The sequence below is a fragment of the Engystomops pustulosus genome, chromosome 7 (assembly GCF_040894005.1).
Source record: "Engystomops pustulosus chromosome 7, aEngPut4.maternal, whole genome shotgun sequence".
Lineage (NCBI taxonomy): Eukaryota > Metazoa > Chordata > Amphibia > Anura > Leptodactylidae > Engystomops > Engystomops pustulosus.
In genome coordinates, this window is record NC_092417.1 from 6,179,561 (window position 1) to 6,251,649 (window position 72,089).

General features: G+C 45.4%; 1 protein-coding gene and 1 long non-coding RNA gene across 2 annotated transcripts; one reads left to right on the plus strand and one right to left on the minus strand.

Moving 5' to 3' along the window:
- Positions 1–6,079: 6,079 nt before the first annotated feature.
- LOC140069171 (uncharacterized) lies at positions 6,080–24,403 on the plus strand. The gene is made up of 3 exons (XR_011848727.1): positions 6,080–6,150; positions 7,752–7,948; positions 23,398–24,403. It is a non-coding gene; the product is annotated as an uncharacterized lncRNA (long non-coding RNA).
- MEX3A (mex-3 RNA binding family member A) lies at positions 20,754–35,083 on the minus strand. The gene is made up of 2 exons (XM_072114537.1): positions 34,638–35,083; positions 20,754–24,477 (listed from the first exon to the last, which is right to left on the minus strand). Exons 1-2 carry the CDS (start codon positions 34,972–34,974, stop codon positions 23,402–23,404), a joined length of 1,413 nt encoding a protein of 470 aa, XP_071970638.1. The 5' UTR covers positions 34,975–35,083; the 3' UTR covers positions 20,754–23,401.
- Positions 35,084–72,089: the final 37,006 nt, after the last annotated feature.

A 72,089-nucleotide genomic window follows, 5' to 3' on the forward strand; every position in this document is an offset into this window, starting at 1 on the left:
CATCCCTATGGCACCCCCATTTTTGACATCAGCTTTGTTCGACCGGAGGGCCTTGAGCTCTTTTGGTCGAATTATGAGCTTAGGCACAATGAGCCCGGCTGGCGGGATTTCGCTGTACAAGCGGTGTCCCGTCAAAATGAGATCAAGAGGGTGACCGTTTTAACATGTAACGAGTCACTTTCATGTATGGATATTATGACCTGGTTGAACAGGTATGGCGAAGTGGTGGCAGTTCCTAAAAAGAACTTGGATGAGTTTGGCATCTGGTCAGGAGCCTGGACCTTCATGGTTAAGTTGAGGCATTCAGGAGGCATGGACACCCACATTCCCTCCTCAGCTTTCTTGGGGAGGGACAGAATCCTGATCTTTTACCAGGGGCAGCCAAAGGTCTGCCACAGATGCGGTGATCCCACACACTTAAGCGCCAACTGCCATGTGCAGAAGTGCGCATTGTGCGGTGGGGTTGGTCATCTTGCCGCAAACTGTGAGCAGATCAGGTGTCATCTGTGTGGTAAGCTTGGTCACCCATTCAGTCGCCGCCCTCGCTCCTTTGCCAACATAGTTGGAGCCCCAGTGGAAGAGAGCCGAGAGGTTGCTCCTGCTCCTGGAGGGTTCTAATAGGGCGGAAGGGGCAGAGGGGCCGTCGAAGGAGCAGAAAGCTTGGAGTGCCCCAGGCTGCTGGGGTGAGCCATAGCCCTGTTCCTGAGACAAGTGCTGCCGCAGCTGAGGCACTGGGGGAACAGGACTTGGATGAAGAGGTCAGTAGGCTGGAGAGAGAGGAAGAGCCCATCACCACTGGTTCCTCTCTTTATGAGAGTATGGATGAGGACAATAGGAGGTGGCTAAATGAAAAAAGTAAGAAGGGTGCCAAAAAGGAAAAAACGCAAAACTGTAAATGCTTTGATTGTTCTCAAACCGTTTCCAAGCCCTCAAGGATATCTCATCCTCGGAAGAGGAGGCGGGGGGTAAGGATCCAGTGTCAGCGGCGGTAGGTCCTGTGGGGGCGCAGTCTCCTTCCTCGTAGGATGAAAGGTCCTCGAGGGGGGATACTGGTCCGGAGTCTGGTGATGGGGATGAAGAGTCTGACAGTGGGGTGACCAAGGGGGCAATGGATATGTCTGTCTCCCTAAAGCGTAGAGGTTGCTCCTCATCAGACGGTGGTAAGGAGGAGGGTGGGAAAAAGAAAGCCGTCTAACTCAATCACTCATGATGGCGACACCCACTCCGTTGACGCTGGCGTCCATTAATGTCGCCACCATTAAGTCTGATGCGGCTAGATTTGCGGCCTTTCATTTTCTCGGCCGTGTTGAAGTCGACATTTTATTTTTGCAGGAGACCAGGCTGCCAGATTTGGCGGCCGTGTATAAAGCTAAGGAATGGAGACACGGGCCTTCCTATTGGTCTCTTGTGGCCGAGCCGTATAGCGGAGTGGCGGTCCTTTTTACCACACGGATAGAATACAGACGAGTTATTGAGTTAGAAATGGGGAGGTGCCTGACCCTGGATGTCCTCATGGAGGGACAAGAACTTCGCCTAATTAATATCTATGGTCCGCAGTCTTGCTGGAGTAGAAAGTGTCTCTTTATGAGGATCAAGCCCTACCTTTTTACAAGTCGGCAGGTGGTCTTTGGAGGGGGCTTCAATGCTGTCGCAAGGCTCCAAGATAGGGGAGGCTCCATAGACAAGCTGACTTATGATAGCGTAGCACTTAATAGCATAGCTAGTGAGGCTCGCCTGGTGGATGTCCACATCCGGCACACCCCAGGCCACGCAGGGTTCACCTATTATAGGGGTAGCTGCAGGTCTAGAATAGACAGGATTTATTTAAAGGAGGAAGCCATTTTTTCAGCAGTGTCCGTTGTTGAGGTGGAGTTCTCCGACCACTGTCTAATTTTGTTTTCTCTGAATGTTACAGAGACCCCCCGGATGGGAAGAGGCTACTGGAAGCTCAATTCGTCTCTCCTGGAAGAAGCGGAGATCAGACAATCCTTTGAGGACTTTCTTCAGAGCCAGGTACCATTGCTGGGCCTTTGTAGCAGTAAGTCAGAGTGGTGGAAGATGTTCAAGAAAAGGGTGGCGAGATTCTTCCGCCAGCTCTCGAGCCTCAGGAGCCTGGACAGGTACCGCCTGTATCAGGGCCTGAGGAGGAAACTCGAGCATCTCGTCTCGACTGGAGGTAGTCGTGAGGACATCTCCAGAGTGAAATCTTTGTTGAAGAGGTGTCAGTACTGACTGCTAGATGTCAGTGAATGGTAAAGTTGTCACGGGACTGGTTGACAGTACGGAATCCCTGAAAAGGTCCAGATTAGGGATCCTGGAGGTCGTCAGATTCTTCTACTCACACCTCTTGGGCAGGAAGGATCTAGATCGGGATGTGATGTCGGCTTTCCTGGCTGAAACTGTCCCTGAGCCAGGAGTAGACCCCTCTTTTGATGTTTTGACAGAGATGATCAGGGAAGAGGAAGTCAGCCTGGCGATTGAAGGGCTCGCCCTCAAGAAATCGCCAGGTCCGGATGGCTTAACATCTGAGTTTTATAAGACCTTTAAGGATGCCTTGGCTCCCCTCTTGACTGAGTGTCTTTCTTCAGGCGCTCTGCCGAAGTCAATGAGGAGTTTTGCAAGCCCGGAGGCGTATAGCCGTTGGGCTAATGACTGCACAAAGGGTGTCTTAGTTAGCGGGGTTTTTAAGTACAGAAATAGGCCCTCTGACTTTCCCTTTCTGATATCCTGCATATCCCAGGGTGGTGGAGGCTACGTGACTAGGGGCAGGCTTGTGTCGTGGGTGGTACAGGAAGTGAGCATAGCTTAAATAGGAGTTCTCTTTCTGGATCACTTTTCCCACCTGCCCTCCCTTTGTTTAAGGTATTTTCGGCGTTACAATTGTTTACAGCTGGCGGATAGTTGGGTTATTTGGCCTACATGCCCATTGGCTGGCCGGCATACAGGTGGGAGGGTTTTTTTTTGCACTTTATGTTTGTTGTTCTTTAAATTTGTTTATTTGTTCAAACTATGTTTTAAAATAATACAAAAAATATTATAAAAAATAAGAAATGTTTATACAATGGTTTAACCTATATAAAGCTGTGGCCGACCCTCATGTCAACCCACATGTTCAACTTGAATACAAATCTGTGTTTTTTAGCGGCGAATATTGGTTCAGGGTTAAAGGGGCCTGTGCTCCCGGTGGTTTAGGCTTAACTTTATTTGGGCAGTCCTGCCTTGATCATCCTGTCAAAGGGTAAGGGTAATCTCGAAATGAGAAGAAACTGGTCAGTGTTTGGGTTTGGTTCTGGTTGCAGCACAGGTGCTATGTGTGTGTGATCCAGCAGAAGCCATACTAGCCAGGTCCGGTATTTTTTTTCCAAGGAGATTGCTGGACCTTGGCCTTAAGCAGTGGTCACCAATCCAAGGACTTCAGTTTCCGGAGTAGGCCAGCAGCGAGTGAACGGCCAAGCCAGCTCCATGCACCTCACAGCCGGAGATCTGTGGACATCAAAAGGCCCCATGTGGGGGTGAACAGGCAGTGTCCAGCAGCACTCCTTCTGGAGCTGCCTTGCAGCTAACTACTCATAGGGGTACAAGACCAGGAGGCCAATATCACCTGTAGCACCCAGATTGTTGAGAGCCTCTGTGAGTAAAAGGAAGTCAGCAAGTCCTTGTGGCTGCTCCGGGAGGAGCTGTGAGAGACCTGGGCCAAGAATAATACTACATCTAAAGCCAGCAAGGTGGAGCTAGCAGAGGTGGTAGAGCGGCTCAGAATAGAGAGAAACTCTCTGGAGGGAAGGAAGACTGTTATTAGTCAGCACAGCGGCCTCTCAAGAGTGGAGCTCGAGAATGACGACCGCTTGCGAGCCATGGAGGATGGAAAAATCTGAAGGATGATGGGGCTCCAGTCTCAGATAGACGACAAGAAGGTGGAGGAAAAACACTAGATATAGAGATCAGTCATTGCCAACGATGGACACACAAGACTATGGAGCTCATTTTGGAACGGAGCTGTATACACCAATGGAACCTGTGCTTGCTAAAAGACTTCAGTTCATTGACATATGAATCGGTTTAGCTCCATACCGGAGCCTTCGTCAGGTACAATTGCACATACATCACATTCTACATTTTTTATATACACAAACAAATTAAAAAACGCAACATCACATGGAGGAAGTGACATCACAAATAAAATTGACAAAACTTTGTTAAAGGGGGTTTGCCCACAAAACAAAATTCTCAAATTTCAATCCCCTAGGGATGTTTACACAACCAAGATAATTTTTAACCCCTTACTTTAAAATTTTACACAGTTCTATTGCAGTGTTAGCTCCTATTACAAAGTGAAGTCAAGGAGGCGGAGAGTTTAAGACTAAAGTCAAGCTTTTCCTGCCTTAGAATGCCCCCTTTACTATAATTGATGGTCATGTACCCAGGTCTTCATTAATCAGATCGAATTAAGTCAGGTAAATGATGTCATTTACATGGGAAGAGCTGTTCAGAGGCGGGGACTTACATCTAATTACATCTCAATTCAAAGTTGATTTTCTGGATGAAGCCAGCACACTGGGCCATGAAAGAAACATGATCCAGAGCAGGTGTCCTTAACCTTGTTTGAGGTACCGAACCCACCAGTTTCATATGCACATTCACCAAACCCTTCTTTAGTGACAAATCAAATATGTGTGTGTCTTGACCCCCATGGCGGAGTCGCCACCGAACCCCTGAGACAGACTCACTGAGCCCCTGGGGTTTGATAGAACCCGGGTTAACCCCTTGTTTTAACACATGTGAAACACTTAAAGGGTTAATATGCTTAATGGAAGTTGTTTTACATACGTTGAGGGGTGAACTTTTTATGACTATAATTTATGGGGTGTTACTATTATTTAGGCCTTTCAAAGTCACTTGAAAGTTGAGTTGTCCCTCAAAATGTGACTTTTGGCAATTTTCATGAAAATTAGAAAAATCGCACCTAAAGTTCTGCGCCTCATAACATCCTAGAAAAATGAGAGGGCGCATAAAATATCATCTCAACATAAAGCAGACATTCCGTAAATGGTAATTATCAAGCTATTTGGGTAGTTTTACTTCCTGTCTGGAAAGCAGAACATTTCAAACTTGGAAAATAAAGAATTTTTACAAACTTTTGCTAAATTTTCACCTTTTTTCAGAACGAAATGCAAAACTTATCACTTAAATTTTATAACTAACATGAAGTACAATGTGTCATGAGAAAACATTCTCACAATCACCGGGATATGTTAAAGCGTTCCGAAATTATAACCAATTATCGTGACACAGGGCAGATTCTAACAATCGAGTCTGGTCAATGAGCTGAAAACTAGTGTCGGTGTTAAGGGGTTAAGAACCATTGAAGCTGTTCAACTGCTTGACAACATACTGGTATTGGTTTACTAGGTCAATTTCTGATGACAGGTTCCCTTTAAATGTGTACATATCCATATGTGGTTCAAACATTCAGCTGTATAGGTGTATATATTTCTGAATCTTCATATAAATTGATTTAAGTCTAATGCGGCTAGATTTGCAGGCTTTGATTACCTGGGGCCGTATTAAAGCCAACATTTTATTTCTAGAGAAGACTAGGCTGCCAGATACGGCAGGCGGCAGCCATCTTTAACGTTAAGAGGGAATGGAAAGATAGGCCTTCCTATATCTCTCTTGTGGCCAAGCCGTATAGCAGTGTGACGGTCAGCATTGGTAGAGAATGTGTCTTGCTGACATAGAAAATGTTTCTTTATGAGGATCAAGCCCTACTTTTTTACTAGTTGGTAGGTGGTCTTTGGAGGAGACTTCAAAGATTTTTAATGCTGTCACAAGATTCCAGGATAGAGGAGGTTCCATAGACACTTATGATACTGTAGCACTTAAAAGTATAGCTAGTGAGGCTCGCCTGATGGGTGTCCACATCTGGTGCGCCGCAGGTCACAAGGGGTTCACCTAGTATAGAGGCAGATGTAGGTCTAGAAAAGATAGGTTTGATTAAAAGGAGGAAGCCATTTCATGAGGTGGAGTACTCCAACCGCTGTCTAATTTTGTTTTCTCTGAATGACAGAGACAACGCTGATGGGAAGAAACTATTGAAAGCTCAATTTGTCTCTCTAAGAAGCCTCCTTCGAGGATTTTCTTCAGAGCCAGGTACCTTTGCTGGGCCTTTGTAGCAGTAAGTGGTGGGAGATGTTCAAGAAAAGGGTGGCGAGATTCTTCCGCCAGCTCTCAAAACTGGTCAGGTTTCGCCTATATCAGGACCTGAAGAGGAAACTCAAGCATCTAGTCTCCATTGTAGGTAGTCATGAGAACATCTCCAGAATGAAATCTTTGCTTTGATAGACGCACATTTTAATTATTGAGATGGATTATGAGAAATACTGCTCGGATGACCCTTACGGAAACTGCAAGATGTAGTAAAGTTGTCACCAAACTGACAGTACTGGATCCTGAAAAGGTCTAGATTGGGGATCCTGGAGATTGTCGGATCCTTCTACGTTTTGACAGGGAAAGATGTAGTCAGTCTGGCAATTTAAGAGCTTGCCCTTAATACCCAGGTCGGAATGGCTTAATATGTGAGTTTTAAATGATATTTAAGGATGCCTTAGTTTTCCTCTTGACTGAGGTATTCTTTTTTCTGGCACTCTGCAAGGTCAGTGAGAAGGTCTGCCCTGATCTTCCTGTTAAAGGGCCTATTTAGTATTGAAAACTGGAGGCCCATAGCACTTCTCAATTTGGACAGAAGGGTTTTGGCAAATGTGCTGTTTAATTGGCTGGTGAAGTTTGCACCCCGACTCCTCTCAGGGGGCCAGCACTGCTCTGTTCTGGTCTTCAGGGCATTTAGAGCTATGCTCTGTGTCTGGGAAGCAAGTAGAGCAGGGCAAATCACTGGAAGGGGTGCTTGCTGGCCTTGGATCAGGCAAAATCTTTACCATACGTACCTCTGATCAGTTCTTCTGAGATATGACTGGCTAAAGAGGTTTGACAACTGGTTTAAAATCTTGTATGCAGGGGCAGAAAGTTTCCTGCTTGTCAACAGTTGGATTGGCCACTCTTTTCAGGTTGGGCCTGGTGTTCGGCAGGGTTTTCCTCGGCCCACTGCTATATGTGTTCGCGATTGAAACATTCCTTATAAGGGTTGATCGTAGACTGCTAGTGGGAATTAGGATGAACCAGGCTTCACTGAAGCCACTCTTCGGCTGGTAACATATACCAATGATGTCACTATCTTAGTTTTCTTGAGAGGGCAGCCATAGTGGATGGTGTCGGAGGTTGACTGCTACTCTGAGGCTTTTGGGTTCAAGATCAACCAGGATAAGTGTGAGAGTCTCTGGCTGGGAGAGGGAGATCCAGGCTTTAAATCTCCCAGACACTTTTCCAAGGCACCAAGACTATGCCAAAGTTTGGCATGCAAAGTGGGACAACAGGTTTAAGATCGCCGCTCAGATGGTGAACCGGTGGAAGGGTTCATCTTTGACCCTAAGGGAACCCGATCAAAAGTTACTGGCTCCCATTACTGGTATAATGGCCCACAGCCACAGCCTCTCTGGACTTGGGTCTACAGTCTGTTATTCTAGGTATTAAGTAGAAATAGGCTGAACCTAGTTCAGGAGGGAGGTATGTGTATGGTCAACCATGTGGTATTCCTAGCAAATAAGTTTCTTAAGATCAATATTGCAAACCTCTGGAAAAGGAGGGCTCCTTCATGGGTATACTTCCGGTTATACTGATGGTTTCGGCCTTTCTTTCAGGAAAAGGAAGAAGGATCTTTGCACACCACATGGACATCTATTAGCTTACGTTATCCCGGATCTGAAGCGGATTCGACAATGGGGTCTGGTAATGTGGGAGATCAGAACTTTATCAAGGAAACACCATGACGAGGGTTCTGTTAACCCATTTACAGGAATGGGTCTGGCCCTTTCCTGCTGGCCCTCATGGATCTTGGGTAGGTTTAAGACTTCTGAATTCTTTCAGGATCCCCATGAAGTATTGGGATGTGACTTGGCGCTGCTTCCATGAAAAGTTATGTGTGAGGGACACGTATAGGAGCTCTGAGGAAAGGGGTTGTCCCCGGGAGGAGTGCTGTAAAGTGCTGGAGAGCATTGACTACTTCCAGCATCATTGTCCCATTAACACAGAGGTGTACAATAGGATGGCTGTTCCATCAGTTGGCCTAGGTTGGGTGGTCTCTCCTATGTGGAGTGGGCCTGTAGAGCATTCAGATGCCTGGGTGGCAGTAACTGCTGCACATTATTTCTAGTTAGAACAGTGGTCACTAGGAACACACAGAGCCTAGTATCAGCTCAGAATAAAGTCCTCCCGGTGGATGAGGCAATTAGGAACATACCTTAGTAGCCTTTAAATACCCAAGTCCTAAACTGAAGGGCACAGCTACCGGCTAAATCAATGGGATTGAGAAGATCTGGTCAGAGTTACATCAATGCAACCCCTTCTAACTACCCAAGACCTCACTGTATAAAAGTATGGATGAGGTGGCTAGCTTAAAAATGTAAGAAGAGTGCCAAAAATAAAAAATGGAAAGATTTAAAGTCTTCCACAGCTGCCTAAGGCTTCTACAGTACGTTCCTCGGAAGAGGAGTTGGGGTAAGGTTTCAAAGTCAGTGGTGGTGCGTCCTGTAGAGGTCGCCGAGTCTCCCTCCTCAAGGAATGGTGGGGGTTACTGGCCATCTGAGTCTGGTGATGGACATGGCGAGTCTGATGATGGTGTGACTAATGGGGGCATGGATATATCGGTCTCCCTTGAACGGAAAGGTTGCTCCTTGTCAGATGGTGACAAGGAAGAGGGAGGGGAAAAGAAAACCACCTAGCTTAGTGATGGTGGCACCTGCTCTATTGACTCTGCCGTCCATTAATGTCACCAGCAGTAATCTGAATGTCCAGCCGTGCAGGGTTCCCTTCTATAGAGGCAGATGTAGGTCTAGGAAAGTAAGTATATATTTAGAGTAAATATATACCAGTACGAGGGGCTCTACTTCCAAGAATAACTGTTATTTTGTGTGCTTTCACTGGAAAGATGTGATACCCACCATTGGGAATAATAAATATATATGAATGCTAGGAAAGCGGGCACAACCTCAGGAAATGACCAAAACTGAAATTGGTACTTATTATAACATGTGGATTAAATGCTAAAAGCACTAAAGTGGTTTCTGCTAATTCATAAATTCTTCTGCAATACATAAAATCCCAAGTTTGTATATATTACATAGAGATTTATGAAATACTTCTACATTCTTGGTACAAATTAAACCAGGATGGGTGTCCAACTTTATTCCTGCCCGGCCAGTGCAGGTCTCAGAGAAGAAACATACGAGATAAATTATACAAATAATAAAAATCATTTGAGTTATCGGGTCACTGGTAAAATAAAGACTGTGATTCTTGTATTCTTACTGTTCACCATCAGGGGGCCGTCGGTGTTGCCTATTACTATCGGTTAATTTTGGTGCAGTTCACGTGTACAAGATCCCCATAGAACAATATAAAATCAGGCTCGAGAGAAACTCGTGACTAGTAAATAGACTGTTGGTGAATGTCATATAGATCTTTTCTGCCGACAATTGTGTCGTATAAGTCAGCTCTAACTTTTGTCTTTTATGGTGATCGAAGTACTCACAGGTTGTTAGGCCGAGATGTATAGGTTTTATTCTTTTATCACTCTTGATCCCGCTTAACTTGCTCAGCATCCTTGGGTCACTTCTGTTCACATGCAGAACCATTGTCACAAAGAGTGGGTGATGATGTCCTCTGGACCTTCTTCCGCCGGTGCCGTTTTCAGAGTACAAGATAGAATTAGTTCACTAGTTAGCGATTAGAACAATTTGATTCGTTACGATTCTCAAACCAACAGGTTACAAATGGTAAAAGAGATAGATAACTATGCACCAACATAGACCCCAAACGTCTTGTTGAACCTCGCTAAACACATTTTGAAGATCTACTGAAGAACAGGACCTTTGCCCCATTATCTGTTGGGAAATAGTATCAATGTCAATAGCTTAACGTGTACATCACTAATGAATAATAGTTGTCGGCAGTGAGCAAAACTTATATATATATATATTATATAGTTATTAATATTAAAGCTGCACGTTTCCGTATTTCAATAGGATAAGTCACAGAATGGCGAGCGAAGTAGAAGTATTCAGATAATCATGTGTTTGTTGCCAAATTGGTAGCATTTTGAAAAAGGTATATTAAGTGTTACCTGTGTCCATCCTCAAGGCTTGATGGTATCTGCAGTGATAATATACTCACAGTTCTGCAGTCCCTGCTTCTCAGCCCAAGCATTTTCGGGTCCCGAAGTGAGGACTGCGTCTGCGTGTGTAAACAAAAGGTTTCTCCGATCGCTTCTCAGTTGTCAAGGCGACTTAGAGGTGTTTTCGGGGAGACTTTGTGTTACTTCCGATGGAGCTTTATGCTGTTTTTCATAGTTTTACTCTGTTGCTTTTTCAAGGTTTAGATTGAAGATTACCAGATAGCGGTCTTATTCAGAATGAGACCTTAGTGTCCATATAGGCGCCAGCCAAATGCATTTCGGGATTGTCGCCTCATTTATCTGTAGCCGCCTTATATTCCTTGCCTTGTGCTTTTTATACCAAACATCCGGCACAAGGAAAACCTATAGATCTGTAACTCAAACAAAAACCTGTCCCGTAACTTTCCTGAAATCTAACTTCTATCCTGTCCTGCTATATTATTATTCTTATTATTTTGTGCTATATCGCTGCCTTGGACTGGCTGGATCAGTTTTTGGTTTCTTGTTTTTCTATTACATTGTGTATATAAGTAGTGTGTTCGTGTGAGGTATAAGATTGTGTCACAGTAGCCTTGACCAAACCCTTCACTGGCTGCAGTCAGGGGGGAACATTGATGAAGGGTGGTGTAATGTTTCTGTTCAACTACGCTCTCAATTTTAGGAGAGAGTAACAGAAACAAAACTACTTTAATATATACAACATTAACTTCCGTTATGCTTCAGGTGTTATACGGGGAGGGGAGACTAGTAGCCATTCTTACTGCTAATGTTGACGGAAATTGTAACTGAGCCTTCAGAACACAGGTGCGAACTTTGATTTCGTTGGGTGTGTTAAGGGTTGTGGAGTAAGAGTTCTCCAATTAAGGCCACCACGTAGGTGTGTGGAGTCTTATAGCCATGGATGCTCCACTAGGGAAATTCTGGGAAAATATACAAAGTTTTCCAGGATGTGATAAGGAAAATCACGCCTCTTTTAGCTCCCTTCACATCAAGCATGACCTACAAGAGACCTTATAACATGATGTGGGATTAAAACCAAACCAGTATATCTATTCCAGAAGGAACAGACTCCCAACTGTAGACAGCGTTGATTCGACCTGGTTGGGTCTCCTCAGTACAGCGTTTGGCTGGGTGATAGGCTTGTGACTAGGGTCGGGAAGTAAGAGTTCTCCTTACGGAGAGTGACAATTAAGGCCACCGTGTAGGCGTGTGGAGTCTTATAGCCATGGATGCTCAGAGAAAAACCATGCTTCTTTTAGCTACCTTGTTAGGCAACTCCACGCGCCTACATTGGCAGAACTCTTACTTCCCTTCCCTAGTCACAAGCCCCTCACCCAGTCAAACCAGTTCCAAACGTTGCACTGAGGAGACCCAAACCAGGTCGGAACAGAGCCATCTACAATTGGGAGTCTGTACCTTCAGGAATAGATATACTGGTTTGGTTTTAATCCCGCAACATGTCATAAGGCCTCTTGTAGGTCATGCTTGATGTCCAGGGAGCTGCCTTATAAGGAGCTGAAAGAGGCGTGGTTTTCCTAGTCCCATCCTGGAAAACTTTGCATATTTTGGTTGTGTTAAGACTGAGGTTATAAACAGAAGCATTCCTAGTTAGTTGAGGGAGTATGTATAAGTATTCAGATACTGCTTACCACAGGTACCCCATAATACCAGGAACAAGCTCACATATCAGAAGATAAGGTGCAGGACCAGGTAACCAAAAAGCCAGTCACACTGTACCCAGAAGGGTAAAAGCCCCAGCACAGAGGCCAGTAAGGAGCTATAGCAAAGAGACTCTAGTGTAGCCAAATGAGTCTAGGTCCTGCTATTTTTTCTAGACTCTAGAGAAGATAGAGCGAAGGTGAATAGTGCACCAGCCAGGGCCTTGCCTGTATGTGCATTCAGATACTATTTCGTAGTGTGGCAGCTCTGGGCAGGACTGTAGACTACAAGTACACGTATACCCCAGCAGAGGGGTGGCCCGTGCCTCACTCAACACTTAAGGAGCAAGGTGAGCTGGTTTCTCCACTTTTTGTGATTCTCTGGGCATGAGCCTTATAGGTACTGGACTGTATATGGAGTAATAGTATATACTTCTGTTTTAGAGAACATTTCTAACTTTAAAACCTTAAAAAAACAGAGCCGTGACTTGCCCATTGTATCACCTCTCCTGCTCATTCTTATCACAGTGCTAACTCAACTCGACTACTCCTTGACCTGTACACCTTCTTTCGCAACGAGTTTCCCCAAAACCTAAATCTTCCATTTCTCCTATACATTCTCATAAATTCTGTTTTACATAGCCTTACATAACAGGAAGGCCCCGGGTTACGTACAAAATAGGTTCTTTAGGGTTAGTTCTTAAGTTGAATTTGTAGGCAAGTCAGAACTGTATATTTTCTAATTCTGGCTCCAGACAATCATTTTTTTGCCCCAGTGACAATTGGATTTTAACATTTTTTTGCTGTAATGGAACCAAGGGTTATTAATAAAACCTAATTGCAGACACCTTACAGCTGTTCATTGCAGCCTGGGACTACAGAAAAGCATCGGAAAGCTTTACCAGAGGTCACAGTGGGCAGAGAGGTTCGCCTTCATTAGGGGTTATCTACAAGTCTGGTGTCCTTAAGTAGGGGACCGTTTGTATTATTCATAAGTGATGTAAACGTTACGCTTTGAGAGCCATCAATGGAAGTTCTTCTCCGGTTATGGTGGTGATGTTAATCATAAATTGTCTTTGCAAGACCTTATTATGAAGACGACAACTAAAAAAAAAAAAAAAAAGACGACTTTCTGGCCATGCCTGCTGGTTCACTGACAGTCCGCTGCGTGTTGTCCCCCCCCAGCCTCCTGCTGCTGCTGTTGGCTTTGAGAAGATGCTGGAGCTGGACAAGGAAAACACAGCACTGAGCAGAACAATGGCTCCATGGTGGAGCTGAGCATTAGAGATTATGTGGCATCATGAATCACAGGGGCCTGAGAGCTGTGTTATTATTACCACCATCTGCCTGAAATGTGGATGTGCCAAGCACTGATGTCAACCAAGCCACCAACTGCTTGGGGGGGGCAGGACTTGCCAAGTGGGAGCAACTGCTACCAGACGCCTGTATTTGGTAGTATATTCGGCCCCACACTGGCACTGTGTGATACATCATACATTCAGTCTTTACACCAGTCAATAGAAACAATCATGTTTACATCCATTGGAAAGAATCCCAGGACAGGCTACAATCTTAACAACTCCTCAGCGGCCATAAGAAATAGGGCTTTACAGGTTGTTGTCTGCAAGACAATTCTATATGTTTTCAAAGACATTTACTAGATGACAGACTTTGAGGAAGGGTGTATCCTTCGAGAGAAGAAGGAAGGATCATCAGATTGATGAATCTACGATGTTCAAAGTGGTTACGAGTCGTTGGCAGCTGTGGTTACGTTAGGGGATGCACAAACGGTGAACGATTTGGGTTGGCTCAAACAGACCACCTCGACGTTGGATTGTTTGATCATTCGAAAAGCACAAGTAGCTCCTACAGTTACTTGACCACCATTTAGACACAAGTGGTATCCGCATTACAGCTACCCAGACTATCTCTGGACACCATTGTAGTTTTGCGTCACAGCTGGATCTACTGGCACCTCTCAGCTTTGTTAGCAGTGGTGTCTTAAACAAGAAACCTGGATTGCTTCATGCTGGAATTATTTTATTTTCGGCCAATAATGTTTGCTCCGTTTAGGGTCCTACAATTTTCTGGTATGACTATGGAAGTCGTGGTGAGTGCTCCCACCCTGCCTCTTCTGTGAAACGACACCCTGCCCTGGTAAAGTTCGGTCGGACACTCTGCCTTCTGATGGTGAGCCATGGCATTTAACAGTTGGTAACCTCTAGTAATGAAACCAGCAACACACTGGCCCTGATATGATCTTCTGGGTGACATTGGCATCGCACAAGGGGTCCTCCCTTGAAGTGATAGGAAAGACAAACACCCTTGTAGTTATACGAGGGACAAACTAGTCCCTACTGTTGCGATGAAGTGGGGAGCCATTGCATAAGACTGACACCCTTGTAGTTATACAAGGGACAAACTAGTCCAGGGGTAGGGAACCTATGGCTCGGGAGCCAGATATGGCTCTTTTGTTGGCTGCATCAGGCTCTCAGACAGCTGTGGCTACCTATCTACTTGGGGGCAAGTGCTGTAGCTACCTATCTGGTAGCCGCCGGTCTTTATAGGAACCTGGGAAGTGGGCAGCGCCAATCAGGAGGGCACCTTTAAACCTGCAAGTGTCTGCACGTGCGCTTGCCACCCAAGACGGCAGCCGGAAAGTGGTGGGTTGAGTGAGCTCAGAAAGGGGCCCGGCCACTGAGAGGGGCACGGGTGTACCTGCGATCCGAGACCTAGATCGCAGGGATACCCGTGACACTGGGACTACCTATCTACTGGGGGGCATGTGCATATGGTACGGCTCTTATGGAATAACATTTTAAAATATGTGGTGTTCATGGCTTTGTCAGCCAAAAAGGTTCCTGACCCCTGAACTAGTCCCATGTTCATCACCAATCCAGAATATTTGGGACCTTCTGAGACAGCAGCTTCACCAACCTACAACTGTATAGGATGAACAGGCCGAGCTGTAAAATCTTTGATATCCCTAAATATAATTCACCTTACACCAACCAATTAGGAATTTCATTTCCCTTCAATAAAAGTCAAGAGTCGCATATTTATTTAAGTAATAATACTTTAATAAAATTAAGTTCTTAATGTCAATTCAGCACATTTAATACATTAACCCTTCCCTTCTTTGTTTTCTACAACTTGTGCAACATCATGTATGCTTTAACTATCTGCTTTTTAAAAAAAAACAAAAAAAATACAAAATAAAAAGAATATGAAAACATAAAATGAAGACATCCAAAAATCAGGACTATGTCTACGTTCTGCAAACGGCTCATGTGTTTAAGATTGGACATGATGGATGGTCAATAGGCGCGTCCAGCCAAATTCTCATACCTCAATGAACTTATAAGAAATGTTAAGACGTGTCACCGTTATTGAGGTGCTTGTTAATTTGGAATTAAAACCAAACTTTAAAAAGAAGATGAGTGGTTCTCAAGTCATCCCCAGAACTTCATAAAAACAAAAAAAGTAAAGCACACGACTATACATTTACCATGCATTAGTGGTAGAACCAGTTTTGAAATCATTGGGGACCGCCATGGGTACGCAACAGACCCATCGTAAGTTATAAAATTCACACATTTGTTCAGTTGACCATTTCGGTGCCTTTTTTTTGGAAAATTAGTTTTATTCTTTCCGAAAGAAAATGAAAAAAAAACGAGGCGGAAGAACAAGACTATTTCATCTGAAATTTTTTTTTTGTTTCCATAAGATATAAAAACACAGCGCTGTATATATTTTATGCATATACTTTGAACCCTGCCCCCTTTTTCTCTTTCTCCATTCGTAATATCTTTTCATGAAATGTATTTAAGAGGAAAAAAATTAAAAAAAGAATATAAAGTGCATGAAGTGTGATTATATCTCTCAAGACAGAATTTCATTCAGTTTTGTTCAAGTAGAAAAAACAAAACAAAAAAAAAAACACTAACAATTGGGCCGATACACAATGTTGTACCTGCAGACCCAACTGTAAACTGAATAAATGAGGTAAAAAACAAAAAAACAAAAAATGGAGTATGAATATGTTATAAGACACCAGCAAGTCATCTATGTCATAAATCTTCCCATTTCTTATGAGTATTAAATAGCAATCCTGGCTTGTATTATCCTCTATATAATTTTTTGTATCGTTTTAAATTTTTTTTTAAAAATGTATTTGTTTTTCCTATGGTTTAACTTTTTAACGCCTATGCATTTTTGGCTCAGATTGCTTATAGTTTCCTGGGCCCTAAAATGTTAAAGCTATTTGCAAAAAATTAAAAAAAAAAACTATTATGGGACAAGCCTGGACACACACATCTACTAGCTTGGCCTCTCCTTTATTTTCCAATATATTAAGTGCTATAGTAGGAATAGTTTTTTTTTTTTTTAATCTGCTTACAATGTGAAACACAAAAATAATGAGAAAAAAAAAAGCCCACCTTTTTGCAGAGGAATAAAGTTAGTAATCTACAAAAGAAAATTTTTTGGTTTTAAAATTGTAAAATAAAATAATTTTTTTAAAAAAAAACTTGCGAGGGGCGAGGAGGGAAACAATATTTGGACTTTAACCCCTGCACATACAAGTTTAAATATCAACCACACATTAACAAAAAAAAAAAAAATATATAAAGTTCTTCAACAAAATGTAAGAAAAAGTTTAAATTTCTGGAAGGAAATAATTTGGGGGTTTAAAATAACCCCATAATTCGCTTTTGGCTACACGTTTGCTAGCGATTCTCTCCATTAGTGCACAGTTTATTGCTGGGCTGTTGTTTCTGTTTAAGGTTACAAACAGCGTCGCAGAGTAAAAAAAAAAATCAAAAGAAAATAATTTCACTTTTACCTAAAACGTATATACATTTGATTTTTTTTTTTAAATTTATTAAAGAAAATCCTTACATTTTGGTAACCTGGTTATGAAAATACTAAAACAAAATAAAGCAAAAACAAAAAAATTAAAATAAATCCTATGTTACCGCTTCTTTTTCAACCCTCTTTTGTAGAGGGGGGAAGAACCGATTGATCCTCTTCAATGGGTTTAAGCCCGATACCTCGCTATGACCTCTGACCTAGGGACAAGAACTACGGTATGTTTCAATGTGGTCCGGCTTCATGAAGGTTTCAATACCTTTTAGGCCTTAAAAATGCTTAATGCTTAAGAAATTTTAACACAAAAAGTTCACAATTTTTGGAATGGACTGGGAGGGAGTAGTTCGGAAACTAGTGCCAATGTCATTTCAAGCAGTCCAGCCACTTACTACTAAGGAGTGTAGGAGTAATAAAGAGATAACCAGTCACAGGTGACCAAAGAAAACCCTTTAAAACAGAAAAATTGGGGGAAATCGCTACGTAGATTTTTACTTGTCTTAATTTTCAAGTACTTTTAACCATTTTTGAATATTTTTTAATGGCCGGACATCCAACGTGTGTTCAGAACTCCAGGAGTTCTCTTATTTTATTGGCTCTCGTAACATTTATTGAATGTATCAAGTAGATGATATTTGACTTGACAATTACTTTTAAGTCCGGTAGCTTTCGAGATTTCTTCCAAAAAGATTTCCAAAGTACTTTATGGCACAGAGGTAATAACACAACACCAAGATCTACCAGGGTTGATAATTAGAAGATAACTACACAAATATTGTCGTCTCGATACATTTTCCTAACTCCGGTTCTTTACAGTCTGTGGAAGAACTAAATTTTTACTTTTAAACTAAATAAAAAATATCAAAAAGTTTAAAAGAATATGGATTCATGGGTCCAATTCAGATCTGCCATGTCCAGATGTTTTTCCAGGTGGTAATATAGATATATTTTTGAAAATTATTTAGAAAAAATGTCACCAAGTGCAATTTTTTGACCTCCATTATAAACACAAGGCCTTAACTCCCACGTTGGGAGTTCTAGCAATTTGGACCAAACAGAACGTCAAGGTGGGGAGTGTTGTTTCCAGAGGTAATACTGAACCACAGAAAAAAAAAAAATCTCATATTTTGACCATTTAGATATTTTTGATACAACCTGCAGTCTCTTGTCATATTACATCCAGGGAACAGATGAAAATGTCTACGTGAAAACTTTCTAGCGAAACAGATCATATGAAAAGTAGAACGGTCACCCCTCGAAACCACAATGTTAGGATGGGATAGGAACAAAAAAATATAGAAAAAAAATATATCAATATATATATATTTTAAAAACACATGCACATAAAAATCAAATTTTAGGAAAAAAAAAAAAAGCACACAAAAATGTGGACTTTCAGAATTGTTAAAGCAACAAAATTTTTGCTGGTCTACCCCAAAAAATGAAGCGTACGATGAACTACCTAAGTCACTGTATAAGCTTCTAACATCCCCAGCTACAATATATTGCATGTACATCACTAAAACAGCACGCGGTGTATTAAAGCCCCTTTGACGCTGGTGGGTCAAACAAACTTCTCAATGGCTGGATGGGCCTTGGACCTCCTGCTATGCAGGGCTCATCGGCGCCTCCTAGGACAAGAACCAAAACCATTTTTTTGGGAAGTTTTCATTAGGCATGAAGGCATTAATTGTTCAATACTCTCTAAAACACAATGATGTGATAAAAAAATCACAAGACAAGGCATTAATAGCTAAATTCTTCATCGACAGCAAAAATGTTCGGCACACGAAAAATGTTTTTTACTTTTTTTTTTTTAAAAAAAAGAAATACTTAAAGTTTAAAATCTGGCTACAAAAAGTTTTAATTTTTTTTTTTTCTCCTGTCTACATATCTATGTTTTTCGAAAGCTTAAGGATTACTTTATCATAAAATAAAATCCTTTATTTTAATAAATTACCCAATAAAAAGTATTTTTTTTTCTTCTTCAGCGCATGTGTCCTGCTTACATGTATTTAAATGCATTTATTAAAATAGAATATTAAATTATAAAGAAATGATCTAATTTTTTTTTTCTTCTTCAAGCAGTGTCCTTTATTTTTTTGCCTCTCTTTTTATTTATTTTAAATTTTTTTTTTTTAATTTTAACTTTTTGATTAAAAACGAAATAGTTACAGATCTATTAACAGTCATGTCCTCCTCGTGGGCTACCGATAGACGTTTAAATAATTCAGAAAAAAACAAAAAACAAATAAAAATCTTTCCTCCAAACTTTTTTTTTCCTTAAATACCTTTTTCTTTTAAAATCTTGGGGGGGGGGGGGCAAAGTAAAACTATTTTCATACTGCTTCCTTAAATATAAAGAAAATTTGGTCTTTGTGTAGAATAAAACATTTATCTATATAATTTCTGATGAGCGTATCACAGTATATTTTGCGTCATTTTGTATATTGTTTTATATCTCTCTTTCTATAGATGTGTTGTCCTACGTTATTCAATGGAGATGGAGTAAAACTTGGATTCAGAAGGGATTGGTGAACGTTGGGAGGCTTATCAATACACACAACTTCTCGATTACGGGTGAAAAAAAAAAAGGACATTATAGTCATGCCCAAATTTTGCCGAAAACTTTCTATGTAGAAAATATTCGGCTTACGGTACCTCTGGTTCTAGTTGACTTTTCTTCTACCACAATTTTAAAAAAAAGCACACACATAGGACCAGGCTTGTTGTCCAAAGTATGTTATACAAAAATTAATTTAAGAATTCCCATATATATCATATTTGGCCAAAAACATTTTTGAAAACCAAAAACATTAGACCCAAATCATCTACACATCCAAATTTTAACTCAACAAAACCCTGTGATGGGATCAGATCAACTGGGTGCCCAAAAGATGTCATGGCGTCCGGTGCAATGTCTAGAATTGCTTTTAAAAAATTGGAGCAACCCAGGGTGTCAATCTCCATCCAAAAAAAGAGTTGAATCCAATTCAGCGATGTACAGTACCGATATACTACAAATTCTCATATATATTCTGTAAAATGGAAAAAGCCCACCTTAAAACACTAGTAATCATCTATAGGGCACCAGGAAAAAAAGTACAGAGCCCGAATCCAGAGGGGAAAAAAAAAAGTACAGACCCAAATCCAGAGGGACTCGCACATTGAGCAGTTAAGTGCCATACTTGTCAGAATATTCACATGTAAAAAACGGCTTTGAAATGTACAGACACAAGAGGGCAGGTAAAAAAAATAAAATAACTGCTTACAATGTGTGGTAACCCATAGCAACAAGATTCTGGGCGACACTTTCTTAGTGCAGTTTGAAAAATGACCCCAAAATTCTGATTGGCTGCTGTGGATTACTGCCCAAAAACACGCAGAAGAAAGTTTTTAAGGACAAGTTGCGCAACAACGTATAACCTACGCTCGGGTGCGTCAACGCAACGCCCCTTGCATCTTTATTCCTGGCGACTATAGCGCTTTCATTTCAACTTCCCAAAAAGTTGAGGTCACGAAAAAAAAAAAAAAAACATTAAGCAAACCCATTCTCAGAGATTATAATTTGTCCGGCTGGACTACAACCTATTTATAAAGCGAAGAAATCGATGACTTCACCGATTTTGCATGAATGGATTGTTGTTGTTGTTTTTTTATGTAAAAAACAATGGTTTAGTCCACACATCGGCTGCGTCCCCACGTGCTGAGGTTTGTTACATGTGTAAGGTAGTGTTGTCTCGGTGCCTGATAAGCGGCCAACAGACCATAAAAAATTGCCTCCAAAATGACTGGTGAGAGAGCTGTTTTTGGACCCTAACATGAGCCCTATTGAATTAACCTTGGGGTCCTGCAAATAGTTTTATTTTCAGCCTCAGAGACCTGAAAAACGTAGTGCTAGGTTCTCGTTAAAAAAAAAAATATATATATATTACTCCAAAGTCCCATTCCATGCAGGCCATTCCTCAAAGTGCTTTTTGCATGCAACCTCCAAAAGAAGATGAGAGAAATTATGCCAGGATTTTTTTTTTTTTTTTGCTGTTTTTCATGTTTTCAATCCAGGGGGTGCAGGTTATTAGTTATGCAAGCAGAAAAGTTTTTTTTTTTTTTTCTAAAGCTATATAGCAAAAACTATTTTGAATGGTAAGAAAGATTAATATCCTCCAGTGCAGTAAATACATTCTCACTGAAGACTTTCTCTTTTTATAAAGACATTTAGCAAGCGGCATTAAATATCCAACTGCACTAGTGACAGCGTAGACTCCCAAAATTAAAAAAAAAAACTAAAAAAATTGAGTCATCGAGTCTATTATGTCCTTTGTCTGAGAAGTTCCCCTGAAACTGACCTGAAATATTTTTTTTTCTCATTTAAGTCCCTTTTTTTCAACAAAAATTGCTACATTTAAAAAAAAACAAACAAAATACTGCTAATCTGTAACAAGGTATTACGACTGCTACATAAATTCCAAAACTTTTTGAAAAATCTAAAATAAGAAAAAAAATAATAATAATAATAGGAGTATGAAGTGTCAGTTTTTTATAACAAAATAAAACTTAGAAACAAATTTTTCAATATCTCTCCCAACCCCCATCAATATGTAAAAATTATTATTTTTTTGTGTTTTTTTTTTTTGGCGGATGGGGTGGGGCACGTAATCATTACATCCCTAGTGCCTACATTCGTATGCAATTGAAGTAGAATATTGTTTTGATGAAAGACTTGGGAAGGTTCTTTCACAGGTGCAATGGATGGAAGTTCCTGTCCCGCTAACCCAAGGTGAGATGAAGGGCTGGATCTCCCTCGGTAGGGATCGGAAGTAATGGAACATATCACCACTGGAAAATGGCATGAAGATATTTCAATGTGTCATATATACGATTTTCAGATATGGCGACTGCGGATATTATACAGTTCACAAATCGAAAAACAAGTCTTGGGAAAGGACCTCCCTACGTTGCACTATGCCATGATCAAGTGTTGTTCTAGTCCCATAATCACGTAGTCAACAAAAATAAATAAGACGATTATCCGGGAAGCACCATAAATGGGGATAAAATTTAACCCTGGAAGGTGGAAAGGGGGCAGGAAATTTAGAGTCTATATATAACATCACCCCCTGGTTAGACGAGCCTCTCATTTTAGGTCATCCCAAGGGTAAGAGGAAACCCAAAACTTGACAAGTGGTCTTGAACATCTTCAAAAACAGCTGAAGACTAAACATGGCACCCTCTAAAGAAAAATTATTTTTTTTTCCAGCACATAAAACTTTGGTCCAAGGTTTCGGCATTTTCTTTAAAAAATGTTCTGTCTGGTCCAGTTAAGAGGAAGAAAATAACAATTTCCATAGTTATTCATGTTCTTTGCATTCATCACGAAAAAAAAAAAAAACTTAAAAAAAACCCCCCAAAAAGTTCTGTAGTCACATGTGGAAGTTTACGGTTCTTCCCTTTCTAAATACCAGTGCTCCCGCTTAAAAAAATAAAATAAAAAAATGTTGTATCTTCCTTGTGATGGCCACAGAGGCCTAACAGATGAAGCGGCAGTCGTCTGAGTTGAGGAGGGACCAGGAATCCTGATGGCCCAGCGTCAGTGCACAGTAAAATCAAAGTCTTTATTTTTTTGTTAGTTTTTTTTTGTTTTTCTTACAAAAAGCAAGACCTCCATGCATATAAAGTCCTGATTGTTGAGTTTTGTCTCTCGTCCTGGTGTTAAAAATGAAAAAACCGGCAGGAATTGTCCATCCGAATTCAGAATCTTCTTTACAGCAAATGACAATAATAAAATTGCAAAACGGTAGATTGAGCTGCGTTTGTTGAGTGTGAGGTAATAGTTGTGTCCTCATGTTGCAGATTCCCAGAGATTCATAATTACAGTTTTTTTTTTTTAGAATTTTTTTTTGCTTGTAATGATGAAATAGATTCCTGTCAATAACTAGTCAGGCAGAAAGTGAACCTCAGTGGGCACCGGAAGTAGGGCCTGTAAATGCCCTGGATTTGACCTGGCTGGTAGTACCCCTGAGCGCCTTCCATTCTGCATCCATTGGTTGGTGAATCCACCCATTTGCCGATGCTGCTTCAACTTCAGAGAGGTAATTCTCCTACAGTGCTTTAGAAAGAGGACATTCCTGACCTCAGCTAGATCCCTCTTTCCGCTCGACCCTTCAATATTTCAGAGAAAAGTAGATTTTTCAGCTGCATATGTTCATACCACGGTATTGGTTGAGGTGCTCGAATAAACAGCTAACAAAAAAAAAAAATCTCTCGATGGTTTCATAGCAGTAAGCTTTAATTATTTTTAGAAAGCTGCTACCATGTAGAAAGAACTTGCTCTTTAAAGACTGTATCACACCAGAAAGGTTACATGTGGGTTTCTCTTCGGCACTGGTGCACCAGAAATTTCATGGAAAAGGCTTCCAGTGACCCTTTTGTAAGCAAAAGTTCAAAAAAAAAATTTTTGAAAAAGTTTCAGATCTTCTTTTGTAACATTCTGATTATAGTTAGGATTTTATTATGAAGTTTAAATATTGTTTCTTGACCTCTATGCACCACAAGTTTAACTGTTCTTAACCCACCCTCTCCCTTTTCTCAAAGTCTCTTAGGAAAATATCCTTATGGCTTGAGTAGCGGACGCGTGACACACAGGACACTCTGGTTCGTTGCGTTCACAGATGCGAACAGCACACTCCATGCAAAAAAGGTTGTGCCCGCAGGGCACCAGTGCAGCTGTGACCTCGCTTTCGAAGCATACCATGCACTCTCGGCTTCCAGAAACAGAGTTCCGAGTGGCATTAAGTTTGGTAAAGCCTGGCAGAGTATCGGCTTGGTTCCTCCTTGGCAAGCTTGTAAGGCTAGAGTCTGGAGATCTTTGCGTGGCATTAGTCTGGATGGTGCCACTGCTTCCCGAGCGTTGCTGCTTTGTGAAGATGCTTGGAGTTGGGCTGTTGTTCTCTTGTCCACCCCACATGGGTCCTCCAGTTTCGGCAACTCCATAATAAACATCCTGCTTGTAGTTGGGGAACAAATAGCCATAGTTGAATTCATTCTGATCATTCAGGCGTGGCGTCTCATAAACAGGTTCTGTCGGACAGTCTCCAATGCACCCCAAGCTGTTTTGCCGGAAAGTAGAAAGAGGCTTGCAACCAGCTGCTGTACCGTGAACTCTCCAGCTCTCTGGATATCGACTTTCCATGCCAGAATCTGGACTATTGGACAGAAAGTCATTCTCGTTGTTGTATTCCAAGATTTTGCCGGTTCGTACCGCAATGTGTGTCTCAATTTCTTCTCGTGCTCGTTCCACATTTCCTGGAGCACCTGTGATCTCAAATACTGGATCTCGGTCACGACTTGGAGTGATAATGTAAGTATTTGTTTGCTGTTGAATCCTTTTAATGGTAGCCCCCTTGGGTCCGACTACTAATCCAACAACTCTGTAGGGGACTCTGACACGGATTGTGACTTGGCCAGGCAGAGTTGGGGCACTGCCAAAAGCACTGCCGGCTTTGTTCCGGGAAGCTCTTATCATGGAAAAATGTTCGGCGGCGGAAATTATTTCACGTCTTGCCATTGCAACGTCCTCTCTACGTCCAGTCACCATAAACACAGGCTCTTCTCCTCGAACTGGAGTCTTTATGTATGTGTTTGTTTTTGCCCTCAGTGCTTTGATTTTGCAGCCTAAAAAGAAAGAAAAAACTATTTTAGAAAAACTACTTGAAACTGAAAAAAAAAATTAAGTCATATAAGCCACAAATATCAAAGATACATAAATCTTTAGAGAGCAAACTGAACATACAAGTAGAAGAGTAACAAAGTAGGCTGATGTTTTCAACAAGGACAATACTGGATGGGGGATTCGCTGGAAGGAAACTTACTGGCCCACACAGCCATGGACATTTTCGTCAATAAAACGGCTCAAGGATTCAGAGATTCTCCTATGAAGATTCCTTCTATTGAAAGATCTAGTTACTAGATGAAAATTTCCCATGGCTTGTAACCATTACCATTTCATGACCTTTAGCCGAATATTTACACCTTACAAAATGGCCATGGAAGAGAAGGCAGATTGTTTTGTCAGCTGGGCACGTCATGGCTAAAACAAAAAGAGGAGGCAGATTTGAGATGGGGCAACACAACAAACCGAGAAGACTGAACAAGGCTAAAGAACAATAAAGAAACAAGGTCAAGACATAGGAGGGGGACAGGCTGCCAAAATATCAGAACTAGAAGGCTCACAAATTTACAAGGCCCAATTACCGTAAAGGCACAACATAAAGCCACCATATGACAAAGGCAGAAAAATATGACAAGTGACAGATGGCACAAGAAAAACAGCAGCTACATTGGCCAAGAGTGAGATAAAATATAGGGAGAATAAAGACACTGGAAAAAAAAAACCTAAATATAATGTCGGTGTCACAATGCGAGGATATTAAACTTTATTGTACACCAAACCCAATGACTTGTAAGACAAAAGCCAGAAAAGGCTCTACATGGTGGAGAAGAGGTTAACAAATAGGTGCACACAGTGACCCAGCCTATGGGGGGCTATTAATCTAGCAACACCACCCTCCCTTTACCCAGAACACTGCCTAGGTCTCTCCAAGAGCAAACAAAGCGCACATTGTTGGCCGTCTCACAAGGGTCTCTGCTCTCTAGGAAATTAAGTCTGCTTTAATAGTCTACTAAAAGCCTCAAGGTTTTTATTATAAGGGTTGTCACCACCCCTCAAAAGGGGGAGGGTCTGATGCTTGTCCCCGTACCCTCATAAAATCAGCCTCATAAACTCGAATCTCAAACACAACATTCATAAACTTGTCCAATTATTTTGCACGTGTCATTGGGACTTCTTGACCCATAGTAAACAGAATCCTCAACTACAATAAAAAAAATCAGATGTTCTAACGATTGTCCGAAACCACCAAAGTGGCGATCAGGTTATTGTTTCTTGATTCATCCAAAAATACTACAAATTCCTATTTTTAACATAGGTTTTCGGCTCCACATGAATTGTGGTCAACCAAAATCAGCTTTGGCAGACCTCCTCTCAAAACAGTAGACCTTAAGCACCCAACAGGGGGTATATTCTACTTGAGACAAAAAAAAACATAAAAAAAATCTCTAAATAAGTAGAACATGTAAATCGACAAACTTCTGGAACCAGCAATAGTTATGAGGTCACTACTCCACCTTTGATGGATAGTAACGTTAGCTCTTCTACAATGACCAAACTAATGCTAAGGATTTATGTTTTGTGGATGAAAAAAAAATATCTATGAATCCTCCACAAAAATACACAATTTTTCTGAGGAAAGGCTAATTTGGATTTTTTTAAAAATTGTATTTCATGGAATTTACCTATTAAATTTCAACTTAAAAATAAATTGATAGTTCCCCAAAAAATTCTTAATTGAGAAGTGGGAGCAAAATTTAGTAAAAATGTATTAAACTCAGGCCCGTTGGCTATTTGCACACAGTAGAGGAAGCCATTTTGTGCCTGTAATAAATCTTCATGACATCACATTAAGGACACTAATTGCCAAGCTGCATTGCTCTAAACACTGGTTCGAGCCAGCAACAAATTACAAAGATGCCCTAAATTTTTGGAATTTTAACCATCTTAAAAAAAAACCCAAAACCTAAATTTCCCTAAATATTGGGAAATGACCACAAAATGGCCGACTTCCACACCCTCCCTACTTTCATTTTCATGGGGGTCGAACTACAAACCAACACACATGATAGAATGGTAAAATTAGACAAGGTTCAGGTACTTTCGCCCATTCACCCTTTTTAATTTTGGATTTAACCCTACATGTCCGAAAAAGAAAGGGAATCCCAGATTAGCCGCTGGCTAGCTGGGCCACGAACAGGTTAACTGTAACGGCCCGAGAGTCTCACTTGCTGCAAGAAGGTTGAATTAATCCCTTCTGAAAAGGCCTCATTCTCTGGGGAGGGCGTGCGAGGGGGCCAGGGACGGCCACAAAGGATTTCTTAGAATCTCACCAAGGCTGTGCGAATGGGACAGGACTGGCATTGCACACACTGTGTGTCTATATCCATATGTACAACACATATGGAAGACCGTACATCACAAGCTGTGTCAACAGCAGCATATGTCCCATATCATCTTCCTTTTATTAAAGGGGTTGTCCGAGATGATACAAAAACGGCAGTATTATTTGACCTCCTTGGCATAGTATCTCCAAGGGACCGGAGAATCTCAAACGTGACAGGTCCTTTGGCCTTCAGGCCTCGGTGATACACTTCAGGTATAGGAGGTGATGGCCAAAATGTAATGTCACCACCCTCACACCTGTCCTCTGCTCCCTTAATAAAGGAATGGATGAAATACTCTTCACGTCAAACATCTCAAGGTTCAGAAAAGAGCACTAATAAATATAACTGGTCATCTATACACAACTCATTAAAATAAAATAGGTGGAGACAAGAAGGGCCGAATGGAACCATTGTCCTGTTAAAAGGGCCTTAACCATCATTTAATTTTGCATAAATCCTGTTGACATGAAGCGGCTGTCCAAGCACTGAAGTAAAAAAAATCAAGTTTTCCCGAGGACTGGGGGATCCCAATTAGTAGGACCTCCATTATTCACAAGAACAAGGTTTTTTTGTACCCCAAATGAACAAAGCAGCTGGATCTGACCTGCCGATCTATTCTTTAGGGGGAACAACAGACCCCTTTTCTCATGATCCATAAAAGGCCCATCACTTGGACCACCATCTATCAAAAACCTATCCCCTATCCAGTGGATAACTTGACAATGTTACTGAACAATCCTTTTAAGTTCTATCAACCAGTTCACCTGAGTAAACTGAGCCAGACTACTCACTACAGTTGTGCCATCATATCACTGTGGTTGTTAAGGCAGTGAAGACCAAGCAACCAGACATGACACAGCAAATTTAGCTCCGTCTGACTAAAGCCCCATGTACATTACCGTGGTGCGAGCTCGGGCAGCAAACAAGGGGACGGTGGTTACTTGGTTGAGGGACGTCTCACGTTTGGCCCAAGCAGTTGGGTCATGCGTGGGGCTTTTAGAAACCACGGCCTTTTGCATGAGCACATAGAGAGACATGGCACTGTATGCTAGATGTTTAAAAAATGATTGTCTGCATGAGGCCTAACTCTGGTTCCAGCAATATAAAACAAAAAAGGTGGCCATTAACTATATATAAACTTTGTCCAACCTGCCAATTTTGGTGTGACTGATGGGCAATCATAGGTTTATGCGGCCTACCTTGCCGGCCCTGATAATCTGTGGTCCAACGTGTCCTTGGCATAATTCACCAACACCCCATTCAGAACATGCACCCAATTTTAGCCGATGGATATTCATAGACCAAGTAAATGACCATTTGGTCAAACGTTATCCCTAGTCTTAACTTTACGTTGAGTTTCTTGAGTTCTACAATGTCTATTATAATACAATAATTACAATTAAAAAACAAAACAATAAGACATCCTCCTCCCCTCCAAGATAATGCATGGGCACAGCTGACATACACAGGCAGAATCCATTAGGCCTACACGTAAGGCCTGAAGTCGCCCTCTTCTGGGAAGATGTACAAAATTCTACTTAGTCATTCTCAATAAGTCCAATACGGCAAACACTGTATGTGCAGATGTCACCCAGCATTCCCACATCTATTACTCAGGCAAAATAATTAAACCACAAGTTCCTGCTGTCATAGATAAGTTTTCTGGCTTCATAAGAGACCCCATTATTGTACACTCAACTCTTCAGACTTAAAAGGCAATTGCCCTAAAGCAAGCTTCTGCTGAAAAAAAAAAATAGATGTAAGAAGTCCTGAACAGACATGTCACAATCTACTGCAAGATATATGAGCCATGAGGCCCAGAATGGAGCTTATCCCTTTAAAAAATGCATTTTCTTCAAAATATTAAGCCAAGAGATTATCTACAGCGAGCGAAAAAGGGTCCTAATCTGAAGCTTCGAAAGGGGTTTAAAGGAACACAGACATAATAATGGACGACATAACAATGTCACCCTACTGATTATTCACCTCATTCTGGCACACCCCATAGGAGAGACAAAGTGCCCGAGCTGTACGCTATAGCTCCGTACCTCTCCACCCTGGAAACCCTACGGGTGGCACGTGGCCCATACACCACATTGGGCCCATTTTGTAGTATTACGAAAGAAAATAACGTGTTACTGTACTGGTTGTGAACAAATGAGTATTAAACAAATTTGGGCCTTTTCAAAGTTGGGAATAGTCAAAAGGGGGAAAGGGCTGAATTTCAACACCACTAACGCAGTCATAGCTGAGCATGCATGTCTACCAGAGATGTCCGACAGTGATCGGAATCATCCAGTGCAAGTCAAGTTTTTGGACATCTGGCAAAAGAAGCTGAAGCAACTTTATTCCTAGCTCCTATGCTCCAACAAGTTCATGTCCGTCATTCATTTGAAACCCCCCCACCCCACCCGCGCCACCCCTACTCTGGTATAATCCAGTTTCAACTATAAGGCACCAATTCTATCCACCGAGTTAATAGACTGATAAAGAGGTCATCGGTATGAAGAGTGTGGACTGTAATTTCCAATCACCCTGGCATTCAGTCATGCACAGGACATGCATGGGCCAATGTAGGTGCCAATTGACTTGACACCATCATGCTAATAGATGCAGGTTGAAAATACTTCTCCACGAGTCATTCTTAAATGCTAAAATTGGCTTTACACAGGGCTGGCCCGCAGCCAACCAAAGATCACCGAGAGATGGATATGAGAGGGTGACGGGAAGGGGAGGTGGGCGAGTGTTGGGGAAAGAAAGGGTGGGGTTGCCCATTGCACAACAAAGAAGTATCCTAATATTGTATATATCTTTATATTTTGCTTTTGGGAAACAGATGTGCCCAGCTAATAAGCGCCCTTCTTAACCATCTCAGTGAAGCAAGTCATGAGCTAGTCAATCTTACGGATGGTGACTACTACGCACCTATGGGTCCAGAACACATTTTATTGTCTAGAAAAAACCAAGACTTTTACCATAAATTTCCTTTAGCTCTCCTATTATAAAACACTGAATGGGGTGTCATGTCACCAATCTACCTCTGCCTCACCAAGGAACCCGAGAGGTTTCACCGAACGGCCAACAGAGAAGATCAAAGTCACTCTATCACGATCATGCATGATTATCTCTTGTGGTTTTGACCATCCTGGTATTATTACTCAATGATCCCAATTCTTCTGATCAAGTGCCCTATTCATTGACTGACTCAACCAGCCATGACGCAGAGATAAAGAAAAAATAATACTAAAGTCTCCTGAAGAACAATAGGAAGGGTCAACAAGGGCCCCTTGTCACAGAAGTGGGCACAGCCCATCGGCTCTGTGCGCCGATCCCTTCCCAAGTAACTATATCCCATGTGATCAAGATAGCGCAGTGACCAGATGCTCGAATGTCTCATATGGCAGAAAGATAAGTTGTAGTCACCAGATGTCCTGTACTCAGATATTGGCTTCCCTGTTGGGGTCCACAAAAAAAATTAAAAAGGGATAACTTTGCAGAGTATTCCAATGTTGAAATATACTTAATCCAAACCTCCCGAGCACAATAGTTAATTGAACATTTCCGAAAGACAATATGAGAACAATGAAGCCAACCGATCAAAATCTACAACGTTCTGAGAAAAAAAATCTTAAAAAAATGTTTTAACACTATTACGTTAAAGATAATCTACCATAGAAGAGTAAAGCTGAAGTGGTCTAACAAAGGTCTAAACTCCAAAACATTAAGGTGGTAAAAGTCACGACACCTTCCCATTAACATGTCATTATATGCCAAAGAGTCCTGTGTGTTTACCAACACTGCGCCTGCTCCATTGACCGCGTGAGTATGCCGATGCCAACCATCACCACGCCCCGCCGTGCCACCGCCCCATTTCAGTCACCAATAGCAAGATCCTCCTATCAGGGAGATGACTGATAGGATCTAGGTTTCTAAGGGGGTGCCGCAGAGAGTCATTAAGATCTATAGACGCAGCGCCAAACCACGTGCATGCCAATGCTGGAAAATTCGGAATAGAATAGCAAAAGAGAGTTCATTCATTTTTATGAAAATTTACAATGAACAAGCATTCCAATGGTAAAATCGTAACAACCCGACCCCTAAATCTTCCGGCAGCACTGGGTCTCTTGTAATGGGCTGCTTGAGATATGTAAAGTCAGAAATTTACCTATATTTGGAATCACAAAAATAAAATCTGTACCCCATAATAAAGTCTTCATTACGGATGTGTTCCATGACACAGTCACACCCACCCAGGAATCGATTCTCGAGATAACAGACATCTTGTCATTCCCAAGATTTTTTTTTTTACCCATCCCGAGCACCATCAACAAGTCTATATTATTCGGTAAAAACAATAACAAAAAAAATGATTTGTGCCTCTTCGTGACTTGCTTTCCCCCCCAAAAAATTACAATAAGAAGAGAAAGCATTTTCAAAAATTTTACAAAATTTTAAATCCATAGAGGAGTCTGAGAAATCGGAGAAATAGCATCCCCCCCCCACCCCTTCAGTTTTTCGAAACGTCTGCTGCTCTCCTCTGCAATGCCTTCCTAGAAACACGCATGGCTCTCTTCGCGACTGTAAAATAAGGACCACACCCCCCTAACTGTTTTCACCACAACCTGCGCATTTCGCCCGCTAGGAAAAAAAAATGGTGCAAGTTCTATCTATTGTCTGATTGTCAGGGGCGCAACACAACAAAGGCCATTAACGAAACATACTTAATAACCCAATAGCTGTCAGGAAACGGTCAATTTCAGTAGACTTGATACATCAAATAAATAGAAACCTAGATGTGGCTCCTGATCGGAACCTTCCGTGGAAATAAAAGGGCTACAGGTACTACAGGGTTAACAGAACACCCACTTCGGAGAGTTCCGAAGAACCTTGCAACACTTTTGGATTCCAGATAATACACATCTCCATGGACCCTTTGTTCACAAGTGGCAGGTCTTGCTTTATGTATTTGGGCTCTGCTCTGAAGCATGGCCACCACTAACTTCTACACATCCTCCCGGGGAGCTAATCGTTCCGAAGATTTGGAGATGAATTATTGAAATTAGTCTCCTGCTGCGCTCATTCTTGGAATGAAACCCAAGTGGCGACTGGACGGCGGACAGATATGCAGCGTGGTGGAGAGTTTTTTTGTTGTTGATCCTATAGACAAAAGCTGGGACAATTTCTGCAGCACATGTGCAGAAGGAAAAAAAAAAAGTCTATATTTCTCCAGACAAAGAGCCTGCAAAACCTCACTTCCTGCACTAGAGCATGCTGCACCATCACACAAAGGTTGGCTGGTGCCTCGCAGGCGTGAAAATTTAAGAATGCACATCACAAAACTGACCAAACATGATAATAATGACTCATAAAGAACAATGCCTTCTAGTCTAGCACAACAGATCATCTCCACCACTGGCAGTAGCATCATTTGACAAGTGCCTACAACTCGTCTTCCACCCTCTCTTCTCCCCATCTCACAGCCATTTCCGAGACACAACGACTGAAAACGAGACACACAAATAATCTCTGTTACTACGAGAGTTTCGTGACACGCTGTCTGCACTACATAACGAGCGGGCAGGCTTTGTTGTAGCACCCTCTGTCTCGAACACATGGTGGCCATGGTTCATTTGTGTTTTGGTACCCACTGCCATCTCCCATATCATCCCCCAGGCCTCCTTGTGGTAGGATCAGGGGTGGGATGTTTTTTGGAACAAGCTCTGGCCATATAAAGAAGGAAGTGCGCTTAATTACAACCATAACGATAACACGTGCACCACCGAACAAAGACCCAACTTGACAGGTCTCGTGGGCGATATTTCAAGTTTATGGAGCGAGTTTTAGTCAAAATCTTACGATATTCATGTTAGGACCAAGACCTTTTTTGAGGATCAAGAGATAGAAGGTAGTTTTTTTCGAGTGGGTGTGTGCGCAAAGAAGCAGATGGGAGTATGACGAAATTTCACAAAGCCACCAACATAAAGAAAGCCAAAATTCAGACTCTAGGTGCCCAGTCATGATGACCCCGAAGCATAAAGTGTCCCTTACACACAATGAACTCCAAAACATCACAAAGGACAATGCGAATATTATGGTGATGTCATATCATTTATCACTGTAGGAAAGGCAGGTTTTTAGTTAAGGGGGTGGGGATGAGGGGTCCGAAGAACAAGGCACTCACTGCTGCAGCCCCCATGCTATACTAATGGCTATCTGCAGAGGGTAAAGGTTACTTAAAACCTTTGTCCGGTGCCCAACATTAAAATCTCAAAAACATTTTTTACTGGAAATCCCTAACCCAATTTATTTACACGGAGGCCCGGATTCTCAAGATAACCTTGATGTTCTGCATCCTGATTCTGAAGATTGGCTTTGGATAAAGGCATCGACAGATAAAGCGTTAGAAGAATTGGGCTGGAGAGAGTTTCCAGCTCCTGCACACACCCACCAAAAACTTCTCCGACTCCCAGAGTCCCAGCCACATGAGCACAAAAGGCCTGTGCTAAATTTTGGATCGAATGTGTTCCAGGAGTTGCAATGGTTATTTGTCGACCAGTCTGTTTGGGGTTATCTACTACAAAGTGCCAGCTCTGCGGGTCTTGTCCTCATACAGACAACAAATACCACCCTATGGTGTCCTTTCCAGAAGAACATTTAGTATTTTGCCCCATGTGAGCGTGTTATTTGGTAGTGTGGGATCCATACATCCCTAAACATCCTCATTGGGAACGCTTGTGTGCAGGGAGGTGGGTGTGGTATCATTTTAACCCTGACAAGTCCTCCCCTAATCCCTATAGCAGAGAACAAAAGCCTGGCTTCAAAAATAAGGCTCCAGGCGTCCGTGTGCTCCCTACAATAACAACCTTCACAAGTTTTCACCCAACTCCTCACAGATGAATCACATGATAATCAAGGAAGTTGTGCGGGTCCCATAGTCATCGAGGAACATCATCGTCCCTTTCCTGGACACTTACCCCCCACCCCCCCTCCCGTCTTCCCTCCAACCATCAGCACTTATGACTCCTAAACAAAGGCGACAATCTCGGGTAGCGTGAATGTCGTCTACAGCATCAACATAGTCCACAATACCCAAAGGGACATCAAGTCTTACGACCCCAAGCGAGTGCACACTGGCGGCTGTACGCTCTGCACAGACAGACTGCAGCAGCGTATCCTTACATAAACTTTTCCCACATCATCTCTCAGGAAGTGCCCACATGCCGGAGACAATGGAGAGAGTGCCGAGACAACAAAAGGATCACGCCAACTACCCCTGCCACATGGAAGGCATCAAACACCCCCTACCGCCCCAAACACAGCACCCAGCACCCCCACACCCCCATCTGTGCCAACACCTCAACACCCAAAATAATATAAACAGGGACAGAAGGACAGGGATGCGACAGAGACGATGGGATCCCCCCGCGCCAGCGCAAGGGGGTGTGTGAGTGTAGGTGACAACATCCCCAAACAAAAGGACCGCGAGTCCTCGACAACAATACACACTTTGATATGAAGTTTTTTGACAAGCCTTTGTTTATGAGGGCGCAGTGGGGGAGGGGGCAGGTTACAATACAGCCAAAACCCAAATAGTGGCAGGTACAGGATGTTGTTACAATGTATCAGACAGCAAACAAAGCAAAGCATGTGTCACTTGTGTATTGTCTGGAGTCCAGACAAAGCCCCCCCCCCTGCCCCCAGGTAGGTAGGTGTGTGGCAGGGGCTACCCCCAGGTGCCCCCACATGCTGCAATGATGGAGACAAAGGAGAGAGCTCACCTTGTCTGCCCACAATCTCAGCCACGTGTTCGGAGCTGGGCACTGGCACACACTCTGTGGTGTTGGAACTCTTCAGCCTCAGCTCTGCCTCCTTGTACAGGGCACACAGCTTGCTCTCCCCAGATTTTTGGGGGTGCTGCCCGCTGCTGGAGCTGTTGGTGCTGCTGCTGTTGTTGTTGTTGTTGGTGTCTTCTTCTGTCTCCCCCAGACCCAGGAGGCAGAGTTGGTCCAGGGCAATCTGCAGGGCTCTGTCATCCTCCAGCACCCTGTCCTTGGTGAGGTCTGCCATGCCATGCCCATTCCTTTCCATCATCCCTGATACCACCAGGCTAGGCATGGCTAACAAAGGCTAGGGAACAAAGAAGAGGGGCAAGAGAGAGGAACCAGAGGAGAGAGAGAGAGAGAGGGAGACAGTGGGAGAGGAGGAGGAGGGAGGAGGCTGGGAGACTGTGTATCCTCCTCCTGATCCTGCCCTCACAGCTCCTCCTGCTCTGCACTGCTCCTCCCCCTGCACTGCACAGCTCCTCCTTACTCCTCCCCCTGCCCCGCGCAGCTCCTCCTCACTCCTCCCCCTGCGCGGCTCGGCCCCTCCTCCTTCACGGCTTGGCTCCTCCTCTGCCCTCCTCCTGCACCGCCCAGCTCCGCCTCTCCGGGGTGAGACCACACGAGGCTCCGCCCAGCAGCAGCAGCGTGCGGGGAAACTCTTTTGTTTGAAATTCCCTGCCTGCTCCATGACAGACATCCCGGGGCATGCTGGGAGTTGTAGTCAGACTGATGAAACAGGAGGCGGGGGGCAGTGCTATGGGAGAGGGAGATAAGTTTTCAGAGGGTGAAAGCTGAAGTTTAGTGGGGGCTGACAGGATGGGGGATGGGATGAGGGGAGACTATCAGCAGTTTGGGGGGCTATCAGGACTTGAGGGGGAGATGTATAGCATTGGGGGGGGGCTGTAAGCTGTGGGGGATGTCTGCTACTGATCAGATTTTAGGTTGGGAGGAGAAAAAGTCTTTAGTTTAGCAGGTATTTGGGATTCGTGCAGTTGCGGTTCTGACTACGACTTACACTGTTCACGGATCTGACTCGCGGTCCATCCAGAGACCGGGGTCGCTGATCCATTTCGTGCCTCCGTGCAACGTCCATTCATCCTTTACCCAAATCCCCTCAACCGGAATATTTCCCAAGGACAATCCCTTTAATAACATCTGAAAGATTTCATGTCCTCGGGCCGCGTTCACACACAGCTTTTGTGTAGCATTTTGAAACAGCGCAAGTGCTGCGAGGGACGGACAGTATGATACTGATGCGACCAGTAACAAGCATCACGCGTTTTACATTGTTTATTTACCAAACACGTGGAGCTTGTTCCCCGTCGCAAGCGGTTCCATAGATAAACACGTCTGCGATCGGGCAAGCCCCTCCCTCATGGCGTTTGCATTGCATTTCACAATGCAACACAAATGCTGCGTGTGAGACCACGTTCAACAAAAATCTGCCACTTTGTGAAGGCAGCGTGGATTCCCATTGAAAACATGGGGGCACAGACTTGTGTGAAAATTCTGCCTTGTGAACATATACACAGTAGTGATGAGCGGACCCGATGGTGGGGTTTGGCGTTTAGCCCAACCATCCAGTTTGCTCATCCACCAAGTTTATGTTCACAAGGCAAAATTTTCAGACAAATTTAAAAAAATCTGTGCTCCAATGAATTCAGTGGCCAAACCTAGCTGTGACTAATTGCCAGGGGCGTCAATTTAACGTATTTCCCGTCCATTGGGTCCACTCACCTCTGATACTTAGGCTACATTCACACAACAGTGTGCCCGTCGTACCATAGAACGGTGGGCACATGTTCGCGCCCAGGAGAGGAGGAGGGGGTGAGCGCCACTAGCCCCCGCCCCTCTCCTTAGAGAAACATTGGGCATGGCGCCGTATTACGGGGAAAGATAGGACATGTCCTATCTTTTCCCCAGCTATGGAACTGTACGGTGCCACACATGTGCTGCACTGTACCCCTCCTGGGCGGTGCCGTGCGCCCATTGCTGTCTATGGGGGACATATATACGGTGTATATAGGTCCCCCTTACGGCCCTGTGAATGTTTGTTGGCGGTAAAACTGCCTCAGAAACCATTGTTTTGTTGCACGTTACAATGTGGTTGTGGGTTTTGTGGTGATTTGCTTTCAGATGAAGGTGTATTTGGCCAGATGTGAGGTACATTACTTGGCTTTGGAGGTTTTGGGGGTCCAGAGTGGGTGGAAGGAGTCAGGATGTGGGTGAGTTGTTCTCGAGGGATCTGAGTAAAACTGAGGTCTGGGTGTTATTGGGTGTCACAGCGTCCAGGGATATTTGGGTTCATGTCTGAGTCTTTTCTGTGATTTATGCCGTACAATGAGAAGACAATTGTAAATCTATATAAGTCATGTCACATCAGAATACAAAATGCGGCCGCGTATGGTCGGCTGTAGATGTCACACATCGATGAGAGGCCAAGAATTGCTTCAGATTTGTCACACATGAAGCTGTTATCATGGAGCCGTACTGTTACAAACTCCTATGGGTAAAAGAGAAGATGGGGCAGTAAATTGGTCACAAAATGGAGGATGAATGGGGAGGCCGAGTAAAATGTGAGGTAAAATTTTTAGGGAAAGTAGTAATGGTGGCTTAGGGGCAATGAGAAGGGATGGTATGAGGGTGAGGAGGAAGTCAAGGCATGTGGAGAGGTAGAGACCATGAGGAGCACTGGGATTACTGAGGGGGACATATCAAGGTGTTGTACTAGGGATATGATGAGATGCAGGGGCGTAACTTGAGGCGGTGCAGAGGTTGCGGTCACACTAGGGCCCATGAGGTTTAGGGGGCCCGTTCCTATATGAGAAGACTATTACTATAAACCCTACATTATAGTCGGGGGCACAGACTTTGCACTGGGGCCCATCGCCTTCTAGTTATGCCACTGATGAGATGATGGATGAGGAGGGGGAGATGATAAATGTAGTGTGTGTGAAGGTTTAGAAGTGAGGTACATTTCTAAGATTCGGTAGATTTCGGGGTTCCGGATTGGTCGGAGAGAGTTGGATTGAGGGGACTTGATGTTGGGATGTAGATACGGTTTATGAGGGGGATTGAAATAACATGGGGCAGAGTTTTGTCTGTGTTTTATATTTACTATCTGATCTCATTTCTGGTTTGTGTGTTTTCTTTCTCTTGATGATGTCACCCTCCGGGGGATGACATCATCACCATCCTGCCAGCCACTGCGAGGTATGTATCAGCAGATTCAATATTTAATGGACATGTAATCAGACGGCTCGTCCTCGCCTCCCAGTGAGTCATCTTACTGTCATCCATCCGATATAGAGGACTGAGCTAGTTTTTCAGTTCACTTCTCTTGGGACAAGTGATGTCACTGGGTGCGCTGCATTGTACTGTATATTGGGGCAAACCCTGACATGGCTGCCAGTAATGCAAGTATGCTTTGTTTTTACAATATTTATATGTCCTCTCATCTTTTATTGCAGCCATTTTGGTTGTCACCCCTCTTCCCCATACAGAGATAACACTGACAAATAGCTGAGGTAAGTGGCATGGAGTATTCCATGATAAGGCTATAACATTCCCTTTAATAGTTGCCACCCTGCTTTCCTAGACTCCTGAGTGGCAGACCTGCCCTATTATGTAGCATGGCACTGATGCATGAATCGGCAGCTTCTCCATTCATGTGGAAATCTCGGGGGCTTTGGGGGCGTCTGTCACCTCACAGCAGCTGCTGACTGGTCACCATTACAGGTCACCAGCGTGCTACCTCCTTGGCTCGGGATAATCATTCGCAGCGTGAGGTGATAGGTCCCCACTGTGATCCATTCTCTGGCAGTAGAAGGGTTAAGAGGTGGGGGGTAGGACCCCCTCTCCCGCGAGTACATGCAGCAGATGCTGCTTCCTCTCATAGGAAATCATTGTTTTTCAGTCTGTGATTAAAAGTTTCTAAAGGAAGACAAAAAAGGACAAAAATAAAAAAGTGTAGAAATATATCACGGCACAAATAACACGATGGTTGTGAATCTATAACCTGCATAGAATGACGGAATAGTATTGTGGCTTTTATCATATCCAATGAGAAAATAAAATTTGTAAAAAATTAATTTTCCGGACACCTGTCCACTGGCTGGAGCGCCCCGTGAGTCTACGCTGTACGGAAACTTTGGTTCAAGACATCAAGTTATAAGCAAGTCAGGAGACATGGGGCACATTTACTAAGGGTCCGCGGACCGCATTTCCGTCGGGTTTCCTGACTATTTCCGTTTTGTGCCGCATTTAACAGGGGTTTTTGAAAGCAACGCAGCTGCGCCACAATCCGATGGCGTGCAACACAATGGGGGTCATTTACTAAGGGCCCGAATCGCGTTTTTCCGTCGGGTTACTTGAATATTACCGTTTTCCGCCTATTTTCCCTGAATTGCCCCGGGTTTCTGGCGCACTCGCTCGGATTGTGGCGCATCGGCACTGGCACGCACGGGACAGGGCGTTGCCGTCAGAAAACTCGACGGATTCGGAAAAATAGTCGCTTGACACACACTTACCTGCACCCAGCAACGGTTGGTGAACTCCAGTGCACTCCGATGGACTTCAGCGCAGGAGCGATACCTGGTGGACGTCGGGTGCACTACCTTAGTGAATAGCCGGAAGACCCGAATCCTCCACAGAGAACATGCCGCTGGATCGCAACAGGACCGGGTAAGTAAATCGGCCCCAATATCTGTCAATACCTATCAAAGTCCGACAAAAGTGCTATCTGCGACCCTTAGTAAATAAGCCCCATTGATATAATTGTACCCACATACAGTATTTGATTTCTGGCAAATATTTGTACGGTTGAGCTGTTTCACGTGGCCAAGTTTACAGCTGTTCGTCGGCCCAAACCTGAATCAGGGTGATGCCACACATGGCGTTTTGAATCCGTTTTTGGTCCGTTTTTAAGCAGTCCGTCAAAAAACGCATGCATTTTGTGAAAACACATCCGTTTTTGACAGGTTTTACCAATTATCTTAATTAAAATGGGTCACAAACGCATGCGTTTTCAAAAAACCCATGCGTTTTTTGACGGACTGCTTAAAAACAGACCAAAAACGGGTTCAAAACACCATGTGTGGCATCACCCTCGGTTGAACTGAACTTATTTGCTGAGCTCGGTTTGGCTGATTGAGGTTCATTCAAGTCGGTAAATCCAGCCGACGCGTCGACCAAGCTTCACGCTGTTTGAAATGTTTTTATTCCCGTTGGTTTTGTCACAGATTTGCCATTTCTGACACCAAAGCCTTTCAGCTATTTTATGTCAATCACCATAAAGCAGAGTTTTATATACAGAACCAAACTGTAGATGGATCTCGCATCGCCCCTTATACACATGTGAGTGTGATGTGTCAACCAGTGTTTGTTGGCTGCAACGTCCGGCCCGAACACTGAGCAACCGGAACTGAACTGAACTTTTTTTGTCACAGACATGCAGTAAAGAAAAAACAAAAACATTATAAGAAACAAAAAGATTGACGTCTCATTAACCCCTTGTGTATATTCAGTGTATGGGACTCGTTGGGTACTTGTATGTCTGTCGTGATTCTGCCGCCGCTCTCCTTCGCCCGTGTTTGCTCACACAGATTACGGCTCCTTAATCTCCCCGCAGAGACCCCCTGTTATGCAGGACTCCTGTCTCCACCGCGTCTCTCTGGGAATTCCAGCAGCGTCAGTGCAAATTAACCTGGCAGGTGTTTCCCCCTCCTGGGACAAGAACCTGCGAGCACCGGCGCAGTCTAATGACACCGAGTATCTCATTACACACCCCGAGACCAAAATAGATGCAGCCCTTTCCCCGCGAATGGCCCACCCTCACTATACACACCCCAAATAGCAAGAAATTCTCTTCGGGGCTCGAGTGTCGCTGGTGGAAACATCACAAAGACGTTAGAAAATAATAGTGATATAAGGATGGGTAGACCGATGCAATAAAAAATGCCAGACCCGTTAGACCCGTTAACATTTTCATAACGTAGCGGTAATTGATAATCAGGACAATTTAAACACAAACCCCCAATTAACCCCTTTATCTCCCTTATATTTATCTTTTAGGTTCTCTGTCGGAGGAGGGTGAATGTATACATTCAACATTCCAGTCTTGGACATAGGCAGAGGGACCTGCTGCTACTGTATTGCATCTCCCAGAGCTGAGCGGTAGGTAGACACTGGCACGGACAAAGGCGTCGCAGATACAAGTGGCTACAGTTCAGTCGTAGTAAGAGTATAGCAATATGGCAAAACTCCAGCATCAGTGGACTGGTTTTGGCACACAATAGTCTTGTCTAGTAGAGAGGAGTAACCAATGCTGATCAGCCCGCGATACAAGTGCCCACGTCGCCCAAAAATGAATGGTGGTATCCAAGCTTTGTAGTGAATTACGTGGCAGTCATTCTGGATGAAGTCTGTGTAAGACTATGGATCCTCCTGAAACCTTATCACTTCCATGCAAGAAGCCTGAAGACCCCCAATTGGTGGCGAGGGATTCCCTGAGATAGAGCCTGCCACACAGGGGTGTACCAGTCATTGGGTCATACTTCACCAGTGCGGTGCTGGATAGGCAAAGCCAAATGTTATACCCCGGAGATCCACCATAGCTGTACAGCAATACACACAACACATAAGTGTAGTAATTAAAGCCACAGCAATAAACCTGGCTACGACACCTCAGAAAACTGAGGCTTGTCAGCCATGTGGCTCCTGTAGCCGTGGGAAAGAAACAAACACAGGTCATTGTCTCTGCCACAGTCCTGGGGTATGAATACACTGCTGGACTATGGCATTACAGTACAGTGACACTCCCGGGATATCACTGTACAGTCAGGAAGCAGAAGTGATTGGGAATCCGTGTCTCTAGCTCTGGTGGAGATGAAAGTGACATTGTAGAGCAGTCAGACACTCGTGAATAGTGGTGGTCAGAGATAATTCTGTCACCACTGGTAGTATGGTGGTACCTGGAGAGCACGGGTGCTTCAGCATTTCCAGGAAACCAGGGCATGGGCCATTACATGAGGAGATGATGGCACAGCGGCCTCACCTCCAGCAGGGGACCGGTGATCACACCCAGCACCACCCACCTACGTTACGGTTCCCTATATTGCCCAGTATTGGCAGGTCCACCCTTGGCGCCCCTGTGTGTGTCGGAAGCTTTTGGATGATTACATTGGTGGAACTGACTGGTCCTCATGTTCTCTAGACCTGAATCTTACTGAGGGCCTTATCAATCAGGGCGTCCACGTCTGCTCCTAGATTGCAAAGGACCGGCATTGTCACACCTCGAGTACGATCCCTTCACATCTTATACCGGGTCACACTATGGTTTGGAGCGTGGTGTACTTGACAGTCTGTTTCACATATATAGTGTCACCATATCCTCCATGTCACAAATAATGCGAAACATCTGCAATGTCAGACATATTGGTTATCACCCAGCTTTTCCAGAAACAGATCGTAGGATGTGATACCGTTCTGTGCTGTGACCCACAAGGTGCAGTGTGGAGCATTGCCCGGACCGGCGCACATCCTTCCTGTACACACCCCCTCCTCCTCCTTCGTCTATCTTGCTGCATGTTAGACATCTGTAAGTATCTGCCCCCCTCCCGCTGCTGCTGTGTAAACGAGGGATGTTAATAAATAATGTGTGTGTTTATGGGCGAGCGCAGCACGTGGTGCTGGTGGTGGCTGCTTCGTTACGAGGCGCTGCACGGCTGCGGTAAGTATCCCCGGTGGGATGTCAGAGCGGCTCCTTCCCCGGTGACTGTCTAGACAGTAATTGTGTGCACCTGACTTCATGAATGGCTTCAGCGAGCGCTACAGGGAGGCCATCAGCATGTCCGGCAACTAGTGCCATGGGGAGGGGGTGGTGGGAGCGCCCCTCTGGGCATGCAGCGTGTTCAGACGAGTAGCCACCACACCCCCCTCTGCCCACTATATCAACACTTCCACGTGTGCCCCTTCCTGATCCGGTGCCCGTCCCCAGCGCCCTTCTCCTCGCTTTGTTTTCTGCTGTTCCTTTCTTCGCTGGACCTTGGGGAAAAATCCCTTGCAGTCACGCTGAGAACAAAGGGTGCTGATGGCAGCCATGTTTTTTGTGTACCCCTCGTGGCACCAGTTTTAACCCTCCGCAACCAAAAACAGAATGGGGGCGTTGTGATGTTCAAGAAGAGGAGTTCCTGATTTTTAACACCTTAGAGGCAGAGGGGGGTACCAGGACATTGGTACAAGTGTAGACCCCGTTATGATGTGGGGGTTAAATGAAGAACCCAGGTGACCCCTTGACATCCTAATCGTTCAATGAAGCGTTTGATTGGCCGGGTCTGAGCTCATAGATTACTGCATGTGTGGCATGATCTCACTGCCCAATTACCCTGTGTGCTGCTGTCCCTTGTGCCTCCCAGGAGGGGGCGGGTAAAGGTGGGGGGTGTTGTTGGGCCCCGCACTCCTAACATCGTAATAACTGATAATCGATATGTCCGATCCCTGCCCTCGTACAGTATACAATACAATCCTGGCAGATGGCCGGAGCCCAGCGCTGCCACCTGAGACCCCATTTATTTATATCCCGCTCCCTCCACAAGCCCAATGCATTGTGGGCCATGTAGTCCGGGGCGCCGGCTTAATGTCATGAATGATTTAATTTTCCTGGGAGGCACTTAACCTCTTCTTGGCCCCGAAAATGACCTCGCACTTGCCTAATAAGAAATATAAAAAAATTTGACAGCTACATTTAGGAAAACACAAAAATAATTTCCCTGCCAAATATTTTTATTAGTTACTTCAAAATTTGTAAATTTCGAGCACTCAGGCGTCTTGTAAACTGTGCAGTTTTTTTAGTCTAGGATTTGGGCCATTGTGATGGGATTGTGGTGAACTCTTGTCCTCGAGGCTCTCGAGATGCAGATGTTCAGTACTTATATAACTTTATAGCCCCCCCCGGTGATGGATTGGGTGTGCGTCCCCTCGTCCCCTTGGATGTCAGTACAGGGGCAGGTTGTGAACTTTAACTGCTGGAGGCCAACGGGATGGAAATGAGCTGCGATGATCTGCAGAGAGAAGGGGCGGAGGGGGGGGGGTTGTGGCTTCACTATCCGCTCATGTGGTGGAATATACCAAGATGTGACCAAAAGTGATTTAGAGATCGACAGGTTTTATCATTTATAGAGCAGCATCCCTGGTGCTGTACAATCCGGAAGGGGGTCACATACAAAATGCAAAAGTACAAAACACAAAAACTACAGTGATGAGGAACACATGGAAGGAGGGACGTGAGGGCTCCCAATCTATGTGGGAGGGTAGATGGAGACACGAGGTGAGCTATAGATAATACTAAACACATGGGTTTTCAGGTTACGTTTCAAGGTTTGGAAGGTGGGGACAAATTTTGGTAGAAAATTCCAGAGTTTGGGGGAACTAGGGGAGAAGTCCTAGACCAGAGGTGTAGACGGAGAAGAGTAGGGATCCCAGGACAGAGCTTTGTGGGAAGCCAACAGAGAGAGAGAGCGAGGTGGAGAGGTGGTGTGAGGGTGATGGACACGACACGTCCACTTGGAGAGGTATGAGGAGCCATGCCACGGGAACGTGGCACCTGCAGCAGGTGAGGATGAGGACAGGTCAAGGAGAGCAGAATAATGGGGGGTTTCTTGGCTGACGGTAGGTCAACAAGTTGGAGGAAAGGTAGGAGGATAGTTCCAGATGTTGTTGGACGTGTTGTTCCAGGAGTTTCTACGCAAATGGAAGTGGTGAGATAGGCCGATAGTTGAGTAGATGGGTCTCAGATGTCTTCTGATTAGGCCGTCTATAAAACAGGGTCACGTAGAAACCCCCCTTTATGAGCTTTGTATATTATCCACAATGTACTATAGGCTGTATTGCCCCATAGCTCCTCCCTGTAGTCAGAGGGGAGGGGCTGTGGACTGAGGCGAGTTCTAGAACGGAGGCCCCTCCATCCCATCCAGTAGTAATAGATCAGGTCCCGCACCCACGCTGACCTCTGGATGGATGTCCACGTTTATTGAAGGCCTTCGCCAGTTTTCTGTCTGACTTTTCACGTTCTTTTCAGTACAAACTTCTTGTACTTGTATTTATAAAGTGTCTGCAACACATCTCCACACCTCCCAACTTTTGGGCTAGAGAAAGAGGCACAAAAGCCCCTCTCTTTATTAAGAAACCAGGCCCATTGTCCCACCCCTTGTCCCACCTCCAAACATAATATAATAGCCCCCACATACTATAATGCCCCCTGCCTGTGCCCAACACCCCCTCCCCCCATGGACACATATAATGCAACTCAACAACATATAATACCCCTCTTTCATTTTATCTCCCCTTTACTTTTGTGGCCCCATGTCCTCCATCCTCCTCATATTGTGGCCTACTATCCTCCATCCTCCCTCATATTGTGGCCCCCTGTCCTCCATCCTCCTCATATTGTGGCCTCCTGTCCTCCATCCTCCTCATATTGTGACCTCCTGTCCTCCATCCTCCCTCATATTGTGGCCTCCTGTCCTCCATCCTCCCTGATATTGTGGCCTCCTGTCCTCCATCCTCCTCATATTGTGGCCTCCTGTCCTCCATGCTCCCTCATATTGTGGCCTCCTGTCCTCCATCCTCCTCATATTGTGGCCTCCTGTCCTCCATCCTCCTCATATTGTGACCTCCTGTCCTCCATCCTCCCTCATATTGTGGCCTCCTGTCCTCCATCTCCCTCATATTGTGGCCTCCTGTCCCCCATCTCCCTCATATTGTGGCCCCCTGTCCTCCATCCCCCCTCATATTGTGGCCTCCTGTCCTCCATCCTCCTCATATTGTGGCCTCCTGTCCTCCATGCTCCCTCATATTGTGGCCTCCTGTCCTCCATGCTCCCTCATATTGTGGCCTCCTGTCCTCCATCCTCCTCATATTGTGGCCTCCTGTCCTCCATCCTCCTCATATTGTGGCCTCCTGCCCTCCATGCTTCCTCATATTGTGGCCTCCTGTCCTCCACCTTCCTCATATTGTGGCCTCCTGTCCTCCATCCTCCTCATATTGTGGCCTCCTGTCCTCCATCCTCCCTCATATTGTGGCCTCCTGCCCTCCATCATCCCTCATATTGTGGCCTCCTGTCCTCCATGCTCCCTCATATTGTGGCCTCCTGTCCTCCATCCTCCCTCATATTGTGGCCTCCTGTCCTCCATCATCCCTCATATTGTGGCCTCCTGTCATCTATCCTCCTCATATTGTGGCCTCCTGTCCTCCATACTCCCTCATATTGTGGCCTCCTGTCCTCCATCATCCCTCATATTGTGGCCTCCTGTCATCTATCCTCCTCATATTGTGGCCTCCTGTCCTCCATGCTCCCTCATATTGTGGCCTCCTGTCATCTATCCTCCTCATTTTGTGGCCTCCTGTCCTCCATGCTCCCTCATATTGTGGCCTCCTGTCCTCCATCCTCCCTCATATTGTGGCCTCCTGTCCTCCATCTCCCCTCATATTGTGGCCTCCTGTCCTCCATCCTCCCTCATATTGTGACCTCCTGTCCTCCATCTCCCCTCATATTGTGGCCTCCTGTCCTCCATCCTCCCTCATATTGTGGCCTCCTGTCCTCCATCTCCCTCATACTGTGGCCTCCCGTCCTCCATCCTACTCATATTGTGGCCTCCTGCCCTCCATGCTTCCTCATATTGTGGCCTCCTGTCCTCCACCTTCCTCATATTGTGGCCTCCTGTCCTCCATCCTCCTCATATTGTGGCCTCCTGTCCTCCATCCTCCCTCATATTGTGGCCTCCTGCCCTCCATCATCCCTCATATTGTGGCCTCCTGTCCTCCATGCTCCCTCATATTGTGGCCTCCTGTCCTCCATCCTCCCTCATATTGTGGCCTCCTGTCCTCCATCATCCCTCATATTGTGGCCTCCTGTCATCTATCCTCCTCATATTGTGGCCTCCTGTCCTCCATCATCCCTCATATTGTGGCCTCCTGTCATCTATCCTCCTCATATTGTGGCCTCCTGTCCTCCATGCTCCCTCATTTTGTGGCCTCCTGTCCTCCATCTCCCTCATATTGTGGCCTCCTGTCCTCCATCCTCCCTCATATTGTGGCCTCCTGTCCTCCATCTCCCCTCATATTGTGGCCTCCTGTCCTCCATCTCCCCTCATATTGTGGCCTCCTGTCCTCCATCCTTCCTCATATTGTGGCCTCCTGTCCTCCATCCTTCCTCATATTGTGGCCTCCTGTCCTCCATCTCCCCTCATATTGTGGCCTCCTGTCCTCTATCTCTGCTCATATTGTTGCCTTTTGTCCTCCTCCATCCCTCTCATATATTGGCCTCCTGACCTCCATCCCTCTCATATAGTGGCCTCCTTTCTTCATATTTTAGCCCCTGTCCCCTGGTTATTCAACAAGTAAATGACAAGTTCTCCTTTGTAGCAGGTGACTGCACTCCTGATGCTGCCCCTTATCTTGAGTGGTGCTGCCTGAGGCATGAGGTTCAATTCACCTCATTACTGGTGCCCCTCTGGGTGTGGAGCAGTTCTATGCAGAGAGATAAATATAATAATACAATGGGGGTCATTTACTAAAGGCCCGATTGGCGTTTTTGCGACGGGTTAACCGAATTTTTCCGTTTTGCACCGATTTTTCCCTGTATTGCCCCGGGATTTCGGCGCACGCGATCGGATAATGGCACATCGGCGCCGGCATGCACACGACGGAAATGGGGGGGCGTGGCCATACGAAAACCCGACGGATTCGGAAAAACCACCGTATTTAAAAAAAAAAAAGTGTCACTGGACACGCGCTTACCTGCACCCATCAATGGATCATGAACTCCGGCGGCGACTTCAGTGCAGCGGCGACACCTGGTGGACGTCGGAGGAACTGCCTTAGTGAATTGCCGGAAGACCCGAATTGGCGCAGAGAACGCGCCAATGGATCGCGAATGGACCGGGTAAGTAAATCTGCCCCATTACATGCACAGCGTAGTGAGGAAAAAACCTTGGAATAGAAATCCATATCTCACAGTCCTGCTGCTACTAACAACTTACACAAGGTCTGATTCCACATCTCCCCAGGGACAATACAGAGCCCTGGCTGCAGGAGGAGCGGTCACACCTGCTGACAAATACCCGTAAAGTCCTTGGACCCTGAGCGAGTTCAGCGGGGGGATCTCCATCCGTGATCTCGCAGGATTGTGCGGTCCGGAGCTCCTTTTTTTGACCAAACTCTCTCATGTGGTCTAAGGCGGCGTTCACACAGATAAACCGCGTCTCACATGCAAAGGCTCAAATCTTCAATAAAAATGTACAGAAAGAAGTGACCTGCTGTAGATTTCAGCTCTGCTCTATGGGTCGTCATGACATGTAGCAGTGATGTCACAGGTGTAGCAGGGATGTTGCAGGTGTAGCAGTGATGTCACAGGTGTAGCAGGGATGTTGCAGGTGTAGCAGGGATGTCGCAGGTGTAGCAGTGATGTTGCAGGTGTAGCAGTGATGTCACAGGTGTAGCAGGGATGTCGCAGGTGTAGCAGGGATGTCACAGGTATAGCAGGGATGTCGCAGGTGTAGCAGTGATGTCGCAGGGGTAGCAGTGATGTCACAGGTATAGCAGGGATGTCACAGGTATAGCAGGGATGTCGCAGGTGTAGCAGTGATGTTGCAGGTGTAGCAGTGATGTCACAGGTGTAGCAGGGATGTTGCAGGTGTAGCAGGGATGTCACAGGTATAGCAGGGATGTCGCAGGTGTAGCAGTGATGTCGCAGGGGTAGCAGTGATGTCACAGGTATAGCAGGGATGTCGCAGGTGTAGCAGTGATGTTGCAGGTGTAGCAGTGATGTCACAGGTGTAGCAGGGATGTCGCAGGTGTAGCAGGGATGTCACAGGTATAGCAGGGATGTCGCAGGTGTAGCAGTGATGTCGCAGGGGTAGCAGTGATGTCACAGGTATAGCAGGGATGTCGCAGGTGTAGCAGGGATGTCACAGGTATAGCAGGGATGTCGCAGGTGTAGCAGTGATGTCGCAGGGGTAGCAGTGATGTCACAGGTATAGCAGGGATGTTGCAGGTGTAGCAGGGATGTCGCAGGTGTAGCAGGGATGTCACAGGTATAGCAGGGATGTTGCAGGTGTAGCAGGGATGTCGCAGGTGTAGCAGGGATGTCACAGGTATAGCAGGGATGTCGCAGGTGTAGCAGTGATGTCGCAGGGGTAGCAGTGATGTCACAGGTATAGCAGGGATGTTGCAGGTGTAGCAGGGATGTCGCAGGTGTAGCAGGGATGTCACAGGTATAGCAGGGATGTCGCAGGTGTAGCAGTGATGTCGCAGGGGTAGCAGAGATGTCGCAGGGATGTCGCAGGTATAGTTCAGGTGTAGCAGTTTTGTCGCAGGTGTAGCAGTGATGTTGCAGGTGTAGCAGTGATGTTGCAGGTGTAGCAGTGATGTCACAGGTGTAGCAGGGATGTTGCAGGTGTAGCAGTGATGTCACAGGTGTAGCAGTGATGTTGCAGGTGTAGCAGTGATGTTGCAGGTGTAGCAGTGATGTCACAGGTATAGCAGGGATGTTGCAGGTGTAGCAGTGATGTCGCAGGTGTAGCAGTGATGTCACAGGTGTAGCAGGGATGTTGCAGGTGTAGCAGTGATGTCACAGGTGTAGCAGGGATGTTGCAGGTGTAGCAGTGTTGTCGCAGGTGTAGCAGTGATATTGCAGGTGTAGCAGTGATGTTGCAGGTGTAGCAGTGTTGTCGCAGGTGTAGCAGTGATGTTGCAGGTGTAGCAGTGTTGTCGCAGGTGTAGCAGTGATATTGCAGGTGTAGCAGGGATGTTGCAGGTGTAGCAGTGATGTAGCAGGGATTTCGCAGGTATAGTGCAGGTGTAGCAGTGATGTTGCAGGTGTAGCAGTGATGTCGGAGGTATAGTGCAGGTGTAGCAGTGATGTTGCAGGTGTAGCAGTGATGTCGGAGGTATAGTGCAGGTGTAGCAGTGATGTTGCAGGTGTAGCAGTGATGTCGGAGGTATAGTGCAGGTGTAGCAGTGATGTTGCAGGTGTAGCAGTGATGTCGGAGGTATAGTGCAGGTGCAGCAGTGATGTCGGAGGTATAGTGCAGGTGTAGCAGTGATGTTGCAGGTGTAGCAGTGATGTCGGAGGTATAGTGCAGGTGTAGCAGTGATGTTGCAGGTGTAGCAGTGATGTCGGAGGTATAGTGCAGGTGTCGCAGTGATGTCGCAGGTGTAGCAGGGATTTCGCAGTGATGTAGCAGGGATTTCGCAGTGATGTAGCAGGGATGTCACAGTGATGTTGCAGTGATGTCGCAGGTGTAGCAGTGTTGTAGCAGGGATGTCGCAGTGTTGTAGCAGTGATGTCACAGTGTTGTAGCAGTGATGTTGCAGTGATGTTGCAGGGATGTAGCAGTGATGTTGCAGGTGTAGCAGTGATGTCGCAGGGATGTAGCAGTGATGTCGCAGGGATGTAGCAGTGATGTCGCAGGTGTAGCAGTGTTGTAGCAGTGATGTCGCAGTGTTGTAGCAGTGATGTCACAGTGTTGTAGCAGTGTTGTAGCAGTGTTGTAGCAGTGATGTTGCAGGGATGTAGCAGTGATGTTGCAGGTGTAGCAGTGATGTCGCAGGCGTAGCAGTGATGTCGCACTACATTGCCCTTGTAGAGTCGCCCCGCCTGTCCCTCCGATGGTTCCATGTGGTGATCACTAGCGATTTCGGGGGGTAAATACAGGACCCCATAACAGTCTCAGGGTTTATTATACTTCAGTCCGTTTTATGCACTTTTCATGTGTGTGATGTTTAACCCCTTGTGGTACCCCTGCACGGCGTCGCCTTTGTGTCCGTGATTCGCTGTTGTGTTTTTCGCGCTGCTGATTGATGAAAAGGCTTCAGGTTTTTCTCTTTATTTATGGGGTTAATGGTAGATCCCGGATCGGGGTGACCGGGGGGATTGTGGGTGATCGGGGGGGTCACACCTGTGCAGTAACCCTTTGTGTGGGATGATCAGGGCTCGGCAGGCAGGAGGGAGGGGTACGGGGGAGCAGGCAGCCTCCTCACAAAGAGAAGAGAGGCCGCAGCCCCCTATAGGAGAGCAGCGTCCCGTGGCATTACAGCTCCCCCCAATCTTGCCACACGGGCCCCCTCGTCAGGCGCACCATAATCCCCCCTTGACAACCTAGAGACGGATCACATTACACCCCTCACGCTGGCCCCAGAGGTGGAGCAGGAATATTGGGGGGGCTGCGAGCCTCACACACCCCCTAACCCACCATGCAGAAAACGCAGAGCTCCTCCCCCCACGCCACTGCATAGAAACACCGCGCCGCGCACCCCCTGTGTGGCCTGAGCGCAGACATGTGCACCCCGAAAAAGAGGGGGTGACCCCGGCACAGGAAACCCCCAGACATTACACAAAGAGACAGCTGCCCCTCTGTATGTGCCCTGCACCGCCCGCTCCTGGCCTCTAGGTGGCACCACAGCAGCCGGGACTATAGATTATCCATCAGTGATATAGTCATCCATGGGGGGAGCGTGTAACATGCCGGACCCGGGACAGGGGACACTGATTAACCCCCCGAGTACAGGGGACACTGATTAACCCCCCGAGTACAGGGGACACTGATTAACCCCGAGTACAGGAGACACAGTGATTAACCCCCCGACTACAGGGGACACTGATTAACCCCCCGACTACAGGGGACACGATGATTAACCCCCCGACTACAGGGGACACGATGATTAACCCCCCAACTACAGGGGACACTGATTAACCCCCCGACTACAGGGGACACGATGATTAACCCCGAGTACAGGGGACACACTGATTAACCCCCCGACTACAGGGGACACTGATTAACCCCCCGACTACAGGGGACACTGATTAACCCCCCGACTACAGGGGACACTGATTAACCCCCCGACTACAGGGGACACGATGATTAACCCCGAGTACAGGGGACACACTGATTAACCCCCCGACTACAGGGGACACTGATTAACCCCCCGACTACAGGGGACACTGATTAACCCCCCGACTACAGGGGACACTGATTACCCCCCTGACTACAGGGGACACGATGATTAACCCCGAGTACAGGGGACACGATGATTAACCCCGAGTACAGGGGACACTGATTAACCCCCCGACTACAGGGGACACTGATTAACCCCCCCGACTACAGGGGATACACTGATTAACCCCCCGACTACAGGGGACACTGATTAACCCCCCGACTACAGGGGACACAGTGATTAACCCCCCGACTACAGGGACACGATGATTAACCCCGACTACAGGGGACACGATGTCACCCCCTCATCCTCATAGACTGTAAGCTCTTGTGTCTCCCCCCTCATCCTCATAGACTGTAAGCTCTTGTGTCACCCCCTCATCCTCATAGACTGTAAGCTCTTGTGTCACCCCCCTCATCCTCATAGACTGTAAGCTCTTGAGTCACCCCTCATCCTCATAGACTGTAAGCTCTTGTGTCACCCCCTCATCCTCAGAGACTGTAAGCTCTTGTGTCACCCCCTCATCCTCATAGACTGTAAGCTCTTGTGTCACCCCCCTCATCCTCATAGACTGTAAGCTCTTGTGTCACCCCCTCATCCTCATAGACTGTAAGCTCTTGTGTCACCCCTCATCCTCATAGACTGTAAGCTCTTGTGTCACCCCCTCATCCTCATAGACTGTAAGCTTCTGTGTCACCCCCTCATCCTCATAGACTGTAAGCTCTTGTGTCACCCCCTCATCCTCATAGACTGTAAGCTCTTGTGTCACCCCCTCATCCTCATAGACTGTAAGCTCTTGTGTCACCCCCTCATCCTCATAGACTGTAAGCTATGAGGACAGGGGGGCACAGTAAGGGGCGCCGTTTGTTTACAATGCATTTTGTGTTCACAAACTATTCTGCTTGAAAATTGAAATGAAATGAAATTTCTGTACTACAAATTCTCAGTGAGACTATGGGGCAGATTTACTTACCCGGTCCATTCGCGATCCAGCGCCGCGTTCTCTGAGGTGGATTCGGGTCCGGCCGGGATTTATTAAGGTAGTTTCTCCGATGTCCACCAGGTGGCGCTGCTGCGCTGAAGAGCATCGGAACGCACTCAAGTTCACCGGCCTATTCCTAGTGAAGGTAAGCGCAAGCTCCGCGACACATTTTTTTTTAAATGCGGCGGTTTTTCCGAATCCGTTGGGTTTTCGTTCGGCCATGCCCCCCGATTTCCGTCGCATGCATGCCGGCGCCGATGCACCACAATCCGATCGCGTGCGCCAAAATCCCGGGGCAATTCAGGGGAAATCGGCGCAAATCGGAAATATTCGGTTAACACGTCGGGAAAACGTGAATCGGGCCCTTAGTAAATGACCCCCAATACATTTTGTAAATTTTGTGCAATAGAAAGAATTCTGTGCAACAAAATGACATTTTGTAGTCAAATAATTATATTGTGTGACACAAAATACATTCTGTCCACACAAAATAAACTGCATTACAAAATTAATTTTGTTCATTCTGTAAAAGTCTTATTTGTGCCACTGAACACATTGGGGCAGATTTACTTACCCGGTCCTGTCGCGATCCCTGAGGTGCGTTCTCCGGCGATTAAAGATTGTGCGCCTGATATCCTGCATGTGTCGCTCCCCGCTCAGGTCCATGGAGTTCACCTTCTTCTTCCTGGTGCATGTAAGTGCATTGTCTTGCAACAAAATTTGGATTGTAAATCCTGCGCTTAGTACAAATCAGTCAAGTTGTCCCTCCGTCACACTCCCGATTTGTGTCGCATGCAAGTCTGCGCTATTGCGCCAAAATCCGATCACGATGAAGGGCAGGGGGCCACAATATGAGGGAGGATGGAGGACAGGGGGCCACAATATGAGGAGGATGGAGGACAGGAGGCCACAATATAAGGGAGATGAAGGACAGGAGGCCACAATATGAGGGAGATGGACGACAGGAGGCCACAGTATGAGGGAAGATGGAGGACAGCAGGCCACAATATGAGGGAGGATGGAGGACAGGGGGCCACAATATGAGGAGGATGGAGGACAGGAGGCCACAATATAAGGGAGATGGAGGACAGGAGGCCACAATATGAGGGAGATGTAGGACAGGAGGCCACAGTATGAGGGAGGATGGAATCAGGAGGCCACAGTATGAGGGAGGATGGAGGACAGGAGGCCACAATATGAGGAGGATGGAGGACAGGGGGCCACAATATGAGGAGGATGGAGGACAGGAGGCCACAGTATGAGGGAGGATGGAATCAGGAGGCCACAATATGATGAAGGATGGAGGACAGGAGGCCACAATATGAGGAGGATGGAATCAGGAGGCCACAATATGATGAAGGATGGAGGACAAGAGGCCACAATATGAAGGAGGATGGAGGACAGGAGGCCACAATATAAAGGAGGATGGAGGACAGGAGGCCCCAATATGAAGGAGGATAAAGAACAGGAGGCCACAATATGAAGAGGATGAAGGACAGGGGGCCACAATATGAAGGAGGATGGAGGGCAGGGGGCCACAATATGAAGGAGGATAAAGGACAGGAGGCCACAATATGAAGAGGATGAAGGACATGGGGCCACAATATGAATGAGGATGGAGGACAGGAGGCCACAATATGAGGGAGATGGAGGACAGGAGGCCAGAATATGAGGAGGATGGAGGAAAGGAGGCCTCAATATGAGGGAGATGGAGGACAGGAGGCCACAATATGAGGGAGGATGGAAGGCAGGAGGACACAATATGAGGGAGATGGAGGACAGGAGGCCAGAATATGAGGGAGGATGGAGGACAGGAGGTCAGAATATGAGGAGGATGGAGGACAGTAGGCCTCAATATTAGGGAGGGTGGAGGACAGGAGGCCACAATATGAGGGGGATGGAGGACAGGAGGCCACAATATGAGGGAGATTGAAGACAGGAGGCCACAATATGAGGAGGATGGAAGGAGAGGAGGCCACAATATGAGGGAGATGGAGGACAGAATATGAGGAGGATGGAAGACAGGAGGCCTCAATGTGAGGGAGATGGACGACAGGAGGCCACAGTATGAGGGAAGATGGAGGACAGGAGGCCACAATATGAGGTGAGATGGAGGGCAGGGGGCCACAATATGAGAGAGATGGAGGACAAAAGGCCACAATATGAGGAGGATGGAGGACAGGAGGCCTCAATATGAGGGAGATGGAGGACAGGAGGCCACAATATGAGGGAGATGGAGGACAGGGGGCCACAATATGAGGGAGATGGAGGACAGGAGGCCACAATATGAGGGAGATGGAGGACAGGAGGACACAATATGAGGAGGATGGAGGACAGGAGGCCAAAATATGAGGGAGATGGAGGACAGGAGGCCAGAATATGAGGAGGATGGAGGATAGGAGGCCTCAATATTAGGGAGGGTGGAGGACAGGAGGCCACAATATGAGGGGGATGGAGGACAGGAGGCCACAATATGAGGGAGATGGAAGACAGGAGGACACAATATGAGGAGGATGGAGGACAGGAGGCCAAAATATGAGGGAGATGGAGGACAGGAGGCCAGAATATGAGGAGGATGGAGGACAGGAGGCCAGAATATGAGGAGGATGGAGGACAGGAGGCCAAAATATGAGGGAGATGGAGGACAGGAGGCCACAATATGAGGGAGCATGGAGGACAGGAGGCCAGAATATGAGAGAGATGGAGGACAGAAGGCCACAATATGAGGAGGATGGAGGACAGGAGGCCTCAATATGAGGGAGATGGAGGACAGGAGGCCACAATATGAGGGAGATGGAGGACAGGGGGCCACAATATGAGGGAGATGGAGGACAGGAGGCCACAATATGAGGGAGATGGAGAACAGGAGGCCAGCATATGAGGAGGATGGAGGATAGGAGGCCTCAATATTAGGGAGGGTGGAGGACATGAGGCCACAATATGAGGGGGAAGGAGGACAGGAGGCCACAATATGAGGGAGATGGAAGACAGGAGGCCACAATATGAGGAGGATGGAGGACAGGAGGCCAAAATATGAGGGAGATGGAGGACAGGAGGCCAGAATATGAGGAGGATGGAGGACAGGAGGCCTCAATGTGAGGGAGATGGACGACAGGAGGCCACAATATGAGGGAGATGGAGGACAGGAGGCCACAATATGAGGGAGATGGAGGACAGGAGGCCAGAATATGAGGAGGATGGAGGACAGGAGGCCTCAATGTGAGAGGGATGGACGACAGGAGGCCACAATATGAGGGAGATGGAGGACAGGAGGCCACAATATGAGGGAGATGGAGGACAGGAGGCCACAATATGAGGGGGATGGAGGACAGGAGGCCACAATATAAGGGAGATGGAGGACAGGAGGCCACAATATGAGAGAGATGGAGGACAGGAGGCCAGAATATGAGGGGGATGGAGGACAGGAGGCCTCAATATGAGGGAGATGGAGGGCAGGAGGCCACAATATGAGGGAGGATGGAGGGCAGGAGGACACAATATGAGGGAGATTGAAGACAGGAGGCCACAATATGAGGAGGATGGAAGGAGAGGAGGCCACAATATGAGGGAGATGGAGGACAGGAGGCCAGAATATGAGGTGAGATGGAGGGCAAGGGACCACAATATGAGGGAGATGGAGGACAGGAGGCCTCAATATGATGAAGATGGAGGACAGGAGGCCACAATATGAGGGAGATGGAGGACAGGGGGCCACAATATGAGGGAGATGGAGGACAGGAGGCCACAATATGAGGGAGATGGAGGACAGGAGGCCAGAATATGAGGGAGGGTGGAGGACAGGATGCCAGAATATGAGGAGGATGGAGGACAGGAGGCCTCAATATTAGGGAGGGTGGAGAACAGGAGGCCACAATATGAGGGAGATGGAAGACAGGAGGCCACAATATGAGGAGGATGGAGGACAGGAGGCCAAAATATGAGGGAGATGGAGGACAGGAGGACAGAATATGAGGAGATTGGAGGACAGGAGGCCAGAATATGAGGAGGATGGAGGACAGGAGGCCTCATTGTGAGGGAGATGGACGACAGAAGGCCACAGTATGAGGGAAGATGGAGGACAGGAGGCCAGAATATGAGGAGGATGGAGGACAGGAGGCCACAATATGAGGGAGATGGAGGACAGGAGGCCACAATATGAGGAGGATTGAGGACAGGAGGCCACAATATCAGGGAGGATGGAGAACAGGAGGCCACAATATGAGGGGGATGGAGGACAGGAGGCCACAATATAAGGGAGATGGAGGACAGGAGGCCACAATATGAGGGAGATGGAGGACAGGAGGCCAGCATATGAGGAGGATGGAGGACAGGAGGCCTCAATATGTGGGAGGATGGAGGGCAGGAGGCCACAATATGAGGGAGATGGAGGACAGGAGGACACAATATGAGGGGGATGGAGGACAGGAGGCCACAATATGTGGGAGATGGAGGACAGGAGGCCACAATATGAGGGGGATGGAGGACAGGAGGCCACAATATGAGGGAGATGGAGGACAGGAGGCCACAATATGAGGGGGATGGAGGACAGGAGGCCAGAATATGAAGAGGATGGAGAACAGGAGTCCACAATATGAGGGAAGATGGAGGGCAGGAGGCCACAATATGAGGGAGATGGAGGACAGGAGGCCACAATATGTGGAGGATGGAGGACAGGAGGCCACAATATGAGGGAGATGGAGGACAGGAGGCCACAATATGAGGGAGATGGAGGGCAGGAGGCCACAATATGAGGAGGATGGAGGACAGGAGGCCACAATATGAGGGAGGATGGAGAGCATGAGGCCACAATATGAGGGAGATGGAGGGCAGGAGGACAGAATATGAGGGAGATGGAGGGCAGGAGGCCACAATATGAGGGAGATGGAGGGCAGGAGGCCACAATATGAGGGAGATGGAGGACAGGAGGCCACAATATAAGGGGGATGGAGGGCAGGAGGCTACAATATGAGGGAGCATGGAGGACAGGAGGACACAATATGAGGAGGATGGAGGACAGGAGGCCACAATATGAGGAGGATGGAGGACAGGAGGACACAATATGAGGAAGCATGGAGGACAGGAGGCCACAATATGAGGAAGCATGGAGGACAGGAGGACACAATATGAGGAAGCATGGAGGACAGGAGGCCACAATATGAGGAAGCATGGAGGACAGGAGGCCACAATATGAGGGAGGATGGAGGACAGGAGGACACAATATGGTAGTGTCATGGTGCACAATACATTGTGTGGGGGGTGCAGAGCAGTGGTCATCAGTATACCAGCCCTGAGCGCTGCGCTGACCAGAGAACCGGTGCCACGTGCTGCTCCAATCCTTTATTCATGGACCAAGACATAAAGACGCCGTGCGGGGAAATGATTAAGCGCGGTGTCATGTCCCCCACTGCCCATATCTACTAAGAGGCTCTGGATACCAGCTCGGCCGGGTCGGGACATTCAACCCCCTGATTATCCTGCTCCATTCTATGTGCGCTATATTATACCATATATATTATACCCTACAGACCTGTACAAAGACATCAGAGACAAAGAGAGGTCTGGACATGTGTCTCCATCTGCTGCCCATCACTGGTACTGCAGGATGTATAAGTATATAACCACAGCTCATATAATGGGCTGGAGGGTAGGTCTCTAATTGTGCCACCCTATGTGTAAAAATGGGACGTCAGAAAGGCGCTGGTCATCAGGGGTAAGAGGTTTCCTTTTATTCAAAGATATTTAGGACAACGCGTTTCGCACTCCAACGAGTGCTTCCTCAGGTCTGTGACAAAGAGTATGCATCGGATGGCTTAAAGATGAGGGGCCCTGGAGTTGTGTTTAGCTGTGGGCCAATAGTCTATGTAGCTGGTTGTGATGGATGTCTAAATAGAAGTCTGGAGGCTTGTCTCACCTAGGCTTGTTGTGCTGGAGAAGTGATCTCACCCAAGAGCACCTCTTCCTCAAGAGCACCCCCGAACTAACCAAGGATAATCTCGCACTAGGTAGCGCTGTTTCTCTCTGTTCCCATCCCTTTTTCTCTGCATATCCACAGTGATCACAGCTCATATACACAGAGACAGTGCACAGTACTACTTCTCCTGTATATATATACAGTGCACAGTACTACTTCTCCTGTATATATACAGTGCACAGTACTACTTCTCCTGTATATATACAGTGCACAGTACTACTTCTCCTGTATATATATACAGTGCACAGTACTACTTCTCCTGTATATATACAGTGCACAGTACTACTTCTCCTGTATATATACAGTGCACAGTACTACTTCTCCTGTATATATACAATGCACAGTACTTCTTCTCCTGTATATATATATATATATAGATATATATGTATGTATATATAGTGCACAGTACTACTTCTCCTGTATATGTACAGTGCACAGTACTACTTCTCCTGTATATATATATATATATATATATATATATATATACAGTGCACAGTACTACTTCTCCTGTATATATATATATACAGTGCACAGTACTACTTCTCCTGTATATATATACAGTGCACAGTACTACTTCTCCTGTATATATGCAGTGCACAGTACTACTTCTCCTGTATATATACAGTGCACAGTACTACTTCTCCTGTATATATATACAGTGCGCAGTACTACTTCTCCTGTATATATACAGTGCACAGTACTACTTCTCCTGTATATATACAGTGCACAGTACTACTTCTCCTGTATATATACAGTGCACAGTACTACTTCTCCTGTATATATATACAGTGCACAGTACTACTTCTCCTGTATATATACAGTGCACAGTACTACTTCTCCTGTATATATACAGTGCACAGTACTACTTCTCCTGTATATATACAGTGCACAGTACTACTTCTCCTGTATATATATATACAGTGCACAGTACTACTTCTCCTGTATATATACAGTGCACAGTACTACTTCTCCTGTATATATACAGTGCACAGTACTACTTCTCCTGTATATATATACAGTGCACAGTACTACTTCTCCTGTATATATACAGTGCACAGTACTACTTCTCCTGTATATATACAGTGCACAGTACTACTTCTCCTGTATATATACAATGCACAGTACTACTTCTCCTGTATATATATACAGTGCACAGTACTACTTCTCCTGTATATATATATATAGATATATATGTATGTATATATAGTGCACAGTACTACTTCTCCTGTATATGTACAGTGCACAGTACTACTTCTCCTGTATATATATATATATATATATATATATACAGTGCACAGTACTACTTCTCCTGTATATATATATATACAGTGCACAGTACTACTTCTCCTGTATATATATACAGTGCACAGTACTACTTCTCCTGTATATATGCAGTGCACAGTACTACTTCTCCTGTATATATACAGTGCACAGTACTACTTCTCCTGTATATATATACAGTGCGCAGTACTACTTCTCCTGTATATATACAGTGCACAGTACTACTTCTCCTGTATATATACAGTGCACAGTACTACTTCTCCTGTATATATACAGTGCACAGTACTACTTCTCCTGTATATATATACAGTGCACAGTACTACTTCTCCTGTATATATACAGTGCACAGTACTACTTCTCCTGTATATATACAGTGCACAGTACTACTTCTCCTGTATATATACAGTGCACAGTACTACTTCTCCTGTATATATATATACAGTGCACAGTACTACTTCTCCTGTATATATACAGTGCACAGTACTACTTCTCCTGTATATATACAGTGCACAGTACTACTTCTCCTGTATATATATACAGTGCACAGTACTACTTCTCCTGTATATATACAGTGCACAGTACTACTTCTCCTGTATATATACAGTGCACAGTACTACTTCTCCTGTATATATACAATGCACAGTACTACTTCTCCTGTATATATATACAGTGCACAGTACTACTTCTCCTGTATATATATATATAGATATATATGTATGTATATATAGTGCACAGTACTACTTCTCCTGTATATGTACAGTGCACAGTACTACTTCTCCTGTATATATATATATATATATATATATATATACAGTGCACAGTACTACTTCTCCTGTATATATATATATACAGTGCACAGTACTACTTCTCCTGTATATATATACAGTGCACAGTACTACTTCTCCTGTATATATATATATACAGTGCACAGTACTACTTCTCCTGTATATATATACAGTGCACAGTACTACTTCTCCTGTATATATATACAGTGCACAGTACTACTTCTCCTGTATATATATACAGTGCACAGTACTACTTCTCCTGTATATATATATATATATACAGTGCACAGTACTACTTCTCCTGTATATATATACAGTGCACAGTACTACTTCTCCTGTATATATATACAGTGCACAGTACTACTTCTCCTGTATATATACAGTGCACAGTACTACTTCTCCTGTATATATATACAGTGCGCAGTACTACTTCTCCTGTATATATACAGTGCACAGTACTACTTCTCCTGTATATATATACAGTGCACAGTACTATTTCTCCTGTATATATACAGTGCACAGTACTACTTCTCCTGTATATATACAGTGCACAGTACTACTTCTCCTGTATATATACAGTGCACAGTACTACTTCTCCTGTATATATATACAGTGCACAGTACTACTTCTCCTGTATATATATACAGTGCACAGTACTACTTCTCCTGTATATATATACAGTGCACAGTACTACTTCTCCTGTATATATATACAGTGCACAGTACTACTTCTCCTGTATATATATACAGTGCACAGTACTACTTCTCCTGTATAAATATACAGTGCACAGTACTACTTCCCCTGTATATATACAGTGCACAGTACTACTTCTCCTGTATATATATACAGTGCACAGTACTACTTCTCCTGTATATATATATACAGTGCACAGTACTACTTCTCCTGTATATATATACAGTGCACAGTACTACTTCTCCTGTATATATATATACAGTGCACAGTACTACTTCTCCTGTATATATACAGTGCACAGTACTACTTCTCATGTATATATACAGTGCACAGTACTACTTCTCCTGTATATATATACAGTGCACAGTACTACTTCTCCTGTATATATACAGTGCACAGTACTACTTCTCCTGTATATACATACAGTGCACAGTACTACTTCTCCTGTATATATATATACAGTGCACAGTACTACTTCTCCTGTATATATAAACAGTGCACAGTACTACTTCTCCTGTATATATACAGTGCACAGTACTACTTCTCCTGTATATATACAGTGCACAGTACTACTTCTCCTGTATATATACAGTGCACAGTACTACTTCTCCTGTATATATACAGTGCACAGTACTACTTCTCCTGTATATATGGGCAGTGCACAGTACTATGTCTCCTGTATATATATACAGTGCACAGTACTACTTCTCCTGTATATATGTACAGTGCACAGTACTACTTCTCCTGTATATATATACAGTGCACAGTACTACTTCTCCTGTATATATATATACAGTGCACAGTACTACTTCTCCTGTATATATATATACAGTGCACAGTACTACTTCTCCTGTATATATATACAGTGCACAGTACTACTTCTCCTGTATATATGCAGTGCACAGTACTACTTCTCCTGTCTATATACAGTGCACAGTACTACTTCTCCTGTATATATATACAGTGCGCAGTACTACTTCTCCTGTATATATACAGTGCACAGTACTACTTCTCCTGTATATATATACAGTGCACAGTACTATTTCTCCTGTATATATACAGTGCACAGTACTACTTCTCCTGTATATATATATATATATATACAGTGCACAGTACTACTTCTCCTGTATATATACAGTGCACAGTACTACTTCTCCTGTATATATACAGTGCACAGTACTACTTCTCCTGTATATATATACAGTGCACAGTACTACTTCTCCTGTATATATATACAGTGCACAGTACTACTTCTCCTGTATATATACAGTGCACAGTACTACTTCTCCTGTATATATATACAGTGCACAGTACTACTTCTCCTGTATATATATACAGTGCACAGTACTACTTCTCCTGTATATATATACAGTGCACAGTACTACTTCTCCTGTATATATACACAGTGCACAGTACTACTTCTCCTGTATATATACACAGTGCACAGTACTACTTCTCCTGTATATATATATACAGTGCACAGTACTACTTCTCCTGTATATATACAGTGCACAGTACTACTTCTCCTGTATATATATACAGTGCACAGTACTACTTCTCCTGTATATATATATACAGTGCACAGTACTACTTCTCCTGTATATATACAGTGCACAGTACTACTTCTCCTGTATATATACAGTGCACAGTAGCACTTCTCCTGTATATATATACAGTGCACAGTACTACTTCTCCTGTATATATATACAGTGCACAGTACTACTTCTCCTGTATATATATACAGTGCACAGTACTACTTCTCCTGTATATATATACAGTGCACAGTACTACTTCTCCTGTATATATATACAGTGCACAGTACTACTTCTCCTGTATAAATATACAGTGCACAGTACTACTTCTCCTGTATATATATATATATACAGTGCACAGTACTACTTCTCCTGTATATATACAGTGCACAGTACTACTTCTCCTGTATATATACAGTGCACAGTACTACTTCTCCTGTATATATATATACAGTGCACAGTACTACTTCTCCTGTATATATATACAGTGCACAGTACTACTTCTCCTGTATATATACAGTGCACAGTACTACTTCTCCTGTATATATATACAGTGCACAGTACTACTTCTCCTGTATATATACAGTGCACAGTACTACTTCTCCTGTATATATACAGTGCACAGTACTACTTCTCCTGTATATATATATACAGTGCACAGTACTACTTCTCCTGTATAAATATACAGTGCACAGTACTACTTCTCCTGTATATATACAGTGCACAGTACTACTTCTCCTGTATATATGTACAGTGCACAGTACTACTTCTCCTGTATATATATACAGTGCACAGTACTACTTCTCCTGTATATATACAGTGCACAGTACTACTTCTCCTGTATATATGTACAGTGCACAGTACTACTTCTCCTGTATATATACAGTGCACAGTACTACTTCTCCTGTATATATATACAGTGCACAGTACTACTTCTCCTGTATATATACAGTGCACAGTACTACTTCTCCTGTATATATATACAGTGCACAGTACTACTTCTCCTGTATATATATACAGTGCACAGTACTACTTCTCCTGTATAAATATACAGTGCACAGTACTACTTCTCCTGTATATATACAGTGCACAGTACTACTTCTCCTGTATATATATACAGTGCACAGTACTACTTCTCCTGTATATATACAGTGCACAGTACTACTTCTCCTGTATATATATATACAGTGCACAGTACCACTTCTCCTGTATTTATACAGTGCACAGTACTACTTCTCCTGTATATACACAGTGCACAGTACTACTTCTCCTGTATATATACAGTGCACAGTACTACTTCTCCTGTATATATGGACAGTGCACAGTACTACTTCTCCTGTATATATAGCAGTGCACTGTACTACTTCTCCTGTATATTTATACAGTGCACAGTACTACTTCTCCTGTATATATACCGTGCACAGTACTACTTCTCCTGTATATATACAGTGCACAGTACTACTTCTCCTGTATATATACAGTGCACAGTACTACTTCTCCTGTATATATATACAGTGCACAGTACTACTTCTCCTGTATATATACAGTGCACAGTACTACTTCTCCTGTATATATATATACAGTGCACAGTACTACTTCCCCTGTATATATACAGTGCACAGTACTACTTCTCCTGTATATATACAGTGCACAGTACTACTTCTCCTGTATATATATACAGTGCACAGTACTACTTCTCCTGTATATATATAGAGTGCACAGTACTACTTCTCCTGTATATATATATACAGTGCACAGTACTACTTCTCCTGTATAGATATATATATATATGTATATATATATATATATATATATATATATATATATATATATATATATACAGTGCACAGTACTACTTCTCCTGTATATATACAGTGCACAGTACTTCTTCTCCTGTATATATATACAGTGCACAGTACTACTTCTCCTGTATATATATATACAGTGCACAGTACTACTTCTCCTGTATATATACAGTGCACAGTACTACTTCTCCTGTATATATATACAGTGCACAGTACTACTTCTCCTGTATATATACAGTGCACAGTACTACTTCTCCTGTATATATATACAGTGCACAGTACTACTTCTCCTGTATATATACAGTGCACAGTACTACTTCTCCTGTATATATATACAGTGCACAGTACTACTTCTCCTGTATATATATACAGTGCACAGTACTACTTCTCCTGTATATATACAGTGCACAGTACTACTTCTCCTGTATATATATACAGTGCACAGTACTACTTCTCCTGTATATATATACAGTGCACAGTACTACTTCTCCTGTATATATATACAGTGCACAGTACTACTTCTCCTGTATATATACACAGTGCACAGTACTACTTCTCCTGTATATATACACAGTGCACAGTACTACTTCTCCTGTATATATATATACAGTGCACAGTACTACTTCTCCTGTATATATACAGTGCACAGTACTACTTCTCCTGTATATATATACAGTGCACAGTACTACTTCTCCTGTATATATATATACAGTGCACAGTACTACTTCTCCTGTATATATACAGTGCACAGTACTACTTCTCCTGTATATATACAGTGCACAGTAGCACTTCTCCTGTATATATATACAGTGCACAGTACTACTTCTCCTGTATATATATACAGTGCACAGTACTACTTCTCCTGTATATATATACAGTGCACAGTACTACTTCTCCTGTATATATATACAGTGCACAGTACTACTTCTCCTGTATATATATACAGTGCACAGTACTACTTCTCCTGTATAAATATACAGTGCACAGTACTACTTCTCCTGTATATATATATATACAGTGCACAGTACTACTTCTCCTGTATATATACAGTGCACAGTACTACTTCTCCTGTATATATACAGTGCACAGTACTACTTCTCCTGTATATATATATACAGTGCACAGTACTACTTCTCCTGTATATATATACAGTGCACAGTACTACTTCTCCTGTATATATACAGTGCACAGTACTACTTCTCCTGTATATATATACAGTGCACAGTACTACTTCTCCTGTATATATACAGTGCACAGTACTACTTCTCCTGTATATATACAGTGCACAGTACTACTTCTCCTGTATATATATATACAGTGCACAGTACTACTTCTCCTGTATAAATATACAGTGCACAGTACTACTTCTCCTGTATATATACAGTGCACAGTACTACTTCTCCTGTATATATGTACAGTGCACAGTACTACTTCTCCTGTATATATATACAGTGCACAGTACTACTTCTCCTGTATATATACAGTGCACAGTACTACTTCTCCTGTATATATGTACAGTGCACAGTACTACTTCTCCTGTATATATACAGTGCACAGTACTACTTCTCCTGTATATATATACAGTGCACAGTACTACTTCTCCTGTATATATACAGTGCACAGTACTACTTCTCCTGTATATATATACAGTGCACAGTACTACTTCTCCTGTATATATATACAGTGCACAGTACTACTTCTCCTGTATAAATATACAGTGCACAGTACTACTTCTCCTGTATATATACAGTGCACAGTACTACTTCTCCTGTATATATATACAGTGCACAGTACTACTTCTCCTGTATATATACAGTGCACAGTACTACTTCTCCTGTATATATATATACAGTGCACAGTACCACTTCTCCTGTATTTATACAGTGCACAGTACTACTTCTCCTGTATATACACAGTGCACAGTACTACTTCTCCTGTATATATACAGTGCACAGTACTACTTCTCCTGTATATATGGACAGTGCACAGTACTACTTCTCCTGTATATATAGCAGTGCACTGTACTACTTCTCCTGTATATTTATACAGTGCACAGTACTACTTCTCCTGTATATATACCGTGCACAGTACTACTTCTCCTGTATATATACAGTGCACAGTACTACTTCTCCTGTATATATACAGTGCACAGTACTACTTCTCCTGTATATATATACAGTGCACAGTACTACTTCTCCTGTATATATACAGTGCACAGTACTACTTCTCCTGTATATACAGTGCACAGTACTACTTCTCCTGTATAGATATATATATATATGTATATATATATATATATATATATATATATATATATATATATATACAGTGCACAGTACTACTTCTCCTGTATATATACAGTGCACAGTACTTCTTCTCCTGTATATATATACAGTGCACAGTACTACTTCTCCTGTATATATATATACAGTGCACAGTACTACTTCTCCTGTATATATACAGTGCACAGTACTACTTCTCCTGTATATATATACAGTGCACAGTACTACTTCTCCTGTATATATACAGTGCACAGTACTACTTCTCCTGTATATATATACAGTGCACAGTACTACTTCTCCTGTATATATATACAGTGCACAGTACTACTTCTCCTGTATATATACACAGTGCACAGTACTACTTCTCCTGTATATATATACAGTGCACTGTACTACTTCTCCTGTATAAATATACAGTGCACAGTACTACTTCTCCTGTATATATGGACAGTGCACAGTACTACTTCTCCTGTATATATACAGTGCACAGTACTACTTCTCCTGTATATATACAGTGCACAGTACTACTTCTCCTGTATATGTACAGTGCACAGTACTACTTCTCCTGTATATATACAGTGCACAGTACTACTTCTCCTGTATATGTACAGTGCACAGTACTACTTCTCCTGTATATATACAGTGCACAGTACTACTTCTCCTGTATATATACAGTGCACAGTACTACTTCTCCTGTATATATATACAGTGCACAGTACTACTTCTCCTGTATATATATACAGTGCACAGTACTACTTCTCCTGTATATATACAGTGCACAGTACTACTTCTCCTGTATATATACAGTGCACAGTACTACTTCTCCTGTATATATACAGTGCACAGTACTACTTCTCCTGTATATGTACAGTGCACAGTACTACTTCTCCTGTATATATACAGTGCACAGTACTACTTCTCCTGTATATATATACAGTGCACAGTACTACTTCTCCTGTATATATACAGTGCACAGTACTACTTCTCCTGTATATATACAGTGCACAGTACTACTTCTCCTGTATATATACAGTGCACAGTACTACTTCTCCTGTATATATATACAGTGCACAGTACTACTTCTCCTGTATATGTACAGTGCACAGTACTACTTCCTGTCTCGGTTTATGTACGTTGGTTGCCCTGGTGATGTGGGCGTGGCCGCGGTGTTATCACCGCCTCTGTGTGGCTGCGCTTCTGAATCAGGTGAGTCGCATTTTTGCACATTTTAACCCCGCGTATGACTGATCTTGTCCATTCAGAGCTCGTCCTCCATCACACGGAGGACATTGCTGAGGCTGCAGGGGATGAGGATTCTCAGTAGGGATCTTTGAGTTGGTTTTTACATAGGGATCAGTCATCTTCAGGATTAGAAGAAGCTGCACGTAGTAAATGATCTAAAGACATAAATAGATGTAATACTATGAGCTGCCAGGAGACAGGGGCGGCGCTGTTCAGATTCTCCCATCAGACTCCATCCTGATGACCAGGGACACGACTCCTAGATCCCGACCAGGGACATGACTCCTAGATCCTGGCCCTGACTCCTGGATCACAGCCCCGGGGCACGACTCCTAGCTCCTGGACCACAACTCCTAGATCCCGGTCCCAGGACATGACTCATAGATCCCAAGTCCGGTACATGACTCCTAGATCCCGGCCGCGGGACAAGACTCCTAGGTCCCGGCCCACGGGACACGACTCCTACATCCCAGCCCCGGGACACGACTCTTAGATCCCGACCCCGGGACAGGACTCCTGGATCCCGGCCCCGGGACAGGACTCTTAGATCCCGACCAGGGACCAACTCCTAGATCCCGACCAGAGACATGACTCCTAGATCCCGACCAGGGACATGACTCCTAGATCCCGACCAGGGACATGACTACTAGATTCCAGGCCCGTTTCAAGACTCCTAGATCCAGGTCCCGGGACACGACTCCTAGATCCCAGCCTTGGGACACTACTTCTAGATCCTGACCCCCGGACACGACTCCCAGATCCCGACCAGGGACACTACTCCTAGATCCCGGCCCCAGGACACGACTTTTAGATCCCAGCCCTGAGACACGACTCCTAGATCCCGGCCCTAAGACACGACTCCTAGTTCCCGGCCCTGGGACACGACTCCTAGATCCCGGTCCCGAGACAGGACTCCTTGATCCCGGTCCCGAGACAGTACTCCTAGATCCCGGCCCCGAGACAGGACTCCTAGATCCCGGCCCCGAGACAGGACTCCTAGATCCCGACCAGGGACACGACTCCTAGATCCCGACCAGGGACATGACTACTAGATTCCAGGCCCCGTTCAAGACTCCTAGATCCCAGTCCCGGGACACGACTCCTAGATCCCGGCCTCGGGACACTACTTCTAGATCCTGACCCCCGGACACGACTCCTAGATCCTGACCAGGGACACTACTCCTAGATCCCGGCCCCAGGACACGACTTTTAGATCCCGTCCCTGAGACACGACTCCTAGTTCCCGGCCCTGGGACACGACTCCTAGATCCCGGTCCCGAGACAGGACTCCTTGATCCCGGTCCCGAGACAGGACTCCTTGATCCCGGTACCGAGACAGGACTCCTAGATCCCGGCCCGGGGACACGACTCCTAGATCCCGGCCCCGGGACACGACTCCTAGATCCCGGCCCCAGGACACGACTCTTAGATCCCGGCCCCAGGACATGACTCGTAGATCCCGACCAGGGACCAACTCCTGGATCCCGACCAGAGACATGACTCCTAGATCCCGACCAGGGACATGACTCCTGGATCCCGACCAGGGACATGACTACTAGATTCCAGGCCCGGTTCAAGACTCCTAGATACCGACCAGGGACACTACTCCTAGATCCCGGCCCCGGGACACGACTCCTAGATCCCGACCAGGGACACTACTCCTAGATCCCGGCCCCAGGATACGACTTTTAGATCCCGGCCCTGAGACACGACTCCTAGTTCCCGGCCCTGGGACACGACTCCTAGGTCCCGGTCCCGAGACAGGACTCCTTGATCCCGGTCCCGAGACAGGACTCCTAGATCCCGGCCCCGAGACAGGACTCCTAGATCCCGACCAGGGACACGACTCCTAGATCCTGACCAGGGACATGACTCCTAGATTCCAGGCCCGGTACATGACTCCTAGATCCCAACCAGGGACATGACTCCTAGATTCCAGGCCCGGTACATGACTCCTAGATCCCGGCCCTGGGACACGATTTCTAGATCCCGGCCGCGGGACAAGACTCCTTGGTCCCGGCCCACGGGACACGACTCATAGATCCCAGCCCCGGGACAGGACTCCTAGATCCTGGCCTGGGAACAGGACTCCTAGATCCCGGCCCCGGGACAGGACTCCTAGATCCCGGCCCTGGGACAGGACTCCTAGATCCCGGCCCTGGGACAGGACTCCTAGATCCCGGCCCCGAGACAGGACTCCTTGATCCCGGTGCCGAGACAGGACTCCTAGATCCCGGCCCCAAGACAGGACTCCTAGATCCCGACCAGGGACACGACTCCTAGATGCCGACCAGGGACACTACTCCTAGATCCCGACCAAGGACACTACTCCTAGATCCCAGGCCCGGTACATTACTCCTAGATCCCGACCAGGGACATGACTCCTAGATTCCAGGCCCGGTACATGACTCCTAGATCCTGGCCCTGGGGCACGACTCCTAGCTCCCGGCCCACGACTCCTATATCCCGACCCCAGGACACGACTCCTATATTCCGGCCCCAGGACACGACTCCTAGATCCCAGCCCCGGTACATGACTCCTAGATCCCGGCCCTGGGACACGATTTCTAGATCCCGGCCGCGGGACAAGACTCCAAGGTCCCGGCCCACGGGACACGACTTATAGATCCCGGCCCCGGGACAGGACTCCTAGATCCCGGCCCGGGGACAGGACTCCTAGATCCCGGCCCCGGGACAGGACTCCTAGATCCCGGCCCTGGGACAGGACTCCTAGATCCCGGCCCCGGGACACGACTCCTAGATCCCGGCCCCGGTACAGGACTCTTAGATCCCGGCCCCAGGACATGACTCCTAGATCCCGACCAGGGACCAAATCCTAGATCCCGACCAGAGACATGGCTCCTAGATCGCGACCAGGGACATGACTCCTAGATCCCGACCAGGGACATGACTCCTAGATTCCAGGCCCGGTTCAAGACTCCTAGATCCCGGTCCCGGGACACGACTCCTAGATCCCGGCCTCGGGACACTACTTCTAGATCCTGACCCCCGGACACGACTCCTAGATCCCGACCCCCGGACACGACTCCTAGATCCCGTCCCCGGGACACGACTCCTAGATCCCGACCAGGGACACTACTCCTAGATCCCGACCAGGGACACTACTCCTAGATCCCAGGCCCGGTACATGACTCCTAGATCCCGACCAGGGACAGGACTCCTAGATCCCGGCCCTGGGACAGGACTCCTAGATCCCGGCCCTGGGACAGGACTCCTAGATCCCGGCCCCGAGACAGGACTCCTTGATCCCGGTCCCGAGACAGGACTCCTAGATCCCGGCCCCAAGACAGGACTCCTAGATCCCGACCAGGGACACGACTCCTAGATGCCGACCAGGGACACTACTCCTAGATCCCGACCAAGGACACTACTCCTAGATCCCAGGCCCGGTACATTACTCCTAGATCCCGACCAGGGACATGACTCCTAGATTCCAGGCCCGGTACATGACTCCTAGATCCTGGCCCTGGGGCACGACTCCTAGCTCCCGGCCCACGACTCCTATATTCCGGCCCCAGGACACGACTCCTAGATCCCAGCCCCGGTACATGACTCCTAGATCCCGGCCCTGGGACACGATTTCTAGATCCCGGCCGCGGGACAAGACTCCTAGGTCCCGGCCCACGGGACACGACTTATAGATCCCGGCCCGGGGACAGGACTCCTAGATCCCGGCCCGGGGACAGGACTCCTAGATCCCGGCCCCGGGACAGGACTCCTAGATCCCGGCCCTGGGACAGGACTCCTAGATCCCGGACCCGGGACACGACTCCTAGATCCCGGCCCCGGTTCAAGACTCCTAGATCCCGGTCCCGGGACAC

Excerpts from the sequence above, each read along its gene's own strand:
- MEX3A (XM_072114537.1), bottom strand. The coding sequence starts at position 34,974 with ATGCCTAGCCTGGTGGTATCAGGGATGATGGAAAGGAATGGGCATGGC. Across the intron at positions 24,478-34,637 it reads TGAGATTGTGGGCAGACAAG|GCTGCAAAATCAAAGCACTG; the intron begins GTGAGCTCTCTC and ends CTTTCTTTTTAG.